Here is a 72089-nt window from a genome sequence, read left to right as displayed (position 1 = left end):
TACTATCTTTGAGTAATCTAGTGCTTTTTAGAGTCAGGCATTTGTTTTGTTTTGTTTTAAATTCCAGTGTACAAAAATACCTATTTTGAATTATTCTTAAGAGGAGAATTAGAACAATGGATTTATATGCTGGTATGTCTGAATAATACCATTCGTTGTCAGGGTCCATAATTCTGGATAGTGTTAGAAATAGAATTATTACTACAAGTATTTTGGGAGTGCTTCCAATACAAAAATATCTTGGGTGATATACAAGATGGTTCTGTAATATAATAATAATAGCTAATATTTTATAACACTGGCACAGACATTTTGCAAAGTGCTTTCCAAAGATTAACTCAATTAATTTACACAAGATATGAGATACTTACTATTATTATCCCCTTTTACAGAAATGGAAAACAAGGCATGAAGAAATTGAGTAACTTGCTTAAGGTTACGTAGCTAGATGGGAGTGGAGATAGATTTTTTGAACCTAGACAATCTGGCTCAAAAGTTCATGTGTTTACCCACTAGATACTATTTTTCTGTTATGTAGCGAAGCTGTGGTTTACATCACATTTTTTATATTATACCAGAGATTTTTCTGGATTGTATGTTTTGAATAATGTTTCTAGTACTTCATTGATTTCCAGCTCTTGGAGGAAGATAATCAGAGAAAACCACCAGCTTGACTCCCTTACTCTGGTTCTTCTTTCAGTCTTACCTCTTACAATAACAGTGATAGCTAATATTTATCCAGTTGCTATTCTGTACTAGTGCTTTACATTTACTAACTTGATTCCTCACAACCCATATAAGATATGCATGGCTGTTAGCCCCATATTATGATGAGGAAGCTGACTCCCACAGTGGTTATGCACTTTGTTCATGGTCATATGTCTAGTGAGCATCCAAGGGTGTACCACCTGACAGCAGAGCTTGTGTGTTAAGCCTCCTTACTGAACTTCTTCTAGGGATGCTTAGCACTTGTGGACTTGGGTTTCTCCATCAGTAAAGCAAGACAGTTGTTGAAATGACTTCTAATTTGATGTCCAGCTCTAATTCTTTATAAGTCTATTATTCATATGGGCCGTGACTCCCCACTTAGTCCTGGCTATAGTAGAATTTAAAACCAGGCTTGAAAATTAGAGCCTTTGTTTCTCTTGGCTTTGGCAAATACAGATTTTGAGCATATTAAACAACGAAGCAAAATAGTACACTGAAAACTTGATTTTTATCCCTTTTCCCCAAAACTGCTTTAAACTGAGCATTGTTACTACTTATATTATGCAGGCTTCTATTTCATTAACAAAGCATTTTTCCAAACAAAATTTTCTTTAAAAAGACAGTGTTTCATATTGAGGGAGGAATTGTATTAAACCAGATAAAGTTTTTGCTGGTATTTGAATTTTTAAAAAAATATTCCAAAAGTTGACCCTAAATTTCTAAGCCTCTTGAAAAAAATCTTTCGTAATAAAGACTATCAAAAAAGAAACTGAGGTAAAAGAGGGGTCATGACTAATTGCCTGGGAACATTTCCTCACCCTTGAAGAGAGGTGGAAGAATGGGGTGAGGAAGTTGGCTGCTATGATTGTTTGACCCAAGATGTCTTGCTTGTTTCCTTATCATGAATCTCCTTGTAAAAGAAAAGTGTTGGAAAAGTGACTTTAGTCTGCCAGAGAGACCCTTGGCATTGGTCCAAACCTAGCTGCAATATTATCAGGAATGCATTCTTTACCATGTATAGCACTTGCAAATTCCTCTAATGAGATTCACAAATTCTGACCAATTAGGCAGGATAATCCAGTGCTCTGTTGGATAGGAAAAACATGACCTTTCACTATCTATCATGCATGGGTTATCCACCAAATATGGCTTGCCTGGCATGTTCAGGGGTTCAATGCCAAAGTGTTTTGTGGGGCAGAAATAAATAGCATTGTGTATTTGGGAGCCTCAAAAAGATGATCTGGATTTTGGACTCTTATTCAGGAAAAAAGAAAAAGATTTAAATCTAATGTTGTTCTGGGACAAATTACCGTCTATTTAAAATCAACTATCTAAATTATTTAAAGATAACTGAGTGTGTTCAAGCATGGATACAAGGGAGACCTTTATGGATTATGCCTCTGGAAGGAGCCTGCACATGGCAATTTTAGGAAAGATGGCATAATGGATAATCAACAAGAGATGAAGATAGGGCTGGTGAAGGTAACAGAATTGAGGAGATAACAAACTCATGACACATAACAAGGTCATGATACACACAAAGTCATAGAATGTCCAGAACTGATGTGGCAAAATACACAAGAGTCATTTTGAAATGTCAGGTATGCTGTGCCTTTTATCTGTACAATGTTTATCTCTAAGGAACTCAAAAGAGTTTTATTTGGAATTTAGATTAGCCTTTACAAAAGCCAAACTGGTTAGAAGTGAGGAAGCTGGGATGTGGAATGTTTGAGTACTTTGTTCAATCACTTTGTTTGGACTATGACCCAGCTCTTTGGCTCACCTATTGAGGAGGTAATATTCCTCATCTCCACCATCAGAAATGACCTCATTCCAACCAAGCACTTCCAACTGGCTTAGAATCAGAACTGTAGATGTGGAATGTCATCTCATTCAACCCTAGAGCCTATTGTTTGAAACCCCTCTAGATAACCTTCCCATCACATTTTCCAAATTGAGTCTCTCCAATGATGACATAATTGAGTAGTAGCACTTCATTACCAACAGAGAGGAGCTGGGGAGAAAGGATTGCCCAAAGTAATTCTTTCAGATAAAGACAATAGCAGAAAAACCATTTCTGCATTTGCCTCACATTGGTGATGAATAAAAATGATACCACATCAGCCATATCTAATGTCCACACAGTGTGATTTTGACAAGGTTAAAACTCTTAAGACAATTTTAACTTCCATTTATCAGTCACTTCCTATGCACTAAGCACTGCACTAAGTACATCACATATACTACCTTTTTTGATAAAGGCATGGTCAGGATGTCCTTCTTTGCCTATAGAAATCCTTTTGGTATTATGATCATTTTACTGGACCACTGCAAACATAAAAATCTGCTTTAGTTCTCCTTTAGCCTCAAGAAGTTCAACCTTTAACAAGATTGAGATGCTGCCCTTGGTAGTCTCAAAGACGTTTTGCTCTTTTTAGACAGGTAGTAACTGCTCTTATTCCTGGCATGATCTCGTGTTAGGAAACTCATTTCCCCTCGACATTTTCTGAAGATATTTTTGATTCATGGCAAAATTAGGCTTGTTCCACAGAATCAAAACAATGAAGCCTGAAAGGAATGTGGTAAAACCAACGTCTTCCCAGAACATTTTGCAATACTATGGGCAGTCAGTGAGCCTGCCACTCCGTGAACAAGGGTTGCTTCTTTGTCTCTCTTCGGGGGACAGTGGAACTGCTTCTCAAAGGTGCCTTTCCTGGGATTCCTGGCAGCCACTACAAGAGACAAGTGTAAATTGGCAGGAGATAGGCATCTTATTCCTTGAAAAAGATGCAGCACTGTCTTCTAAGTTCAAACAAATAGGCCAGGTGGAATATTTCCAATTGTCAGATCTTGATGAACCTTCCTTCAAGCAAGGATAGAATTGTGAGCCCTGCTGATGTCTTTTCAGAGTTGCTTGAGCTTTTGGGGGAGGAACTTCTCTCAAAGTCACTCTCTATTACAAGAGGAACAGCTGGAAATCTACCACTTACATGGACCTAATTGAATGGATTTGTCATGGATGCATCTAAGTGAAATTTTCAAGTCTTGGCCAGTTTTGAAGGCCATTCTCCTACCTTCTTGTGCCTCTCTGAAACATAAAAGATACTAATGAATCAATGTGTAAATCATGTATATGCATTTTTAACAGAGGTGTCCTGGAGAGAATATCTTAACCCAAAGGAGCAGATCTTATGGTGGGAATTATAGCAACTATGGAGACATAATTTTGGGGGGTGATTGTGCTTTTTGGAAAGGCTCAAATCAATCCAAATGGATGAATGACTACAATTCATGTTGTTCCATCACTTATGAGAGTTACTTCTGGGACCCCCTCCTCTGTGGCTTCCATAAAACTCTGTGACCAGAAGGAATCCAGTGACAGACCTCAGCTCTGAGGGACTGCCACCCTCCATCACTAACAAGGGCTGGATGATGGGAGTTAAATTTAAACCCTGGTCCTTGGGTACCATGCACTGCTATACAGTCTGGCCTTCTAGAGAGGAAGAATCTAGACTAAAAGTGACCCTGAGACCATGAAATGCCACATGGGGTGGAAGGATAATAGGTTTGTAGAGAGGGAGAACACCATCTCCTTATCCTCTCCTTTGGAAGAGCTGTCAGAGTATAGCAAGGGATGCTCACTTATCCTAGGCCTGGCTGTGCCACTACTCGGATGAGTGACATGGCTGAATCCCGGCAGCTAAATTATATGGATGCTTCCTGGAAGCCACATTCTGCTGAAAACCAGACATTTCCTCAGAGAAATATCAATTTCTATTACTGTGGTAGATAACTCCTGATTTGAAAACAACTTAAATAATTTTGAGATGATATGTGGTGAAGAAGTTTAAGGCCTTAATTTTACTATATATTCATGTCTGGTATAGATTGAGAACGACTTCTCGGGGAAAACCTTTGTTCTGTCTGCAGGTGCAACATGGACCCTGCTAAACAGCTGAGTCAACCTGCCATTCAGGTGAGATTCAGGGGTAGGAGCTGAAATTCCATAATCTCAAATTGGTTGTTCTATAAAAAAGAATAGATTTCTAATTAAAAAAGTTATTTACAGAGATTATAGAAAAAAAGAAAATAGTAAAAATCACTCAAAGTTCTGTAATTCAGTGATAACTGCTGTTAAAATTTTGGAGTATTTCCTTCCATTCCTAAATGTGTGCTTAAATATCCTAAATAACTTACTGATTTTACAATGTAGGGATCATATTACATACACTTCTAAAAGTCTCCTTCTTTTAGTTATTACTAAATCAGAGATGTTATTAAATATTCTTATGTTATTAAACATTCTTTGAAATTGGACTGTTTTCAGGTTGCATAGTATTTCATTGCATGGATGTATTCTAATTTATTTAAGCAGTCCTTTGTGGTGATGTCTCATATTACCTTGATCTCACATGCAACTGTGTTCTGCTGCTGTTATGCTCTCAACCTTTGTGAGAGAAGCTATTAAAACATGGTCCTATGAAACTATTACCACATTTGCCTGAAGAATGTCCCAGTGACCTTGTCTATCACATCAACTACAGCATTCACAAGAGGTCTTGCATAAAATTTTCTTTAAAAAGTAGGAAAATATTTGCAACCACTGAAGTACCAGTATGTTTCCTATTCTATGAGAGTAAGAATGAATCCATAATCCTAGCTCCCTTTCAGTTTAGTTTAGAGCTCAGCCATGGTGGCTAGTTGGGTCAATTTGTGCCCTTTCTTCCTGTTCACAGCTTAGAAATCTTAATTATATTTGCCTCCATCATCCACTCTTATCTGTAACTTGCCTCAATTCTTTGTGGAAAAATACAAGATGTAAAGAGGTAAGAAATATACAAAATGAATATACAAAAATCAACTCAAAATGGATCAAAGACCCAATATAAGAGCCAGAACTATCAAACTCTTTGAAGAAATCATAGGGAAGCCTCTTCAGGACCTTGTGTTAGGCAATGGTTTCTTAGACTTTACATCTAAAATATAAGCAACAAAAGAAAAAAATAGATAAAATGACTTCATCAAAATAAAAAAGGCTTTGTGCCTCAAAGGACTATATCATGAAAGTAAAATGACAACCTATATAGTGGGAGAAAATATTTGGAAACCGCATATCCAATAAAGGTTTAATATTCAGAATATATAAAGAAATCATTCAACTAAACAACAAAAAGACAAACAGCCTGATTACAAAATGGACAAAAGAACTAAATAGATATCTCTCCAAAGAAGATATACTAATGACCAAAAGCACATGAAAAGATACTCAACTTTGTTAGCCATTAGGGAAATACAAATTAAAACCACAATGAAATACCACTTCACACCCAATAGAATGGCTACTATTTAAAAAATGGAAAATAACAACTCTTAGAGAGGATGTGAAGAAGTAGGAGCACTCATCTATTGCTGGTTGGTATGAGAAATGGTGCAGCTGCTGTGGAAGACATTTCGTCAGTTCTTCAGAAAGTTAAGTATACAATTACATATGACCCAGCATTCCCACTTCTAGTTATAGACTCAAAAGAATTGAGAGAATGAACTTGAACAGATATTTGCACATCGATGCTCATAGAAGCATTATTCACAATTGCCAAAAGATGAAAGTAACCGAAGTGTCCATCAACCGATGAATGGATAAATAAAATGTGCTATATATACATTCAATGGAAAATTATTCATCTGTAATAAAGGAATGAAGTTCTGATACATGTGACAACATAGATGAGTCTTGAAAACATCATGTTGAATGAAATAAGCTAGACACAAAAGGACAAATATTGTTTGATCTCACTGATATGAAATAATTAAAATAAGCAAACTCATTGAGTCAGAATCTGGAATATAGGTTTCCAGGGGATAGGGTAGGGGTAGGGAATGGGGAGTTAAGGTTTAAAATGTACAGCATTTCTATTTGGGATGATGAAAAAGCTTTGGTAATGGATGGTGATGATAGTACAACATTGTGAATGTAATTAACAGCACTGAATTATATATTTGAATGTGGTAAAAGGGGGAAATTTTAGGTTGCATATATGTTACTAGAATAAAAGTTTAAAAAAATCCATGAAACCACACAACATAGTTAAACCATAGACTATAATTAATAGTACAATTATAAAAATGCGCTTTGATCAGTTATAGCAAATGCATCACACCAATGCAAGGTGTTAATAATAGAGTGGTATATGGGAATCCTGTATTTTATGCATGGTTGTTCTGTGAACCCATAGCTTCTCTAATAATAATAATAATAATAAAAACAATAATACAAAAAGGGGCATAATTTTCTGAAGTCCACCTTCTGTTCTTTCTTTGATTTTAGGTAAACCCCTTTCTGGCCGAAGAACATTTATATTTACTTTTCCCTCTTCTTCAAGACAAGAAAAATCATTAAACAAAATCAATTCTCTTTTCTCTGGACTCTATGTGAATGTATTATGTTCTTCTTTGGTAATGACTTCCTACTGAGTTATACCCAGCCAGGCTGACCCTTGGCTCACACTCTGGGCAGGGTCACTCTACCAGCTTTCGGGCATGTGAAGTTGGCCAGGTCTGATCAGCAGATGAACCTGCAGACTAGAAAGCAGGAGACTGGGTAGGCTTACTTGACTCAATCATAGATATTGGGAAGCTTTGTACAAAAAAAAAAAAAAAAAAAATTTCCCGGTGCAATCCTCATTATTTAAATATGAAGATCTACTTCAATAAAAGTGATTTTGTTGTCAGCATCAAATTTTTCTACATTAAAATCTAGCCCAATGGTGGCTATTGGCAGTCTAATAAGATTCATATGGCATATAAGCCATCTTGAAGATGTAAAATTTTAGACATGCAGTAACAGTTCCCAATCCTGGCACCAGAAAATATCAGCAAACCCCAGGTCTGCTTTTTGCTTCCAGTAGATGCTTTTGATTTACAGAGACATTAAAATTGTGTAGGAAATACAGATATCCAAGGTAAAAGGCATGTGACCAAAGCTCTTAGCTGTCCAGGAATATTTTATACTTTGTTGAGGATAAGATGCAGCGGCTTGGCACATTTGGGATTCCAGGAGAGAGACAGAGCCAGGCAGACCTTAAAGAAAGATGTATTGAATAGAATCATCTCCAATTACTAATTAATATAGTCAGTACAGTGTCAGGAAATAGGATGCTTCCATTTTCTTCTTCCTGGAGAACAAAGTGTAGAGAAACCCAATGTCCTGTGTAAAAATATTCTGCATTTATTGTTCATTCTCCCAAATGACCATTCTTCCAAAAGACAAATATAGTTTATGAATCCCAGAATTTGGATTTAGCCTTAAAATTTTTCTAAATATCACTTGTCTGATGTTTCTTTAATATGGAGATTAAACACAAACATGAAATTAGCTTCCTTGAAACATTTGCTTTGAACTTGGCTTTTGCTATTCTGCTCTTCTGAACTGATGCCCTGCCACACTGACAGTGCAGAGCTTGGGTACAGGCCAGGCTTGCTTAGCTGTTTTTCTTTATTCAGCTTTCTCAATATTATTGGCAGGTTGTTTCCTCCCCTATATTCTGAAGGATTTTTGACAATTTCAAGTAGGTTCAATATCTTTCATGGGAAGTTGTGGTAACTGGGCAGAAAGATTGCCAAGTTTTACAGCAACTGCAGAAGCTGAATTGCCTTTGTTTTATTGGAAATATAAGGGAGTCCTGTGCAGACTGGTATATAGAGACTATGATGTAACTTTTAAACTAAAATAAATTGACTGTTCAAATTAAGTAGCATTCCTTCACTGAATGATCATAGAAGACCTCTTTAGGTAATTTCAAAAGTCTCTAATTAGTTTTATATTTTGGTTGTTAATATTATCATCCTCCTCTTAGAAGGGAGAATTTGGCTCTTTCCCTATATTTTGGCAAGTATATGAAAGCAATTGAAACTGCACCATTCTTTTCCTAACTTTCAGAACTGAGGCTAACTTGTGGAATAGCCCTGTAAATTAACCCTCTATCTATTTGATGCATTCATTAAAATGTAAAGAAAGAAAAATCCACAGATCTCAACTTTTTATTTTGGTAGCATCACTCGCTGATGAACAAAGAATGATTGGTTATTGAGGAACATTGATTTTTTTTTTTTTGTCTTTTTATGTAGTATGGTTTAATTGTGATTGTTTAGGATTGCTCTTGTAGACTTACATTTATGCTGATTAAAAAAAATAAGTCATTATTGGAAAATGGGCACAGACTTTTCTACACAGATTTTCTACCAGTGAAAATACAGTCTGGTGTCATCATTCAGGCAAGTCAATAAAATAACAAATGCAAGAAAGAACTTAAAATAAAAACACAATCATCATGTGACTGACTGACTTACAAAATTAGAATTCTCCCTGAAATCAGGGAGTACTACTTCTCAATAGTTGCTATAAATTTGACTTTTCCATACCTGAGACAAAAAATAGTCAAAAAACTTAACTGAAAAGTTTAAATTACCTATTTATCATTTTATATGTAGTAATTAGTTTTTAAAATCCTTTAGATTTTATCTAGGGGGGATAATCACTCTAACATCATAGCTAAGACATAAGGAATGTAAAAAATTTGAGAAAACAACAACAAACTCATCCCTGAGATGTGAAAGAAAAATTTCTATGAACATAGACATGACAATCTACTACCTTTTCTTTTTTTAAATCTTCATTTTATTGAGATATATTCACATACCACGCAGTCATACAAAACAAATCGTACATTCGATTGTTCACAGTACCATTACATAGTCGTACATTCATCACCTAAATCAATCCCTGACACCTTCATTAGCACACACACAAAAATAACAAGAATAATAATTAAAGTAAAAAAGAGCAATTGAAGTAAAAAAGAACACTGGGTACCTTTGTCTGTTTGTTTGTTTGTTTGTTTCCTTCCCCTATTTTTCTACTCATCCATCCATAAACTAGACAAAGGGGAGTGTGGTCCTTATGGCTTTCCCAATCCCATTGTCGCCCCTCATAAACTACATTTTTATACAATTCTCTTCGAGATTCATGGGTTCTGGGTTGTAGTTTGATAGTTTCAGGTATCTACCACCAGCTACCCCAATTCTTTAGAACCTAAAAAGGGTTGTCTAAATTGTGCGTAAGAGTGCCCACCAGAGTGACCGCTCGGCTCCTTTTGGAATCCCTCTGCCACTGAAGCTTATTTCATTTCCTTTCACATCCCCCTTTTGGTCAAGAAGATGTTCTCCATCCCACGATGCCAGGTCTACATTCCTCCCCGGGAGTCATATTCCACGTTGCCAGGGAGATTCACTCCCCTGGGAGTCTGATCCCACATAGAGGGGAGGAGGGCAGTGATTTCACCTTTCAAGTTGGCTTAGGTAGAGAGAGAGGGCCACATCTGAGCAACAAAGAAGCATTTGGGGGGAAGCTCTTAGGCACAATTATAGGGAGGCCTAGCCTCTCCTTTGCAGCAACAGTCTTCCCAAGGGTAAATCCTGTGGTAGAGGGCTCAACCCATCAAACCACCAGTCCCCTATGTCTGTGGGCATGTTAGCAACCATCGAGGTGGGGTAGGCCAGTACCCCTGCATTCTCCACAGGCTCCTCAAGGGGGCTCTACATATTTTTTCCTTGTTTTTTTTTTTTTTTAACTATTTTTTTTTTAATCAACTGTATGAAAAAAGAAAAAATTAAAAAAAACAAACAAACCATACAATAAAAGAACATTTCAAAGAGGCCATAACAAGGGAGTAAGAAAAAGACAACTAACATAAGATAACTACTTTACTTCCAACATGTTCCTACTCTACCCCAAGAAAGTTACCTAATATAGCAACATTTCTGTGAACTTGGTCCTACTATACCCATCAGAAATTAACAGACCATAGTCATTCCTGGGCATTCCCAGAACATTAAATAGCTTATCTGTTCTTCCTGAATTATTGTTCCCCCTTCCTTAATTGCTCTCTATTGCTAGTTCCCCTACATTCTACATTATAAACCATTTGTTTTACATTTTTCAAAGTTCACATTAGTGGTAGCATATAATATTTCTCTTTTTGTGCCTGGCTTATTTCGCTCAGCATTATGTCTTCAAGGTTCATCCATGTTGTCATATGTTTCACGAGATCGTTCCTTCTTACTGCTGTGTAGTATTCCATCGTGTGTGTATACCACATTTTATTTATCCACTCATCTGTTGAAGGACATTTGGGTTGTTTCCATCTCTTGGCAATTGTGAATAATGCTGCTATGAACATTGGCGTGCAGATATCTGTTCGTGTCACTGCTTTCCAAACTTCCGGGTATATACCGAGAAGTGCAATTGCTGGATCAAATGGTAACTCTATATCTAGTTTTCTAAGGAACTGCCAGACTGACTTCCAGAGTGGCTGAACCATTATACAGTCCCACCAACAATGAATAAGAGTTCCAATTTCTCCACATCCCCTCCAGCATTTGTAGTTTCCTGTTTGTTTAATGGCAGCCATTCTAATCGGTGTGAGATGGTATCTCATTGTGGTCTTAATTTGCATCTCTCTAATAGCTAGTGAAGCTGAACATTTTTTCATGTGTTTCTTGACCATTTGTATTTCCTCTTCAGAGAACTGTCTTTTCATATCTTTTGCCCATTTTATAATTGGGCTGTCTGTGCTATAATCATTGAGTTGTAGGATTTCTTTATATATGCAAGATATCAGTCTTTTATCAGATACATGGTTTCCAAAAATTTTTTCCCATTGTGTTGGCTGCCTCTTTACCTTTCTGAGAAATTCCTTTGAGGTACAGAAACTTCTAAGCTTGAGGAGTTCCCATTTATCTATTTTTTCTTTTGTTGCTTGTGCTTTGGGTGTCAAGTCTAGGACGTGTCTGCCTAATACAGGGTCTTGAAGATGTTTTCTTACATTATCTTCTAGGAGTTTTATGGTACTTTCTTTTATATTGAGATCTTTGGTCCATTTTGAGTTAATTTTTGTGTAGGGGGTGAGGTAGGGGTCCTCTTTCATTCTTTTGGATATGGATATCCAACTCTCCCAGCCCCATTTGTTGAAAAGACCGTTATGACCCAGTTCAGTGACTTTGGGGGCCTTATCAAAGATCAGTCGGCCATAGATCTGGGGGTCTATCTCCGAATTCTCAGTTTGATTCCATTGATCTATACGTCTATCTTTGTGCCAGTACCATGCTGTTTTGAGAACTGTGGCTTTATAATAAGCTTCAAACTCAGGGAGTGTAAGTCCTCCCACTTCGTTTTTCTATTTTAGAGTGTCTTTAGCAATTCGAGGCATCTTCCCTTTCCAAATAAATTTGATAACTAGCTTTTCCAAGTCTGCAAAGTAGGTTGTTGGAATTTTGATTGGGATTGCATTGAATCTGTAGATGAGTTTGGGTAGAATTGACATCTTAATGACATTTAGCCTTCCTATCCATGAACATGGGATATTTTTCCTCTTTTAAGGTCCCCTTCTATTTCTTTTAGTAGAGTTATATCGTTTTCTTTGTATAGGTCTTTTACCTCTTTGGTTAAGTTTCTTCCTAGGTACTTGATTTTTTTAGTTGCTATTGAAAATGGTATCTTTTTCTTGAGTGTCTCTTCAGTTTGTTCATTTCTAGCATATAGAAACATTACTGACTTATGTGCCTTAATCTTATATCCCGCTACTTTGCTAAATTTGTTTATTAGCTCTAGTAGCTGTATCGTTGATTTCTCAGGGTTTTCCAGATATAAGATCATATCATCTGCAAACAATGACAGTTTTACTTCTTCTTTTCCAATCTGGATGCCTTTTATTTCTTTGTCTTGCTGGATTGCCCTGGCTAGCACTTCCAGCACAATGTTGAATAACAGTGGTGATAGCGGGCATCCTTGTCTTGTTCCTGATCTTAGAGGGAAAGCTTTCAGTCTCTCACCATTGAGTACTATGCTGGCTGTGGGTTTTTCATATATGCTCTTTATCATATTGAGGAAGTTTCCTTCAATTCCTACCTTTTGAAGAGTTTTTATCAAAAAGGGATGTTGGACTTTGTCAAATGCTTTTTCAGCATCTATTGAGATGAACATTTGATTTTTTCCTTTCAAATTGTTAATGTGTTATAATACATTGATTTTCTTATGTTGAACCATCCTTGCATGCCTGGAATGAACCCCACTTGGTCATGGTGTATGATTTTTTAATGTGTCTTTGGATTTGATTTGCAAGTATTTTGTTGAGGATTTTTGCATCTATATTCATTAGGGAGACTGGCAGGTAGTATTCCTTTTTTGTAGCATCTTTGCCTGGTTTTGGTATTAGATTGATGTTAGCTTCATAAAATGAGTTAGATAGTGTCCCATTTTCTTCAACGTTTTGAAAGAGTTTAAGTAAGATTGGTGTCAGTTCTTTCTGGAAAGTTTGGTAGAATTCCCCTGTGAAGCCATCTGGACCTGGGCATTTATTTGTGGGAAGATTTTGATGACTCATTGGATCTCTTTGCTTGTGATGGGTTGGTTGAGATCTTCTATTTCTTCTCTGGTCAGTCTATGTTGTTCATATGTTTCCAGGAAATTGTCCATTTCCTCTACATTATCCAGTTTGTTGCCATACAGGTGTTCATAGTATCCTCTTATAATTTTTTTAATTTCTTCAGGATCTGCAGTTATGTCTCCTTTTTCATTCATTATTTTGTTTATATGGGTCTTCTCTCTTTTTGTTTTGTCAGTCTAGCTAGGGGCTTGTCAATCTAGTTGATCTTCTCAAAGAACCATCTTTTGGTGATATTTATCCTCTCTATTGTTTTTTTTGTTCTCTATGTCATTTATTTCTGCTTTAATCCTTGTTATTTCTTTTCTTGTACTTGGTTTAGGATTGGTTTGCTGTTCATTTTCTAGCTTCTTCAGTTGATCCATTAGTTCTTTGATTTTGGCTCTTTGATCCTTTTTAATATATGCGTTTGGTGCTATAAATTTCCCCCTCAGTACTGCTTTTGCTGCATTCCATAAGTTTTGGTATGTTGTGTTCTCATTTTTATTTGTCTCTATATATTTAGCAATTTCTCTTGCTATTTCTTCAACCCGCTGATTGTTTAGGAGTGTGTTGTTTAACCTCCAGGTATTTGTGAATTTTCTAAATCTCTGATGGTTATTGACTTCTAATTGTATTCCATTGTGGTCAGAGAATGTGCTTTGAATAATTTCAATCTTTTTAAATTTATTGAGCCTTGTTTTATGTCCCAGTGTATGATCTATTCTGGAGAAAGTTCCTTGAGCACTAGAGAAGAATGTGTATCCTGGTGATTTGGGATGTAATGTTCTATATATGTCTGTTAAATCCAATTCATTTATCAGATTGTTTAGGTTTTCAGTTTCCTTATTGGTCTTCTGTTTGGTTGATCTATCTATAGGAGAGAGTGATGTGTTGAAGTCTCCCACAATTATTGTGGAAACATGAATTGTTTCCTTTAGTTTTGCCAGTGTTTCTCTCGTGTATTTTGTGGCACCTTGACTGGGTGCATAAACATTTATAATTGTTATTTCTTCTTGTTGAATTTCCCCTTTTATTAGTATGTAATGGCCTTCTTTGTCTCTCAAAACATCCCTGCATTTAAAGTCTATTTTATCTGAGATTACTATTGCTACACCTGCTTTCTTTTGGCTGTAGCTTGCATGAAATATTTTTTTCCATCCTTTCACCTTCAATTTCTTTGTGTCCCTGTGTCTAAGATGAGTCTCTTGTATGCAACATATTGATGATTCATTTTTTTTAATCCATTCTAAGAATCTATATCTTTTAATTGGGGAGTTTAATCCATTTACATTCAACGTTCTAACCGTAAAGGCATTTCTTGAATCAGCCATCTTATCCTTTGGTTTATGTTTGTCATATATATTTCTCCCCTCTCTCTATTAATATCCTTTAATGTACCCATACCAAGTCTCTTTAGTACTGAACCTTTCTCCATGTCTCTCTCCCCTTTGTTTGTTTCTCTGTCTGTAGGGCTCCCTTTAGTATCTCCAGTAGGGCAGGTCTCTTGTTAGCAAATTCTCTCAGCATTTGTTTGTCTGTGAAAAATTTAAGCTCTCCCTCAAATTTGAAGGAGAGCTTTGCTGGATAAAGTATTCTTGGTTGGAAAGTTTTCTCACTCAGAATTTTAAGTATACCGTGCCACTGCCTTCCTGCCTCCATGGTGGCTGCTGAGTAGTCACTACTTAGTCTTATGCTGTTTCCTATGTATGTGGTGAATTGCTTTTCTCTTGCTGCTTTCAGAACTTGCTCCTTCTCTTCTGTGTTTGACAGTGTGATCAGAATATGTCTCGGAGTGTGTTTATTTGGATTTATTCTATTTGGAATTCGCTGGGCATTTATGATTAGTGTATTTATGGTGTTTAAAAGATTTGGGAAGTTTTCCCCAACAATTTCTTTGAATACTCTTCCTAGACCTTTACCCTTTTCTTCCCCTTCTGGAACACGAATGAGTCTTATATTTGGACATTTTATATTATCTATCGTATCCCTGAGGTCCATTTTGATTTTTTCAGTTTTTTTCCCCATTCTTTCTTTTGTGCTTTCATTTTCCATTCTGTCATCTTCCAGATCACTGATTCATTGTTCAACTTCCTCTAGTCTTGTACTATGAGTATCCAGAATCTTTTTTATTTGTTCAACAGTTTCTTTAGTTTCCATAAGATCATCTATTTTTTTTATTTAGTCTTGCAATGTCTTCTTTATGCTCTTCCAGGGTCTTCTTGATATCCTTTTTATCCCGTACTATGGTCTCATTGTTCATCTTTAGTTCTTTGAGTAGCTGCTCTAGGTGCTGTGTCTCTTCTGGTCTTTTGATTTGGGTGCTTGGGCTTGGGTTATCCATATCGTCTGGTTTTTTCATATGCTTTATAATTTTCTGTTGTTTTTGGCCTCGTGGCATTTGCTGAACTTGATAGGGTTCTTTTAGGATTTGTAGACCAATTGAAGTCCTTATCTCTAATTTATCAGATCTACAGCTTCGTGGAGTACACATTCTCTAACTAACCAGCAGGTGGCATCCACGAGCCACCTGTTATCCACAAGCCAGTTCTCCCTTGCTTTGCCTTTGTGGTGAGTGGGGGAGTGAGTCTTGTGGGGTCCAATTGGTGTACCAAGCTTGCGTGTGTGGTTGGTTTTGCCCCCCTGTATATGGGGCGTGTGTCTGGGCGGTCAGGGAGTGGGGGGGGTGTCTCTAACAATCTAATCTCTCTGGTGTCCCTGGAGTTTTAAAGGTGCTGCAATAGTCTAATCCTTCAGTTCAGTCCTGCCACAGTTTGTCTCTGCCACTGACCCACAATTTCTTGATATTGGAGTATGGCTCCTGAGACTTGTGAGTGCGTCCCTCTTCCAGGCTGTGCACCCGTTGGTCCTCTGTTGAGGGATGACTGTGCTATGTCACAGGTGAGTGCCGTCCCCCCGGGGTGGTTCTGGGCTGCTCGGCTGTGTAGGGAGACTCCCAGTCTGCTGAAATGATGGCTGAATGGGGCTCTGTTAATTCACACTGCTCCACTTTCCCAACTCTGGGACAACCAGCTGAAGGTGCAGGGAAGACTAATGTCCACGCCCAGTTTTGTGGTGTGTGCCTGTTATTTGAAGCACTTCTGTCACACTGGGTTGTCTGGGGCAGCTCTGGGCTATGGGGCTGGCGATGGGCAGGAGTGTTTCCTGTCCACCAGGATGATGGCTGTGAGCGGACACCCCCCTTTCTTGGGAAGTTGTGGTGTTTAGTGAATTTTCTCATCCACTGGATTATTGCCTTTTGTCTAAGAGCTCTCTTAGTTCTGCTCTTGTCTTGACCTGCCCAAATTGCAAGTCTTTGAGGCTTTCTGTATTGGGCTTCTTTGAGTAATTGTTTTAGAAAAAGAAAAAAAGATAAAAAAAAATAAAGGGCCCTCCTCCCAGATCTAATGGGTTATTGAAATGCTAAAAGACAAAGCAATTAGGGCCATTAAGGAAAGGTCCACAGAGCAAAGAGATCAGTTTTTCTTCGGGATTTGCATATGAGCCTCAGGGCCTGAGCTCTGCCCTTTCCCTTTCTATGTTCACCAGAACTCCAAAAATCCTCCACTTTTATTTTGGAGTTTCTCTTGCTGTTTTCTGCTATGCCTGTCTCCTCTCTACTGGGCTGGCTGCTCTCAGATTCTCTGGTGTCTGGTCTCAGTCTATCTATGGTTGGAGTTTGGATCAGTAGAATGAGTTTCCGATAAGAGCTGCCACTGCAGTTCTCCCTTCTCCTTCCCAGCGCTGATGGCCCCTCCTCCCACGGGACTGAGCCTGGCAGGAGGGGCGCGGGTCCCCTGGCCACAAAAACTTACAGACTTCACTGATCTCAGCAGTTCGACATGTTCATGAGTGTTGTATGAAGTATGCCCAAAGTCAAATTGCTCTGTGGTGTCCAGTCCATGCAGTTCCTGGCTTTCTACCTACTTTCCTGGAGGAGTAACTAAAACATACAGCTCACCAGTCCACCATCTTGCCCTGTCTCTCTCTAGTACCTTTTAAACAAACTTTTCCACAGCATGGACTATTATTAATATCCAGCAATCAAATATATTTCAATTCTGAATAGTTACTGCCTCTGTTTTATTGATCTGATCTTTTGTAATGAAACCTCAAATGCAATATTTTAAAAAATCAGAAAAATAGGAACTCTTATTTTATTGTCAGCTTTACATTTTTGTCAAGTGCAAGGTTGGCCAGCTAAGATATCTATATTCCAATAATGACTGAAGTAATAACTTCTGCTTGTATCTTTTCTTCCGAGTCTCTATTTCCCCCATGGATCTTCACCCAAATAGTAAAAGCAATACAACTGCAATTGAGTTTACTATTACCAATGTGCTCTCATCATGGTTCTTACAGATCGAATAAAGTTCATTAGCTGAGATTTGATTCCTGGCTCCTCTTGGAATCCAGCAATTCACCTCATCTGTTCCCCAGCCAATGTTCTTGAGGAAGCAGTCCTCATGCATTACGGCGATGGCATTGACACAGAGCAGGTAAAGACCATGGCTCCTGGAGCTGCTGTGAGCACAACAGCTCCACACTCCTGCCACCCGGGCTGTCAGTTGTTTTTTTAAGAAAGCCTGACAGGGATCGGGAACACCACTGACTAGACATAGAAATATTCTTACATTCACAGTTCATAAATGCCTTTTTTTTTTCTAATGATCCAGAGGAAGTATAAGGGAAGCTTATGAATTCAATTAGGGCTGTATATAAAATTTTTCGAAGCTATATGTAGTAGAAGTAGTTCTCTTTTTTTAATATTTAAATTTGAAATAATTTTAAACTTACAGGAGAGTTGAAAAAATAATATAAAACCTATGCAGAAAACTACAACATACCCCCCACCCAGATACACAGATCAGCAAACTTTTAACATTTTGCCACTTTTTTAAAATTAACAGGTTTATTACCACACCATACAATCCAGTCAATGAGTACAATCAATGGCTCTTGGTATAATCAGAGTTGTACATTCATCACCACGAACAATTTGAGAACATTTTCATTGCTCCAAAAGGAAAATTTCATACCCCTTATTCCCCCCTATTATTGACACTTAGCATTGTATCCTAACGTATTTACAATTAATGAAAGAATATTGCAATATTACTGTTAATTATAGTCCATAGTCTAGATCAATTGTATTGTTTTCCATATACCACCCTATTATTAACAAATTATATTAGTTTCATACATTTGTTCTAATTCATGGAAGAACATTCTTATATTTGTACTATTAACCACAGTCATCATCCACAATAGGATTCTCTATTTTATACAATCTCATGTTTTATTCTCTAGCTTTCCTTCTAGTGACATACACAACCCTAAACTTCCCCTATCAACCACAATCACACTCATAATTCAGAGCTGTTAATTACACTCACAGTAATGTGCTACCATCACCTCTATCCATTTCCAAACATTTACATCAACCTTTTAAAAATTTTTGTACAAATTAAGCATCAGCTCCCCATTCTCTACCCCCCAGGTAACCTACACCCTAGATTGTAACTCCATGAGTTTTTTCATTATAATTAGTTCACATTGGTGAGACAACACAGTATTTGTCCTCTTGTGTCTGACTTATTTCACTCAACATAATATCCACAAGATTCATCCATATTGTTGCATACATCAGGACTTCCTTGAATTCATTGTATGTATATACCGCATTTTGTTTATCCATTCATGGTTAATGGACAGTTGGGTTGTTTATATCTTTTGGCAATTGTGAATAATGTTGCTAAGAATAGTGGTGTGAAATGCTGTTCATGTCCCTGCTTTCAGTCCTTCTGAGTATATACCAAATAGCAGGATTGCTGAATCATGTGGCAATTTTATACTTAGCTTCTTAGGTGCTCCCAAAATGCCTTTCACAGCAGCTGCACCATTCTGCATTTCCACCAGCAGTGAATAAGTGTTCCTATTTCTCCACATCCTCTCCAACACTTGTAGTTTTCTCTTTTTTTAACAGTGATCATTCTAGTGGGTGTGAAATGGTCTCTCACTGGGGGTTTGATTTGCATTTCACTAATAGCTAGTGATGTTGAGCATTTTTTCATGCCCTTTTTTGCCATTTGTGTTTCCTCATTGGAAAATTGTCTACTCAAGGCTTGTCCCCATTTTTAAATTGGGCTGTTTGTCATTTTATTGCTGAGCTTTAGGATTTTTTTATATATTCTGGGTGTTAAACCCTTACCAGAAATGTGATTTCCAAATATTTTCTTCCATTGAGTAGACTGCCTTTTCATTGTCTTGACAAAGTACTTTGAAGCACAAAAATATTTACGTTTGAGGGGGTCCCATTTATCTATTTTTTCTTTCATTGTTTGTGCTTTGGGTATAAAGTCTAATAAAACACACCCTACCATAAGATCTTGAAGATGCTTCCCTATATTTTCCTCTAGGAGTTTTTTGGTCCTGGTCCCTATTTAGGTGTTTGATACATCTTGAGGAAATTTTTTTATAAGGTGTGAGATAGGGGTCTTCTTTCATTCTTTTGGATATGTATATCCAGTTCTACGACTATCATTCGTTAAAGAGACTGTTCTGTCCAGGTTGAATGGATTTGGTGGCCTTATCAAAAATCAATTAACCATAGATTTGAGGGTCTACTTCTGAACTCTCAATTTGATTCCATTTATCAATATATGTATTTTTATGCCAGTACCATGCTGTTTGAGCACCTCAGCTTTGAAATGTGCTTTAATGTCAGGAAATGTGAGTCCTCCAACTTCAGTCTTCTTTCTCAAGATGTTTTTGGCTATTCAGGGTCACTTACCCTTCCAAATAAATTTGATAAATGGCTTTTCTATTTCTGCAAAGTAGGCAGTTGGAATTTTAATTGGGATCACATTGAATCTGGAAATCAATTGGCATAGAATTGACATCTTAATGATATTTAATCTTCTAATCAATGAACATGGAATGCCCTTCCATTTATGTAGGCCTCCTTTGATTTATTTTAGCAATATTTTGTAGTGTCCTGTGTAGAGGTCTTTTACATGCTTGGTTAAATTTATTCCTAGATGTTTCATTCTTTTAGCTGCTATTGTAAATGGAATTTTTTTATTGGTTTCCTGCTCAGATTGCTCATTACTAGTGTATAGAAACAGTACTGATTTTTGTGAGTTGATCTTGTATCCCTCCACTTTGCTGAACTCATTTATTAGCTCTAGTAGCTTTGCTGTAGATTTTCCAGGACTTTCCAAATATAGGAACATGTCATATACAAATAGTGAAAGTTTTACTTCTTCTCTTCAGATTTGGATGCCTTTTATTTCCTTTTCTTGCCTAATTGCTCTAGTTAGAATTTCCAGCACAATGTTGAATAACAGTGGTGACAGTGGACATCCTTGTCTTGTTCCAGATCTTAGAGGGAAAGCTTTCAGCCTTTCACCATTGAGTATGATTTTAGCTGTGGGTTTATCATATATGCTCTTTATCAGATTGAAGAATTTCCTTCTATTTTTACCTTTCAAAGTGCTTTTATCAAGAAAGGATACTAGATTTTGTCAAATGCCTTTCCTGTAATAATTGAGATAATCATATGTTTTTCACCTTTGATTTTTTAATCTGTGTAGTACATCAATTGATATACTTGTGTTGAACCATTCTTGCATACCTGGGATAAAACCCAGTTGATCATGGTGTATAATTCTTTTAGTATGTTGTTGGGTTCCATTTCCTAGCATTTTGGTAAAGATTTTTGTGTCTATATTTATTAGAGATATTGGTCTGCAATTTTCTTTTTTCTTTTTTTAATAGTATCTTGATCTGGCTTGGTGTTAGGGTGATGTTAGCTTCATAGAATGACTTGGGTACTTTTCCCTCCTCTTCAATTTTTTGGAAGAGCTGGAGCAGGATTGGTACTAATTCTTCCTAGAATGATTGGTAGAATTCACCTGTGAAGCCATCTGGTCCTGGGCTTTTATTTATCGGGAGTTTTTTGATGACCATTTTAATCTCTATACGTGTAATTAATTTGTTGAAGTCTTCTATTTCTTCCGGAGTCAGTGTAGATTGATATGTGTTTCTAGGAAATTGTCCATTTCATTTAATTTGCTAATTTGTTGGCATACAGTTGTTCATAGTACCCTCTTATGATCATTTTTATTACTGTGGAGTCAGTAGAAATGTCCCCCCTCTCATTTCTGATATTATTTATTTGCATCTTCTCTCTTTTTTTCTTTGTCTGCGTAGCTAAGAGTTTGTCATTTTTATTGATCTTCTTAAAGAACCAAGCTTTGGTTTTCTTAATTCTCTCTATTGTTTTTTATTCTTGATACCATTTATTTCTGCTCAAATCTTTGTTTTGTATTTCCTTCTGCTTGCTTTGGGGTTAGTTCACTGTACTTTTTCTAGGTTAGGTCTTCAATTTTAGCTCTTGCTTCTTTTTTTAATGTAGGCATCTATGGCTGTAAATTTCCCTTTCAGCACTGCCTTTGTTGCATCCCATAAGTTTTGATATGCTGTTTTTGCATTTTCATTCATCTTGAGATATTTACTGATTTCTCTTTCAGTTTCTTCTTTAACCCATTGATTCTTTAAGAGTGTGTAGCTTAACCTCCATGTATTTGTGAGTTTTCTAGTTCTCCACTGCTATTGATTTACAGCTTCATTCCGTTATGATCAGAGAAATTGCTTCTTATAATTTGAATCTTTTTAAATGTATTGAGTCATGTTTTGTGACACAACATGTAGTCTATCTTGGAGAGTGATCCATGAATACTTGAGAAGAATGTATCCTGCTGTTCTGTCGTGCAAAGTTCTATATATGTCTGTTAGGTCTAGTTCATTTATCATATTATTCAAGTTCTCTATTTCCTTATTGATCCTCTGTTTAGATATTCTATGGATGAGAATGGTGCATCGACATCTACCAACTGTTACTGTCGAGATATCTATGTCTCCCTTCAGGTTTCTAGTATTTGCTTCATTTATTTTGGTGCACCATGGTTAGATGCATAAATATTTATGATTGTTATTTCTTCTTGGAAGATTGCACCATTTATTAATATATAGTGTCTCTTATAACAGTTTTGCATTAAACTCTATTTTGTGTGATATTAGTATAGCTACCCCAGCTGTTGTTTGGTTACTGTTTGCATGGAATTTCTTTTTCCAAACTTTCATGTCAACCTATTTGTGTCTTTGGTTCTATGGTGAGTCTCTGTAGATGTAGTTGGATCATTTTTTAAAATCCATTCTGCCAATCTGTGTCTTTTGATTGGACAGTTTATTCTCTTAACATTCAATGTTATTACTGTAAAGGCAGTATTTACTTCAGCCATTTTATCCTTTGGTTTTGATGTCATATCTTATTTTTGACTCCTTCCCCCCACTTTTTGAAAATCTTCATTTCTATACTCTACTGCAAGCCTCTCTCTCCTGTCTTTTCCTTTCAGCATGCTGAACTCCCTTTAGTATTTCTTGTAGGGAAGGTCTCCTGTTGATGAACTCTCTCAATTTCTGATTGTCTGTGAATATTTTAAAGTCTCCCCCATTTTTAAAGGACAGTTTGGTCAGATAAAGAATTATTGTCTGGCAGTTTTCCTCTTTCCATGACTTAAATATATCATACCACTTCTTTCTCTCCTCCATGGTCTCCAATGAGAAATTGACACAGTCTTATTGGGCATCCTTTATATGTGATGAATCAGCTTTCTTTTGCTGCTTTCAGAATTCTCTTTGGCATTTGGCATTCTGATTAGTGTTTGTCTTGGAGTTGGTCTATTAGGATTTATTATGTTTTAGTATGTTGTGTTTCTTGGAATGTACATTTATTTCTTTCTTAAGAGTCAGGAAATTTATGGCCATTATTCCCTCAAATATCTTTCTGCTCCTTTTCCCTTCTTTTCTCCTTTTGGGACAATCATGTCACATATATTTGTGTGCCTCATGCTGTCATTCAGTTCCCTGAGATCCTGCTCCTTTTTTTTTCATGCTTTTTCTGTAAGATTTCAGATGTCCTATTCTCTAGTCTTCTGCCTGTTCAAATCTGCTCTTGTTTGCCTCTAGTGTATTTTTAGTCTTTTCTATTGTGCTTTTCATTCTCATAAACTGTTATATTTTTGTGCATGTTTTCAAATTCTTTATGCTCTCCCTCTGTCTTGTTAATATCCTTATCTCTTTAGCCATATTTTCTTCATCTCTTAGAATTGATTTAGGAAATCTGTTTGCACACCATTGATTAGCTGTTTCAAATCTTGTGTCTTATCTGAAGTTTTAATTTGTTCCTTTGACTGTGCCATATCTTCCTATTTCCTAGTATTCCTTGTAATTTTTTGCCTCTTCTTTTTTTGATGAGTTTACTCTGGATGTCAGTTTCTCTTTCTTGCCTACTGTTCTCTTGTTGATTGACTTTGTGCTAAAGCTCTTCTTTGACACTTGGCTCAACTTACACAGTATGTTTAGAATAGCTTGTATTTAATTGATCAGATTTTTTCAGTTCTTATTGATCTGTTTCTTGCCCTGGATATACAGTACCTTTTTTGACATTCCACTGTTTGTGCAGTTGTTTCACCCCCACCAGAAAGCTCATCTTCCCTGTTCTTCCTCTCAGAATGTTGATCTGTTTGTTTTTCATTTGCCTCTCCGTATTTTTAACTCTGCTTTTGTTATCTTTAGCTGCTTTTACCCAGAGGGCTAATTCTGGGTGGAGGGTCGCCCCTGAAAAGGACTTTTGCAAGTTAGTTTTTCCAGTCAAAACTGGCCCAGGAACCCACAAAGGGGGTGTAGATCAGTTTCAAAGTGCCCTGATGAGAAGACTCAGAAGGATAAGAATCATCTCTTTGATGACTCCCCAAATCTGTGTTCCCTGGCCTGCTCAGGAGATAGCATTCTTCAGTTAAATGTTCCCCACAGTCCTAAGGTGGTGCTGTGCCTTTAATTCTCAACCGACTCCACCCCTGCTGTGGGAATGATTGAGACAGATGCTGCCAGCAGCTTTTGTCCGGAGTGGGTTGAAACTGTTGCTTAGATCCCAGACCCTGTGATCTCAATTCTCTAATCAAAAGCCCCAAACTGAGCTCGACTGTGTCCCTCTCCTTTTCTTGTGAACAGCCAACTATTCCCTGCCATCCCAAGAAGGCACTATGTCTCTAAGTCAGCCCTGCTTCCTCCCCTGCTGGGAGTGGGGTGGAAACAGAGGCTGCCAACTGTTCTCTCTCCTGGGTGGGTTGAAACTGCAGCTGTCTTCAGAGCTGAATCCAGAAATCCAAACTTGCTAATCAAAAGCTGTAGTTGGTACCCAGCCATGCCCACCCTCCCAACCCCATTCTTGGGAAAGAGGACTTCTATTTCCAGCCAGGGAGTGGCTCCTGAGGTGGCCTGCCACACTAGTGGGGGATGGGCACCAGAGAGTAATGGAGCGATCTGCTCTCAGATCTTCACTGTTGATCAGTCTCTTCCTTCCACTCTTCCCTGGATGGTGTATGGTGTTCTTCTGGTCTTTGGAGCCCCCAGAGACTTGTTTCAGATAGTCCCTGGCTGTTTACTAGCTACACTAGAGGGCGAACTGAATCCTAGAGCTCCCTATTCTGTCATCTTGGCCACATTTGCTCTATCATTCTATATTCCTCCTCCCTCTCTCCCTCTCTCCATCATCTACCTATATCTATCTCCCTATCTGTTATCTATCTATCTATCTATCTATCTATCTATCTATCTATCTATCCATGTATTTATCATCTGTCATCTATCTACCTGGCTATCTATTTATCTATCTGTTTTCTAAACTTTTGAAAGTAGGCTGTATACACCATGTTCTGTGAACACTTAATACCTCCATGCACATTCCCTGAGAACAAAGGTATTCACTTGTGTAACCACCTTAAGTAAAATTTTCAAGTTCAAGAAATTTAACATTGATATGATTTGTAGTTCACATTCCAGATTTTTCTTGTGTCACAATAGTGTCCTTTAGTTCTCCTCCATTATTAGTTCCAGTCCTGGATCATGGATTGCATTTAATTGCCATTGTCTCTTTTGTTGCTTTCTTTATTTTTAATTGTGGATATATATATATATATATATATATATATATATATATATATATATATATATATAATAAACTTAACCTTCTAAACCACCCCAAAGCATACCATTCAATGGGGGTAATCACATTCACAATGTTGTGCTACCCTCAACACCATCCATTACAGAGCTTTCCCATCACCACAAACAGAAATTATGCATCCATTATAAATTCACTGTCCATTCCCCTTCCCCCCGACCCTGGTATTCTGTACTCTATTTTACCAATTTGCATATCCTAGCTATTTCATGTAAGTGGAATCATACAATAGCTGTCCCTTTGTGTCTGCTTATTTCACTCAACATGATGTCTTCAAGATTCATCCATGTAGTGTGGCATGTATCAGAACTTCATTCCTTTTTATGTTTGGGTAATATTCCATCATACTCTATATATCACATTTTGTTTACCTATTCATCTGCTGATGGACATTTGCATTGCTTCCACCTTTTGGCTATTGTGAATAATGTTGCTATGAATATTGGTGTACAATATCCATCCAAGTCCCTGCTTTCAATTCTTTGGGTATATAAATAGAAGTAGGATTGCTGGGTCACATGGTAATTCTATACTTAACTTTCTGAGGAAGTGCCAAACTGTTTTTCACAGTGGTTGTAACATTTTACACTCCCATCAACAATGAGCAAGTATTCCTAATACTCCTCATCCTCTCCAGCACTTGTTTTCCATTTTTAAAAAAGTAGTCATTCTAGTGAGTGTGAAGTGGTACCTCATACAGATTTGCATTTCCCTGATGACCAGTGGTGTTGAGATATATTCATGTGCTTATTGGCCATTTGTATGTCTTTTATGGTGAAATATCTATTCAAGTCCTTTGCCCATCTTCTTTTATTAGAAAAGTTTTGGGTATAGAACAATCATACACAAAATAAAGCATTCCCATATACCACCCTATCATTAACACCTGCACTGGTGTGGGCCATTTGTTACAATTGATGATAGCATATTTTTATAATTGTGCTATTAACTATAGCCCATGGTTTAACTTAGGGCTCACTGTTAATGTTGGACATTCCATGGATTTTCTTTTAAATTTTTATTCTAGTACCATATATGCAACCTAAAATTTCCCCTTTTAAACTCATGGAGTCAGAATCTAGAATATAAGTTGCCAGGAGACTGGTTGGGAGTGGGGAGTAGGGAGTTAAGGCTAAAAATAGAAAATTAATTCCCTTTTGCCTACCCCCACCCAGTCCCCTAGTAATCCATATTCCAGATTCTTTGCTTATTCTAATTATTTAACTGAGTTGTTTGCCTTTTGGTTGTTGAATTTTAGGAATTAGTTACATTTTCTGGATATTAAACCGTATCAGGTATATGGTTTCTAAATATTTTCTCCCCATTCTATTGAATGTCTTTTCACTTTCTTGGTAATGTGCTGAGATTAACAAAAGTTTTTAATTGTGATGAAATTAAGTTTATCTATTTTTTCTTTTGTTGCTTGTGCTTTTGGTGTAAAGAATAAATCCATTGCCTAAAACAAGGTCCTGAAGATATGTCCTTAGGTTTTATTCTAAGAATTTGATAGTTTTAATTCTTTTATGTAGGTCATCACTTCATTTTTAGATCATTTTTGTACATGGTGTGAGGTAGGGGTCCACTTTCATTTTTTTTGCATGTGGCTCTCCAGATTCCCTAGCGCTATTTGTTGAATAGACTGCTCTTTCACTGTTGAGTGGACTTGGCTCCCTTGTCATAAAACTGTTGTCTGTAAATGTATAGATTTATTTTGGTTCTTTCAGTCATATTCCATTGGTCTGTACATCTGTCCTTGTGCCAGTACCACACTTTTTTGATTCCTGTAACTTTGTAATAAGTTTTGAAATGGGGAAATGTGAGGCCTCCAACTTTATTCTTTTTCAAGATGGTTTTGGTTATTTGGGGTAAACTTGCCCATCCATATGAATTTGATGATTGGCTTTTCCACTTCTGTGAATAAAGCTGTTGAATTTATGGTTGGGATGTCACTAAATATGTAAACCACTTTGGATAGTGTTTCATTTTGCTAAGGCTGCTGGAAATGCAATATACCAGAAATGGATTGGATTTTACAATGGGGATTTATTAGATTACAAATTTATAGTTCTTTTGGTGTAAAGAATAAGTCCAAACTAAGGCATCAGCAAGAGGATACCTTCACTGAAAGGCTGAGGGCATCGGGGCATCTCTGTCAGCTGGGAAGGCATGGTGGCTGGTGTCTGCTGGTCCTTTGTTCCTGGGTTGCATTGCTTTCAGCTTCTGATACCTTCTCTTTAAGTTTCTGTGGGTTCTCATTTAGCTTCTCTGGGGCAAACTCTGAGCTTCATCTCAGCTTAGCAACTCCAAACAGCTGTTTCCAAAATGTCTCTGGGTTTTTTCTCTCTAAGCATCTCTCTGAACTCTCTTCAAAATGTTTCTGCCTTTTATTCTCTCATAGAGGACACCAATAAACTAATTAAGACCCACTTTGAATGGGTGGTGTCACACCTCCATGGAAATAATCTAATCAAAAGGACTTTTGATTGGGAAACAACCCAATCAAAAGATCCCACCCACAATAAGTTTGCACCCACCAGAGTATATCAAAAGAACATAGTCTTTCCTGGTGTACACAACAGTCTCAAACCAGCACAGATAGTGTTGACATCTTAATGATATTCAGTCTTCCAATCCATGGCATTTCCATTTATTTAGGTTTTCTTTAATTTCATTCTGTACACTGGTCCTTTACATACTTGGCTAAATTTATTCCTAGATATTTGATTCTGTTAGTTGCTATTGTAAACTGAATTGTTTCCTTGATTTCATTTTTGGATTGTTCTTTGCTGGAGTATAGAAATACCATTGATTTTTGTGTATTGACCTTGTACTTCAACACTTTGCTGAATTCATTTCTTAGCTGTAGTAACTTTCTTGTGGATTCTTCTGGATTTTCTGTATATTTGAACATGTAATCTGAGAATAGGGATAGTTTTACTTCTTCCTTTCCAATCTGTATGTCTTTTTTTTTTTTTTTTCTTACCTAATTGCTCTGGCTAGAATTTACAGTACAATGTTGAATAACAGTGGTGGTGGTGGGCATCCTTTTCTTCTTCCTAATCTTAGAGGGAAAGTTTTCAGTCATTCACCATAAAATATGATGTTAGCTGTGAATTTTTCCTACGTGCCCTTCATCATGTTTAGGAAGTTTCCTTCTATTCCTAGTTTTCTGAATATTTTAATCAAGATGGGATACTGAATTTTTGTCAAATGCCTCTTCCACGTAAATTGGGATGATCATGTGATTTTTTTCTTTTATTCTATTAACATGGTATATTACGTTAATTGATTTTCTTTTGTAGAACCAATCTTTCATACCTAGGATAAATTCCACTTGATCATGATGTATAGTCCATTTGATTTACAGTTGAATTTGGTTTGCTAGTATTTTTTTGAGGATTCTTGTATCTATATTCATAGGGTATATTGATCTGTAATTTTCTTTTCTTGTGATGTCTCTCCCTGGTTTTAATATTAAGGTGATGCTGGTTACAAGGAATGAATTTAGGAAGTCTTCACTTCTCTTCAATTGTTTTGAAGAGTTTGAGACTGGTTGGTGTTGATTCTTCTTTGAATGTTTTGTAAGTTCAGCAGGAAAGCCATCTGGTCCTGGGCTTTTTTGGGGGAGGATTTTGATTATTGATCCATTCTCTTTACTTCCTATTGGTCTGTTGGAATCTTTTATTTCTTCTTGAATCTGTGTAGGTAGTTTGTGTGTTTTGAGGAATGTGTCCTTTTCATCTAGGTTGTCTAGGTTGTTAGCATAAAATTGTTCATAATATCCTCTGCAATCCTTTTTATTTCTGTAAGAATCTATATACACTTGTTTAGAAATATTTTATATTTGTGTTAATTTACTGATTAAATATTTGGTCAATGAATCAAAATACACTATTTAAAGACTGAGCAGAATAGATAACAACTGCAAATCCTTATTGAAAAGAATAAAATTTTATGGTTTGTAAACAGCTGTCTTTTCAGAATCATTGCTCTACAGTGATCTTCTCATTAGAAGCTACCATTTACTGAGTACTCCCATTTGCTAGGTACACTATAAACATTATTTTACTAAATCATTATTACAGCCTGTGCTGGTTTGGATGTATTATGTCCCCCAAAATGCCATTATCTTTGATGCAGTCTTGTGTGGGCAGGAAATGTATTGGTGTTGATTGGGTTGGAGACTTTTGATTGGATGTTTCTGTGGTGATGTGATCACTCAACTGGGGCAAGATCTTTCATTGGATAATTTCCATGGAGCTGTGGCCCTGCCCATTCAGTATGGGCCTTGACTAGTTTACTGGAGCACTATATTAGCTCAGACAGAAGGAGCGAGCTTGCTACAGCCAAGAGGATCACTTTGAAGAATGCACAGGAACTGAGAGAAGAGCTGCAGATGAGAGACAGTTTGAAGACGACCATTGAAAGCAGACTCTTGCTTCAGAGAAGCTAAGAGAGGACAAACGCCCCAAGAGCAACTGAGAGTGACATTTGAGGAGAAGCTGCGGCTTAGAGAGGAACATCCTGGGAGAAAGCTATTTTGAAACCAGAACTTGAAGCAGATGCCAGCCTCGTGCCTTCCCAGCTAACAGAGATTTTCCAGACACCGTTGGCCATCCTCCAGTGGAGGTACCCAATTGTTGATGCAGTACCTTGGACACTTTATGGCCTTAAGACTGTAACTGTGTAACCAAATAAACCCCTTTTATAAAAGCCAATCCATTTCTGGTGTTTTGCATTCTGGCAGCATTAGTAAACCGGAACACAGCCCAGTGAGGAAGTTATTATTTTACCTATTATATTGATAAGGAATTTGAGGTTTACAGATTTTAGATAAAATGCCAGAGGTTGTACAGCTAGTAAGAGGCAGAGCTGGATTTGTGTCCAAGTCTGCCTGGCTCTTTATTCTAGGCTCATTACCACTATAGTACTCTCCATCTAGCAATTTTCATTGCTAATGTTTTCTTAAAATCCTCTCCCACTGTTCCTTACTATTCTTTGGCTGCAGTTCAGGTTCTAATGTTGAATAAAGGAACAAATTTCTTTCTTACCTTCCTTGAACTTCCTCTTGGTGATATTTGAAAGACCAAGGGTTTGTTCTTGGAGATCTTGGGGAGGCAATGAATTGAGAACTCTCCTTGGTGCTCATGGGTATACTGTCTGCCTCTGCTCTCCAGTTTTGTGATAGTGGCTGGAAGGGATAGCAATGTCTAAGGGTCATCCATGCTGGGGAGAGGGATTCTGGACAGAGAGCTGCTGTGGCTCCTTCCTCCCACATCCTTCTCCTTGATGACTGGAACAGTCTTGTCTGAGCTCTGTTAACTCCAGAACAATCTAGCTTAGCTGCGACCCAGAAGCATTCCAAAGGATACTTGAATTTCACAACGTGGGAGTTGGGATTGTGAGGGGGCAGAGGGGAAAGTCTTTGTGCTAATCTTGAGCCATGGGACTGACACTTGTCATTGGGAAAAGGAGCAGGAAAATAAAAACTCATTGATAGCCCTGTCACTATGTAGAGATACCTAGCCTTTTTCCTTTTTATAAGGAGACTTTAAATAGAGACAAAGAAGTTTGTAAAAATAAATCCTTGGCAATGTTGCTGGCATATATGTTGTAATCTGGAGAAATCTTGCATGATAAAGTTAGTTTTCATGGCATAGTGAATTTTCGATTGGTCTAGTTAGAAGCATTCTGACAATGAGAATCAGAAAAAGGGAAATTCTTCACGCAATACGTTAACGCTAGTGTGGAACATATTTCCTCACTCTCTCACTCCTTTCCCCCCACCCTGTCTCCCTGCCTTTCTTCCTTTTCTTTTTTCTGTATTAAGCACCTACTATCGGTGAGTCTGTGCCTATAGTTGGAGATAAAAAGATAAATCAGATATGGATCTTAGCCTTATTAATATAGTTTATAAAGAAAAGTGGACACAGGTAAGTGAAAATAAGATGCTAGAGGAATTCAACATTCATTTATTTAATGGTTTTTTGGTAAGGAATGCTAGGAGCTAGACACTGGACTGGTGCTGGCACACAACTGTGGCTGCCCTCAAAGAGCTTAAAGATCAGTGGAGGGTACAGACCAGTCATCAGGCATTTAAAATGTAGAATGGTCCATGCTAAGTCTCATTCTTTGAACAAATAATTTTGATTGCTGGTAAACGTTAAGCATTCCTTAAGAGGGGTTGAGATGAACTAATGGAGAAGGTCTCATTTTCTCTGGATTTTGAAGGGTGGGTTTTAACACAGAGAAATGGGAGCAGTCATTAATGTCTGAGAGTGAGGGGAGAGTAATGGTAAACATTTGAGGTTCTAGCTGGAAAATAATAACAATGGTAACAATAACAATAGCTAACCTATTAAAGCTTAGCACATGCTTTATTAACTCAAATGCTCCTCATAACATCCCAGTATAGTAGACACTGATAACATCTTACATATGAGGAAACCGAGGCACAGAGACTTGCCCAATAACTTCCCAAAGTGTTAGACCCAGGAAAAAGGACCAATCAGGGATTGTAACCCAGATAGTTCAGCTCCTGACTTTATTTTCTATCAGTCTTGCTATAAGCAAAGTCAAAGAAGGGAAAATTTGTGAGGTGGCAAAATAGCAAGGAGTTCAGTTTGACCTGAGGTTAAGGTTGGTGTAGAAGAACTGTGGGACATAAGCTGAAAAGGTACAGAGTGAATGAATTTCATTTGGCAGATAAAGGGGAGCCACTGAAGGTATTTGAGCAGAGGAATGCCATGTTCTGAACTCTGCTTCAGAAGGTTCAGCCTGAAACATTGTGTAAAACGAGGGGAGACAAGGCAGGGAAAGAATTTAGGAGCAGATTGTGACAGTATGTGGGAATGAGACTCAGAGACAGTAATGAAAGAGAGGGTTATTAAAAAGGGGGTGGTTTACAGGGCCTGGGAACTTACTAGATATGCCAAGGTGTCGTTTTAACCCTCTGCCTATGACAGACAGTGGTTATAAAGGGTTAAATGATTATGCCTGCTATGGAAATTTCTTGGGCATTAACATTTTCCACTTTCTTCTGCTGTATCATATGCCCTTGTGATGGGAGAAAAAGAACAAACATCAAAAGTAGCTTTTAACTTCACAATTCTTTCTAAATTTCTTTAAATTTATAGGCTACACTGCTGATTTGCAGACTTCAAAGTACACAGAAGGATCAGGGTCAGGTTGAAAAATTATTTCCTACAGTTTGATAAAATATGCATGTAAATCCTATGGCCTGCCACTGAAATTATTTATGTGTTAATGTAACTTTGTAACACTAATTGCACAGTTTAAGGCCTTCCCCCCCATCCCATAGCTTTTTCACTGAAAGTTCTGGTAAATAATTTCTGCTGGTTATTTATGCTGAACTTCACAGAGTCTATATCTTGTTTGTGGATTCCAAAATTTCAAGTTGTTCTTTTGGAGGAATTATTAACTGGGGTGTGTTCCTCTGGGCAATGGCAGGGGCTTTTGTATCCACTTTTCTGTCAGTTTTTAAATGTTTTTTTCAGTGCTTATTACCTAATGAAAACATCCCCTCAATATAATATGTTTGTGATAATTTTTCTCTGAAGTAACACTTTAATGTTTTTCAATTATTTTTCAAAGGTGAGTCACTTCTTTCCTACCTCTGGTCTGGAGAGGGAGGAAACCAAGATAGAGAATTGAGAATCAAGACATCCCCCAGACTCACTAGGTGCTCCTGGTTTTCACATATTTGTGAGATTTTATGGATTAAATTTCTATTCTTGTTAGAATTTATGGAAATAATGCCCTTTGTTGGTACCGAACATTGTTCTGTAGATTTTGGATATTGGTCACTTCAAATTTTCCTCTTTGATTTGAATGCTGATATTTAAAAGGTCTTAAGGCAGTAGCTTGTCTTTAATTCTAGGTTGTGTGGTGGCTACACAATTATTTTTATTTGTTTCCCTGACTTTCTGGAGGTTTGAGTTAGTACTGTGAATTGGTTAAGAAAACAGTCTTTGAGTTTTACCAGTGCTTCTCAAACGTTAATGTGTGTATGAATCACTTGGGAATCTTTTTAAAGGGCCAACTATGATCCAACAGGCCTGGGGGTGGGGTGGGGAGGCTGAGATTCTGCATTTCTAATAAACTAGCGTATGGACCATACTTTGAGTAGCACTGCCTAGGTTCCAATCTTTGTGTATATTACTTCCTAACTATGTGACCTTGGGCAAGTCACTTAAGTACCCTTTAATTCATTTTCCTCATTTGCCACACACCGCAGGGAGGTTGTGATTAAGTGAGAAAAAGGATGCACAGGGCCTGGAACACTGAAAGTGGTTAATAAAGTTAACAGTAGCTACTACTATTTACCATTGCCTTTATAGGTAGAATATCATTTTAAGAACTTGCTGAGAAGTCAGAATTGTTGCCTGTTGACTGAATCTGGCTTTAGAACAAAAGTCCCTGCTTGAAATTCTGTATCTTCCATGTGTGGCTGCAGGACCACAGACAGGTCACATAATCTCCTTTGATGAGTTTTATGTATAAAATAAGAGGGTTGGGCTGGAGATTTATGGGCTTTCTTTCAACTTTAACCTGTGATTCTATAACCATTCAATGGTATACTATTACATATTTTAAATGTTGCCATAGAATGAGTCATATTATGTTTGTATTTGATTCTTCTGCCTGCAATTTCATTTGAATATGAGATATCAAATCTAAGTAATATCTCTAAAGGGAAAAGATCTTTATTAAGAAAATAAAGTTCTACTGGGATAGACATTTGTGGAAACATCCATTATATAAGATTACTTGGTTATCAAAATTTTATGTTGCTGCATTTTCACTTTAAGGTATGAACATGGCTTTGTTGCAATGAATAAATATAAATTTGGAAATGGAAGATAGGAACATTGATTTTTATTAATATGGAAAGATTTCACTTCAAAAAAGGTTTGAAGTAGCCAGACACTTTGTTAAAAATGCTACATTGACTAAGGAATGATGAGATGGCTAGTCTTACACACTGCCAGTGGGAATGCAAATTTGTATGATCTTTCTAGAAAGCAAGTTGGCAATATTTCTTAACTCTTAACAATTTTAATGTCTTTTGACATAACTAATTTTGCTTTTAAGTTTCTGTCATAAGGAAGTAATATAAAATGAAGATATAGGTTTATATTTGAGGATTTTAATAATTTCATTATTTATAAAAACAATGTATTATTAAACAACTTAAACCATGAATTCCATGAGGGCAGTGATCATATTTGTGCATGCTCATTACTGTATCAATAGTATCTAGTAGAGTTTCTGGCTCATACAAGGTAGGCATTCAATAAATATTAACTGATTCAGTGAAACTAAATGTCCAGCAGTCGAGAAATGGTTCTATAAATATGGTGTATCATATGATGGAATATTATGCATCCATTAAAAATCTGCTTATGAGAAAATTTCAATTAAAAAAACAAGATAAAGTACTGTGTATAGTGTGTTATAAATATAAACTATATAAAATACATATGTATAAAATTAAGGCAGAAAGGAAAGTTAATGAGATGTCAATAGTGATCTTATCTGAATGGTGGGTTAATAGGTGCTATTAATCTTTATTTTTCATATATTCTCAAATGTGCATGTACTATTTTATTTTAAAGTTTTTTTTGTTAAAGTGCAGCATTTACCTCATGCTGCTAAGAGAACTGTGTAAACTTATTCTAAACAAGAAGGTTGTCATTCTCTTAACTATATGTTGAAACTTTCTTCTTCTCTGCTGTAAAATGACTTGAAGAGAAATGAAAACATGTCTGCACAAAGATTTGTATGAGAAAACCCACAGCAGCATTATTGGTAATAGCCAAAAAGTGGAAACAAATGTTTTTCAAGTAGTGAGTAGATTAACCAAAATGCAGTATATCCATATGTGGTTGTTTGAAGCTTTCTGTTCCCCAGAAAAAACATATTCTTAAAGCTAATCCATTGTAAGTAGGACCTTTGATGAGGTTAGTTTGGTTAAGATGGGTCTTTTTTTTTTCTCAATTTTATTGAGATATCTTCACATACCATACAATAATCCAAAGTGTACAATTAGTTGTTCACAGTGCCGTCATATAGTTGTGCATTCTTCACCACAATTTTTGAACATTTTTATTACTCCAAAAAAATAAGAAGAATGTAAATAAAAGTAAAAAAGAACATCCAAAACATCCCATCTTCCTAATCCCCCTGTTTTTCACTTAATTTTTGTCCCCATTTTTCTACTCATTAGTCCATACACTTGATAAGGGAGTGTGAGCCACAAAGTTTTCACAATCACATGATCACACTGTATAATCTATATAGTTAAATGGTCGTCTTCAAGAATCAAGGTGTTCCAGTTTGCCAATGCTGTGGGAAAGCAAAACACCAGAAATGGATTGGTCTTTATAAAGGGGGTTTATTTGGTTACAAAGTTACAGTCTAAAGGCCATAAAGTGTCCAAGGTAAGACATCAACAATTGGGTACCTTCACTGGAGAATGGCCGTTGGTGTCCAGAAAACCTCTGTTAGCTTGGAAGGCACGTGGCTGGTGTCTACTTGCTCCCATGTGCCATTTCAAAATGGTGTTCTCCAAAATGTCAGTATCAGCTTCCAATGGCCGTCTTCAAAATGTGACTGTTAGCTGCAGCTCCTCTCTCAGCTCCTGTGCACTCTTCAAGGTGTCCCTCTTGACTGTAGCAAGCTCGCTCCCTCTGTCTAAGCTTATATAGTGCTCTAGTAAACTAATCAAGGCCCACGTTGAATGGGTGGGGCCACAGCTCCATGAAAATTTTCTAAGAGTTATCACCTATAGTTGGGTGGGTTGCATCTCCATGGAAACACTCAATCAAAGAATTACAATGTAATCAACACTAATACATCTGCCCACACAAGATTGCATCAAAGATAATGGCATTTTGGGGGACATAATACTTTCAAACCGGCACACAAGGCTACTGGGTTGCAGTTCAACAGTTTCAGGTATTTCCTTCTAGTTATTCCAATACAATAAAAACTAAAAAGGGGTATCTATATAATGCATAAGAATAACCTCCAGAATGACCTCTGGACTCTATCTGAAATCTCTCAACCACTGAAACTTTATTTTGTTTCATTTCTCTTCCCCCTTTTGGTCAAGAAGTCTTCCTCAATCTTATGATGCAGGGTCCAGGCTCACAGGATGGGTCTTAATCCTTTATTACTGGAGTCCTTTATAAACAGAATGAAATTTGGACACAGAGAAAAAGCCACAGGAAGTAAGAAGCTGAAATAAATGAAACCTGGAAGAGACTGGAAAGGCTGCCTTGTGCATTGCCATGTGACAAGCTAAGGACAAAGAATTGCCAGCAGCCAGCCCCAGAATGCCACAATCTGTGAGGAGAAAGCATTGCCTTGCTGATACCCTGATTTGGATCTCTTTTAGTCTCAAAACCATAAGCAAATAAATTCCCATTGTTTAACCTGACCCATTTCATGGTATTTGCTTGACAGCCTGGGAAACTAAAACACCATACAATGGAATACTATTCATCAATAAAAAGGAATGAGATTCTGATACATGCTATAACATGAGTAAACCTCAAAAACATTGTGCTAAGTTAAAAGCTAAATGTAAGAGACAACATTGTATATGATTTCGTTTACTTAAAACATTCAGAAAATGCAAATCCATGGAGGCAGAAAGTTGATTAGTGGTTGCTGGTGGTTGAGGGTAGGAATGGGGATTAGCTCTGAATGATCATCTGTGGGTTGAAGTGTGTACCTGTGAATGTGACCTTATTTGGAAATAGAGTCTTTGTAGATGGTATCAAGTTGAGATGAGTTCATACTGAATAGAGTGGGCCCTAAATTCACTATGGCTGGTGACTTTGTAAGAAGAATCGGAGAGATTCAGAGATGCAGTGACACACAGGGAAAATGCCACGTGATGATGGAGCAGAGATTGGAGTGATGCATCTATAAGCCAAGAACTGCTGACCACCACTGGAAGCTAGGAGGAGGCAAGGGAGGATCCTCCCCTAGAGCCTTCAGAGGGAGCATGGCCCTGCCAACACATGGATTTGGATTTCTAGCTCCCCAAATTGAGAGAATACATTTCTGTTGTTTTCAACCACCTGGTTTATGGTACTTTTTTACAGAAGTTCTAGGAAACTAATACAGGGCAGAGGTATCTCACTGGGGTGATGAAAATATTCTAAAACTGGATTATGGTGATGGTTGCACAAATTGGTAAATTTACTAAAAAAAAAAATCATTCCAATGTTCATTTAAAATTGGCTTATTTTATGATATGTAAATTACACCTTGATGCAGTTTAAAAAAACAATGGCATCCGATCAGTAAAAATCAACAATCTGAGAATATAACAAAACATATGAAAAGAATATCTACAAAAAGCAGGTGTTGTGTGGGTGACGGGGGAAACTGTAATGTCTTCTTTACTTGTTTTATGACAGAGAAAACTTGCTTTTTGGTTTAGATGTATTAAATAATTCCTTAAGAAAAAAAATGATCCTAAGATAGTTCAAAAACTGTTTTAAAGTGCTTCTGCTATTGAACAAGTATTTGAAGTTTCATTTAATGTGAAATTCCTGCATTGCCATCCATGTCATATGAATTCAGAATTTAATTATTACCCCTATTGTAAATTTTCTGCTATGGTTGAACACACCTCTTGGTTTATCCTTGGGGAAAGAACTTTCTTTGATTAGGATTGAATGTTGCCACCACTTCAGCTCATGCAACTCTTCCAATGGAGATTTCTCCTTGGACAGTAGTTTTCCTCAAGTCTGAATAACTTTTTTTTTCATAGTGCTTTAGTGCAATATGCAATGAAGTCAGTAGTTTAGAAAAAAACCTTTTGAGTTATTAGCTTGTTTATAGAAAGGACAAGTTGTCCTGACCTCTGTTGGTGAAACAGAGAGAAGTAATTACAGCCAAGGGCCCTGGTGGGGAGGGCAGATGGCAGAAGACGAGATCGGTCTCTCTTCTGAGGCACCATGGGAGGCTTGGGTTTCCCAAAGTGGGGAATCTGGTCCTCGGTGCCTTCTCTGTTACAATGTGCCCAACTATAGGATTTCCTCTGCTCTACAAACACGCTGCACTGCAGTGTAATATGAGATCCCAATTTGAACAGCAGAGATTGATTTTACTGCTGTTGTGAAAGGACAGGATGTAAGTGATCCCCTAATGCCTGGACCCTTTAATGAGCCATGAGCCAGCATCTCGGCTTTCTGGAGGGTGTCCACTGTCACGGAAATGGGACTACTTTTACAAAAGAAAAAGGGAGGAAATGCCTTTTATTGGCCATTTAACTGCTCTTTTAAATAAAAGTTTACTTTTACTTTAAGCTCATGTTGCTGGTTGTGGAGGCTAATACCCTTACTTCAACCTCATCTGAGAGCAGTGCAACCAGGAGGGGACTGGGCTGAGACCCAGAACAAAAGTCAGGCAGGCTGGTGGACACAGCCCGGGAGGTGGGCATTCAGCTCTCTTCTAGATTTGAGGGACTTTTGTTTTTGGGTGTGGGCCATTGTTCTTTGTCTTCAATGTTTTAACTATACCATAAGATAATATTTCCTTTCTCCTACTTCTCAGTGCTTTACCTTTCCTTCAGAACTTTCAGGATGTGCCTAATGACTTCCAGCTGCCAGTATCTGTATCTCTTTGCTTGAGGGCTTTTGTTTTTGTGGAACTGGGGATGGGTACTTGCATGAAGGAAGTCTGAGGGAACCAGCATGCAACTCCCTCCACCATCATAGCCCTCTGACGGTGAGTCTCAGGAGTTGGTATATAAATACCCTGATTCCCTCACCTTTGACTAGGATTATTTTACCCCTTTTCCAATGAATTAAGCTTCAGTTAGTTGTTCTTTCTGGTAGCTAGTTATATAGCATACCCTATGTTGACTACATTTCTTCCCTGTTCACTTTCTACTTCCCTACCTGTTTTCTTAGGGTCTATTTCTGGGAGAATGCAAACTTAAGATACCCACAAATTAATTTTGGATGTCCAAGTTGGGTGAGGGGAAAAAGTTGAAACCCTGAGTTCTCCAGAAGAATTCTTTCATTCTGTATTATTCAGGCGTATAGTACTGTTAAGAAATTTTGTTTGGTACATTTTGAATTAAATAGATTTTTGTGGCCTGGTTTGGTGCCCAACCACTGTGTATCCAGTGATTTTATGGCAAATCCATTCCAAATCGCAAATAACCCAACTGCAGATTAATCTAATGCCCATACTTTGCTACCTGTGGTATTTCAATAATATTAACAAAAATAATTTGCTTTTTCAAAGGCATCAGAAATTATATGGAATATAGACAAGACTAGAAACAACAGTCATATTGAGACAACTTAAAAATAAAATTATTACTTTTAAGAAATAATATAGACAATTTACAGATTAACTGAAACAGAACTCTGCTAGGAATTTCCAGGAAATTTCTGCTCTTGTTGTATTTTACTTCTTCTTTCCACAATCATTTAATTGGTCCCTGCTATGAACCATGTTCTAGCCTGGACACTGAATGTAAAAATAAAAGACATGGTCTCCACTCTTGTGAACCCATAGGAAAGCTGACAAAGAGACAAGTACGGTAAGAGTGAGCTATGTGCTAGGGCAGAAAGAGAAATACGGAATGCTCTCAGGGTGCAGAGCAAGGGCTTGCATCCTGAAGAAGGTGATGGTGCTAAGTCATACCAATGTGGGAAATTATCAAGGTAAGGTGCTTTCTAAGTAAAGGAAGGAGCATGTGCAAAGACACAGATGTAGGAGAAAACACAGGCTGTTAATTACCTCCCAACATCTATTCTCCCCTCCTCTGTTTTAGAACTAAATCCTCTAACTTGTAGCTGAACCCATGGCCTCAGTTAGATGCTATTTCCCAGTCTTTTTTAAAGACGAGTTCTGGCTAATGAGATATAGTGGAAGTGATGTGGGCTGCCAGCCTCCTTCTGGAATGTTAGGTGAAAGAGAAATAAACTTCTGTCTAGTATGAATCATAATATTTTGGGGATTCTTTGTTAGAGCAGCTTGGTTATAATTAATATAGTAGGTTCAAGGAACTGCAAATACTATAGTTGGATATGTCTGGAGTGCAGCGTGAGAGAAGAATGGTGACACGTGTGGCTGGAAAGTGAAGCAAGGATCAGGTCACAAAAGGGCCTGTGTGCCATGCTAGGATGAGATGACTGGATTCTTATGCTGAAGACTATGGAAGATTCAGATGTATTTGCTTGAGCTCACAGCTCACCATGCTTTTCCTCCTGAGAGAAGCATTGAATAGAATTTAAGAATCTCGGATGGGTTTTTAGTATTGTTCACCTTGCTGTCAGGTTTGGTCTGCCTCAGAGCCCATGTGGTTACTTGCCCATGGAGGTACAGTTTTCTGGAGTGAATAAATGGGAAAAGGTAGAGAAGGAGGGAGTGGGGGAGAGACCAGGTGAGATGACTCTTAGGCAACCTTTCCCTCCTGTTGCTAACATTTTCCTTGGAGTGTTTCCAACATATGAAAGCCCCAATACTGGCTTTCCCAGTGTTCGGGAAAACGGGAATATGGCTGGTATGCTGGACTGGTGTAATCTGACCCTGTGTGGGAAGGCGACAACAATCATTTTAGCCCCAGGGCCACCTTCCTTGTCATCTCCGCTCTGCCGTGGCCTCCCAGAGCTCTGGAGGTGTTGCAGCAGCTGCCATCGCCACGAAGGGCTCGTATCCCTTCCTCCTTGCCAATCTAGACTGGAGGTGCTCACAAGGGGCTTTATTTAAAAATAAAAGGCCAAAGACAAAACAAAAATGTAAAAAGAAAATACAAAATCCTAGAAATATGTGCATTTACAGGCATGGATTTCTCATATTAAGATAAAGGGTTTTTAACACAGGTTTTTTTGGTTGGCACAATTTTAAATCAAAATCATGTCTGGGTCCTTTCTCTTCCCTTAGCATGGACTCAGCTTAAAGCAAAGTTTTATTGTTTGTGCTTCAGCCTGGTTGATGTGGGCAGGTCAGGAGGAGCTCAGGGCAATGAGTAGGGTAAACTCTCTAGGAAGCTGAAGTTGGGGAAAAAACACCATTAATACTCCTGTAACTTAGGATTGTCCTTTATCAGAGATGACCAGCAGTGGGACTGAAACTTCCCACCAGGTAACAATGTAAAATCAGTGAAAACTGAATTCAGACGTCACATTTCAGTGCCCAAGGGTTCAAGGATGGTGGACTAGGGTTTGCATCTAGTGGGGCTGCTCTTATATGTGTACACACATATATATACACATATATGTGTACATATGTATATATATGTGTACATATGTATATATATGTGTGTATATATATTTTTTTACCTGAAATATTTTTCTCCCACCTCTTCATTTGGCTAACTCTTACTCATTTTTCAGGCGTTGGTTTAGATGCCCCTTCTTCCTGGAAGGCTTCCATGACCATTTCTGTTCAGCAATCTATGACCTCTTATGTAGGATTTGTCATATTGGACTATAATTGTATGTTTAATTTAGACTGTAACTCCTCCATGGCTGGCTGGAGGTCTATTTTATTTATTGTTGTCTCCTCAGAGCTTACCACAATATCTGGCTAAGTGGGTACTCCAAAAATATTTGTCAAATTGTAAGCCATCTTTAATATGACCAAGACTAACTTTAGACCTGAGTGAAGTGAGTTGGGGCAAAGGTTCAACAAGCCATTCGGCACATGAGATGTGTGACTGAGGTCTAAATAAAGCTCTGCAACCTCTTTTGCCCCAGTTATACTTGGGATAAAGGGGAGGTACTAGGAAAACAAAAACTTCTGTAAATGACCCTTCTTTCAGGAAAGGAAATACAGGAACATGATAGTGTGGGGGAAGGAAAATAGGATTGAGAATAAGAAGGCCTGAGCCAGAGCCCTGGATTTTCTATTAATTATCTGTGTGATCTTAGTCAATTCATGCAATCTCTCTGAATGAAAGTTTCCTTATCTATGACATGCAGATAAAACACCTGCCCACCTTCTGTCACAGAGCTCTTGTGAAGCTATGAAAATGCTTTCTGAACTACAAAATAGGATATAGACATTAATTATTAGAACTGTAATATTACAGTGGGAGCTATTACTTAGGAAAGGACAATCAAGATCCCTGGAGCAGACTCCCAACAGCCCAAGTTTAACTTGGAGAATTTTTCTTCAGGAACTGACCTGGACCTTTAGAACACAATTCCCTCAAAGAGAATGGTCACGTGATATTAGACACAATAAAAAGGGCTCCTGTGTAGAGTTGGGATTTGGGGAAACCAAGACTGGGGATAAGGAGAAAAATAAAAAAAATCATGGGGTGAGGGTTGGGGACCTGGCTGAGACTGTATTTTCCACACAAACTGAACCCAGGCAAATTTGTTTCTTGGAGACTTTTACTAAGTTGGTGTCTTGCTTCTAATGAGGCCCTATTTAGAATGTAATTGTAGATTGAAAGTTTCAAAATCTGAAAAGTGGAATAAAAATCTTTTTTTTAAAAGAGTCATCCCATTGGCCTGGCTTCTCTGCAGTTTCCAAACTGCTTTCTTCGTTGTTGGAAGAGCTATCCACTTATGGTGGACCATGAAGTTGCTCTAACTTTAAATTTAGACTTGGGAAAGTTGAAAGCTGTTCAAACTGATCTGAATAGAAATGTGGTCACAAAGCATAAAGTCAATGAAAACAGGATTTTAATATTTTAGAAGCCATTTCCTCTGCTGCATTGGAAATTCAAGTAGAACTGCGCAGGGGCATGGGAATTGGAAGCAGAATACGAAAACTACCAGGACAGAAAAGCAAAACTGCTATATCTAGTTTCATTGTCCATCATAAATAATCGTTAATTAACAGCTCAAATATGGGAACTACCCCCTTTTCTTTTTGAATTTCAAGGAATGAAAAGCACACTTACCTAAAATGCAGGTGAAGTTTTGGAACTGGGCAATTTTGGCCTAGCTGTTGTGCTGTTAAACGTTTATGTATTAAAACATATTCCTGAAAGATGTATGAAGCTCTTTGGTTACTTCAAATCACTTTCACGTCCACATCTGTTTCCCATTATAAATGTCAGATTTTTTCCCTATTGCTCACTTTCTTACTGAAAAATAATTAATGTATGTATTTATTTTTTATTACCTCCACCCTTTTATTTTAATGTATAAAATGCAGCTTCTACCCAGAAACACCCAAATAGAGAGGAGTGATTCTTAATGCCAAAAAATCAGTAAAATCACTTTTCCTTTGATTCAGAAAATATGGCTGTCAGTTTGATAGGTGAAAATGTATATTTGAAATCTGACAAAGTGCCAACATATGACATCAAATTGTGGGCCAGGAACACTCCTGTAGAGTGGATCCTCCAGTGACACATTAGGAATGCATTTGCTGGGAAAGCATTCCACCAAATTCAGATCCCTCAAGGTGATTAATTGCCTCATGTGTCTGCTTTGTGCTTTGAACTTGAAAAGCCCAATGTAAATACAAAGTATATTATGATGGGGATGGTGGTGAGGATGCTAATGACAGGATGATAGATAAGAACCTTAATGAAATGTGACTTTAAGCACTTTAAGAGAATTCAACATTTTTTTTTTGACACAAGGAAATAGTGTTTGAATCCATGCGGGAATTCTGTAGGTTTGCTTCCAATGTGGCATATTGCTTTACTCTCATTCATAATGATTTTCAGCTTTTCACACACATGGAACACAAATTATTGGTTCCCAGCTCTACATCTGTTTTCCCATCTCTCTGGCTGCCATTAACAACTGGGAAAAAGAGACTATAAAACTATATAGCCTATGGTTATCTCTAAGCAGATATAATTGGCCACACCTTAAAAAGAGTTTCTTCTCTTGAATGTATTGTGCAACCAAAGGTTTTGCCTCTCTCCCACTGACTTCCAATCAGTTTGGGGCCTAAGGCCGGTGTAATCTATCGTTGACAAATATGTTTAACGAGCCTGGCTTTGAGCATTCAGAGCTGAGGGACTGGAGACTATGTTTTATCTCATTTCACATCTTAATTAAGAATGAGGGAGGAGGCTTCAACATGCTGATGGAATGAAATTTGCAATGTGAATGAAGCTGGGAGACAGAGCAAAGAACAAAGAGAGAGCACTTAAAAAGGCCCGTGTGTGGGGCAGCAGGTGGGGAGGCCTTGTGTGAGCCTGCCTGATGGCACCGCTCCCTGGAGGTTGTGTATGGAGGGAGCCAGAGTCCAGACCCTTTTTGGGGGTTGCCACACTGGATCTGAAGGGCCGCAGCTTGCTTGGCCGCCCAGCACAGTGCTGTTTTGCAATGTGTTATTCACTGCTAGTTCATGCCAAATTTGCAAAAATAATCAGAAACATAGGTTTTCCACATTAAGGAGGAAACCAGAACGTAGCAGTGCTCAAACAGACCTGGAGGCAGCTCTTTCCTTATGGCGTGGGCTGTTGGGATGTGTTTTGTGAACACTATGTGACACTCCTTGCTCTGGCCACCTGAACTAATTCCCTTGACCTATCAAATGACTTCTAGAACTATTCCTCTACTGGGGGAAAGGGGGCAGACAACTTAAATCTTCCTCCAATTGGAAGAACTCTCTAATGATCTGAAACTCTGGATCTCTGTATTAGGAAAATCATATCTTGACGTCCTCTCTGGTCCATGTATTCTATTTATGGAGCTGGTAGAAGCTATCTATTCTGATTCCCCCTTCTTTGGTGATAAAATTCTCTTTCCAAAAGATACACTACCTCAATTGTCCTGATTTGTGTGAGGCAGGTCAGTTTCAGGAGAAAATGGAGTTAGGGAGCACATATGTTGACTCATTTGTCCTGTTAACCTGGCCTGTTGCTTTCCAGGGGTGACTTTCAAGAAATGAATAAATTACAAGGTAAGACCAGGAAACGAAATTAGAGATGAAATAAAAAAGACTACCTTTTACAAATAGTGAACCTAGGCCTGCATAGGGGACATGTTATGCCCAAAGTTACAAGGATCAAAAGTTGAGTTGGCATGTTGAGTATGTGCTTCTCAGTCCTTCCTACCTCCCTTCCATGGAATCTCTGAGCTGCCCATTATTTAGACTGTAGACCAAATATACATCTAACTGGGATATCTTGGGGGGATTCATTAGAAAGCATTTGGCCTTTGATCACTTTATTGATCATAGGATGAGGGATTTTGAAAATTTAGGAAGTCTTATTTTAAACCCTATGGGATAAAGAAATGCACCAAAGGTGAAGAGCAAGTTACCTTTGGAGCACTTTGCTGTAGGAAAGGTTTCTACTGGAATTTTCAGGGGTTCAGAAGATGGACCTATGAGTATGGGGAAAGAGTCAAGGAAAGAACAGTTTCGTTTTTTAAATAAAGTAGTTTTATTGAGGTATATTCACATACCACACAATCCATCCAAAGAGTACAATCAGCGATTTTTTAGTGTGATACAGAGTTGTGCATTCATCACCATAATCAATTTTAAACATTTCCATTATTCCAAAATGAAAAAACCCCATACCCCTTAGCAGTCACCTCTCAATTCCTTTATCCTTCCCCAGCCCCACATAAACACTAATCTAATTCTGTCTAAATATGTAGTACTTTGTGCTTCGTTTCTTTCACTTAGAATAATGTTTTTTAAAATTTAAAGTTTTTAAAAAATTGTTCTATTTTTAATTAGAGAAATTGTAGGTTTACAAAAAAGTCTTGTAAAAAATACAATGTTAATATATACCCCCTACTGTTGACACTGCATTAGTGTGATACCTTTTTTTACAGTTGATGAAAGAATATTAAAACATTACTGTTAATTATAGTTCATGGTTTACATTAGGTGTATTTTTTCCATATAGCATCCTATTATTATAACACCTTGTAACAGTGTCATACATTTGCTATAATTCATGAAAGAACATTCTTATATTTATACTATAACCACAGTCCATTGTCTACAACAGGGTTCACTGTGTTATACAGTCTCATATTTTATCCTCTAACTTTCCTTCTAGTAACATACACAACCCAAAACCTCCTCTTTCAACCACATTCACAAACATAATTCAGCATTATTAATAGTATTCACAAAAATGTGCTACCATCACCACTATTCATTTCCAAACCTTTATAATCAACTTTATTAAACAAATTAAGCATCAGCTCCCCATTCTCAACCCCCATTCTATCCCCTGGTAACCTATATCCTAGATTCTAATTCTATGAATTTGCTTATTTTAATTAGTTCATATCAGTGAGATCACATAAAATTTGTCTTTTTGTGGTCTGACTTATTTCACTGAACACAATGTCCTTCAGGATCACCCATGTTGTGGCATTCATCAGGACTTGATTCCTTCTTACAGCTGAATAATATTCCATCATATGTGTACACCACATTTAGTTTATCCATTCATCAGTTGATGGACAGTTGGTTGTTTCCATCTTTTAGCAATTGTGCATAATGCAGCTATGAACATTGCTGTGCAAATGTCTGTTTGAGTCCCTGCTATCAGTTTTTCTGGATATATACCTAGTAGCAGGATAGCCAGATCATATGGCAATTCTATATTTAGCTTCTTGAGGAACCACCAAACTGTCTTCCACAGCAGCTACACCATCCTACATTCCCACCAGCAGTGAGTAAGTCTTTCTATTTTTCCACATCCTCTCCAACATTGTAGTTTTCTGTTTTTTCAATAGTGGCCATTCTAGTAGGTGTGAAATGATATCTCATTGTGCTTTTTATTTGCATTTCCCTAATAGCTAGTGAAGATGAGCATCTTTTCATGTGCTTTTTAGCCATTTGTATTTCCTCTTTGTAAACATGTCTATTCCAGTCTTTGCCTGTTTTTTAAATTGGGCTGACTTTTTATTGCTGAGTTGTAGAATCTCTTCATATATTCTGGATATTAAATCTTATCAGACTTGCGGTTTCCAAATATTTTCTCCCATTGAGTAGGATGCTGTGCCAGTTTGAGTGTATTGTGTCCCCCAAATGCCATTATCTTTGTGGTCTTGTGTGGGGCAAACCTTTTTGGTGCTGGTTGGATTTGCTTGGAATGTGCCCCACCCAGCTGTGGGAGATGATTCTGATGAGATGTTTCCATGGAGGCGTGGCCCCACCCATTCGGGGTGGGCCTTGATCGGTGGAGCTATGTAAATGAGCTGACTCAAAGAGAGAAAAGAGAGTGCAGCTGGGAGTGATGTTTTGAAGAGAAGCAAGCTTGCTAGAAAGGAAAGTCCTGGGAGAAAGCCGTTTTGAGGCCGGAGCTTTGGAGCAGATGCCAGCTGCCTTCCTAGCTAGCAGAGGTTTTCCGGATGCCATTGGCCATCTTCCGGTGAAAGTACCCGATTGCTGAGGTGTTACCTTGGATGCTTTGTGGCCTTAAGACTGTAACTGTGTAGTGAAATAAACCCCCATTTTATAAAAGACTGTCCATCTCTGCTGTTTTGCATTCTGCAGCATTAGCAAACTAGGACAGATGCCTTTTCACTTTCTTGACAAAGTCCTTTGAAGCATGAAAGTTTTTAATTTTGAGGAGGTCCCATTTATCTGTTTTTTCTTTCATTGCTTATGCTTTGGGTGTAAAGTCTAAGAAGCCATTGTCTACCAAAAGATCTTGAAGATGCCTCCCTACATTTTCTTCTGGGAGTTTTATGGTCCTGGTTCTTATATTTAGATCTTTGATTCATTTTGAGTTAATTTTTGTATAAGATGTGAGATAGGGGTCCTCTTTCATTCTTTTGCTTATGGATATCCAGTTCACAAACACTATTTGTTGAAGAGACTATTCTGTCCCAGTTGAGTGGACTTGGCAGCCTTGTCAAATATCCATTTCCAAATATCAATTGGCCATAGACATGCTTTGACTCTGTAGATCAATTTTGGTAGAACTGATATCTTAATGACATTTAGCCTTCCAAACCGTGAACATGGAATGCATTTCCATTTATTTAGGCCTTCTTTGATTTCTTTTAGCAATGTTTTATAGTTTTATGTGTACAGGTCCTTTACATACTTGGTTAAGTTTATTCCTAGATATTTGATTATTTTAGTTGCTATTGTAAATGGAATATTTTCTTGACTACCTCCTCAGATAGCTCATTACTAGTGTGTAGAAACACTACTGCAAATTGATCTTGTGTCCCACCATGTTGCTGAACTAGTTTATTAGCTCTAGTAAGTTTGTCATAGTTTATTTAGGACTTTCTAAATATAGGATCATGTTGAATGCAAATAGTGAAAGTTTTACTTCTTCCCTTCTGATTTGGATGCCTGTTTTTTTTTCTTTTTCTTTCCTAATTACTCTAGCTGGAACTCTAGCGCAGTGTTGAATAACAGTGGTGACAGTGGGCATCTTTGTCTGTTCCAGATCTTAGAGGGAAAGTTTTCAGTCTTTCACTATTGAGCATAATGTTAGCTGTGGGTTTTTCATGTATGCCCTTTATCATATTGAGGAAGTTTCCTTCTATTCCTATTTTTCAAAGTGTTTTTTATCAATACAGGATGCAGGACTGTGTTAAATGCCTTTTCTGCATCAATCAAGACGATCATGTGGTTTTCCCCATTCAATTTGTTAATGTGTTTTACATTAATTGATTTTCTTCTGTTGGACCACCCTTCCAAACCTGGATAAAACCCACTTGATCTTGGTGTATAATTCTTTTAATGTACTATTGGTTTTCATTTGCTAGGATTTTGTTGACAATTTTTGCATGTATATTCATTAGAGAAATTGGTCTATTTTCTTTTCTTATAGTATCTTTAACTTTGATATTACGGTGATGTTGGCCTCATAGAAAGAGTTAGGTAGTGTTCCCTCCTCTTCAATTTTTTGGAAGAGTTTGAGCAGTAGTGGTATTAATTCTTCTTGGAATGACTAGTAGAATTCACTTGTGAAGCCATGTGGTCCTGGACTTTTATTTGTTGGGAGGTTTTTTAAAAATGCAATTTTATTGAGATTTGTTGACATACCAGATATTCATCCAAAGTACAATCAGTGATTCACAGTAACATCACATAGTTGTTCATTCATCATCACAATCAATATTTGAACATTTTCATTACTCCACAAAAATTAAATAAAAATAAGCATAAAAATGAAAATAAAAAAGAATACCCAAAACATCCCTTACCCCTTATCTCACCTACTATTTATTTGTTTTCGTCTTTATTTTCTTACTCATCTGTGTTGAGAGGTTTTTGATGACCATTTCAATCTCTTTACTTGTAGTTGGTCTGTTGAGGTCTTCTAATTCTTCTAGGTCAATATAAGTTGTACATGTGTTTCTAGGAATTTGTCTATTTCATCTAAGTTATTTAATATGTTAGCATGCATTTATTCATAGTATCCTCTTATGACCCTTTTTATTTCTGTGGGGTCAGTAGTAATGTCCCCTCTTTCATTACTGATTTTAGATATTTGCATCTTCTTTTTTTTTCTTTATCAGGCTAGCTAAGTTTGTCAATGTTATTGCTCTTCTCAAGAAACAACTTTTGTTTTTGTTGAGTCTCTCTATTGTTTTATTATTCTTAATTTCATTTATTTCTAAGCTAATCTTTGTTATTTCTTTCCTTCTGCTTGTTTTGGGATTATTTTGCTGTTCTTTTTCTAGTTCTTCCAGGTATGCAGTTAGGTCTTTGACTTTAGCTCTTTCTTGTTTTTTAATGTTGGCATTTAGGGTTGTAAATTTCTCTCTTTTCACAGCTTTGCTGCATCCCATAAATTTTGGTATGTTGTGTTCTTGTTTTCATTCATCTCAAGATATTTACTGAATTTTCTTGCAATTTCTTCTTTAACCCACTGATTGTTCAATAGTGTGTTAACTTCCATATATTTGTGAATTTTCAATTTCTCTGCCTGTTATTGATTTTCAGCTGCATTCCTTTATGGTCAGAGACTTGTTTGTTGACCCAATGTGTGGTCCATCCTGGAGAATGATCCATGAGCACTTGAGAAGAAAACATATCCTGCTGTTTTGGGGTGCAATGTTCTGTATCTATCTGTTAGGTATAGTTCATTTATCATATTATTTAAGTTCGCTGTTTCCCTATTGATTCTCTGTCTAGATATTCTACCTATTGATGAAAATGGTGTATTGAAGTCTCCAACTATCATTGTAGAGATGTCTATTTCTCCCTTCAGTTTTGCCAGTGTTTTCCTTGTGTATTTTGGGGCACCATAGTTAAGTGAATAAATATTTATGATTGTTTTTTCTTCTTGGTAGATTGCTCCTTTTATTAATATATAGTGTCCTTCTTTCCTCTATAACAGTTTTGCATTTAAAATCTATTTTTGAAATACTAGTAAATGTACCTCAGATCTTTTTTCTTTACTGTTTTCAGGGAATATCATTTTTCATGCTTTCACTTTCAACCTGTTTGTGTCTTTGGATCAAAGGTGAGTCTCCTGTAGACAGCATTTAGTTGGATCATACTTTTATTTATCCATTCTGTCAAACTGTGCCTTTTGATTGGGGAGTTTAACTCCTTAACATTCAGTGTTATTATTGTAAAGGCAGCATTTACTTCAGCATTTTATCCTTTGGTTTTTAATATGTCATATCCTATTTTTGTTTCTCTTTTTCCTTTTTAAAATAATCTTCATTTCTACCTTCTACTCCAAACCTCTCTCTCCTGTCTTTTCCTTTCAGCCTGCAGAACTCCCTTTAGTATTTCTTGTAGGGAAGTTCTCTTGTTGACAAACTCTCTCAGTTTCTGTTTATCTGTGAATATTTTAAACTCTCTCATTGTTTAAGGTCAGTTTTGCTGGATAAAGAATTCTTGTTTGGCAGTTTTTCTCTTTCAGTACCTTAAATATATCATACCACTTCCTTCTTGCGTCCATGGTTTCTGGTGAGAAATCTGTACTTATCTTATTGTGGTTTCCTTGTGTATGACAAATTGCTTTTCTCTTGCTGCTTTCCAGTGTTCTCTTTATCTTTGGCATTTGAAATTGTGGATAGTATGTGTCTTGCTTAGGTCTATTAGGATTTATTATTTTTGGAGTACCCTGTACTTCTCAGATATGTATATTTATGTCTTTCATAAAAGTTGAGAATTTTTCAGTCATGACATCCTCACATATTCTTTTTACCCCTTTTCCCTTCTCTTCTCCTTCTGGGACATCCATGACACATATATTTGTACACTTCATGCTGTCATTCAAATACCTGAGATCCTGCTCAATTTTTCCATTCTTTTATTCTATCTGTTCTTCTGAATGTAAGATTTTAATTGTCCTTTCTTCTAGTTCAGTTTTTTTTCTGCCTCACCAATGTGCTGTTGTATGCCTCTAGTGTATTTTTAATCTCTTTTTGTGGTTTCATCCCCATTATTTCTGTTATGTTTCTTTTTATACTTTCAAATTCTTCTTTATACTCACCCAGTGTCTTCTTAATATCTTTTATCTCTTTAGTCATGTTTTTCTTTCTCTCCTTGAATTGATTGAGAGATTTGTTTGAGCATCACTGATTATTTGCTTCAAATTCTGTGTCTCCTCTGAAATTTTAATTTATTCCTTTAACTGGGCCATAACTTTTTGTTTCTTAATATGAATTGTAAGTTTTTTTAACTGATATCTGGGCATCAGATTATATTAATGATTTTATTCTGAAGATCAGTTAAACTCTCTTGCTTAGGGTTTTATTTTGATTGGCTTTGTCTTAAAGTTCTTTTTTGACACTTGGTTCAACTTTAGAACTCCCTATATTTAACCAATCATTTTCTAGCTCTTCTTCATCTGATTCTTGACCTGGATATGTGGCACAATTTTTAAGATTTCACTATTTGTGCAATTCTTTCACCCCCCAAGATAAAGCTTCCTTCCCTCTGTTTCTTCTTCAGGAATCTTGATCTGTCTGTTTGTTTTTGTTTTTCCTGAGCAGTTTCTTTTTTTAACCCTCCTTTCATTGCCTCTAGCTGCTTTTGCCTGGAGGGAAAATTTTGAGAGGAAGTTCACCTCAGAGAGGCCATTCCCAAGTCAGTATTTCCCAGCTGAACAGGATCAGAGACCCATGAAAGAGGAACATAGCTGCTTCAGAAAGCCCCGGGGAGAGTCAGGAATGACGCCAGAAGCCTATTTGATGATTCCCAGAAGCTGGTGCTCTTCAGCAAACTGTTCCCCACAGCCCTGAGGAGGTGCTGTGTCTTTAGACCTCCACCATCTCTGTCCCTGTCAGGGTCAGGGTTGGAAATGTGGCCATAGGCTATCCCTGACCAGGTTGGGCTGTAACAGCAGTTCAGAGCAGGGACCTAGCTATCCAAATTCAATGATCAAGAGCTGTGATCAGTATTTGGCAGTGCCACACTCTGTTCCTGGAGAAGGGGACTTCCATGCCCCTCTCTATCTGCAGCAGCCAGCCAGGGACCAGACCCCAAAGTGGCTCACCTCCAGAGTGGGGGATGGATGCCGGCAGCTGCCACAGAGCAAGTTACTCAAGGTTCTTTGCCTCAGTTTCTGAGACTTCCTTCCTCTTCCCTGGATGCTGTACAGTTTTCCTTGTTCTCAGGAACCCCAGAATGGTTGTTTCAGACAGTTCCTGCCTAACCACTAGCTGTTTCCTAGGAGGAGTGAGTCTTGGAGTGCCCTACTCTGCCATTTTCCTGGAAGTCTCCAGAATACTTTCATTTTTATCCCATGATTTGATTCTTCTAAACTAATTCAAAATTATCTGCCAATTTTAAGCCATATATATATATGTATATATGTATGTATATATACATATGTACATATATGTAACATATATATGTGTGTATACATATATGTATATTCTAGTTCTTTGGCTTGGTGGGTAAAAGAAACTCCCATAAGCTCTGAAAATTGAGAATGTCAAGCCAATTATACTTCCCAATGGAACTGGTCTGTTTTAAACTTTCATACTGAGTAACACGGACTAACAATCTCAGTGCATTGCCACTGAAATTATTTGATGAGAGAGATGTTACATATCAACATTATCCACTTCAGAGCAAATTGGAAGATGGGGGATGGGACTGGTGGGAGCAGTAGGAGGGGAAAGTATAATAGAAGTGGTTCATGAAGACATTTTCATTTGTTTTAGCACAGCTTCTACTTTTACTGTGTATTGGCAGATGTTCTGGTTTGCTAATGCTGCCTTTTCGCAAAACACCAGAAATGGATTGGCTTTTATAAATGGGTTTTATTTGGTTACAAAGTTATAGTCTTAAGGCCATAAAGAGTCCAAGATAAGACATCAACAATCGGGTACCTTCAGTGGAGGATGGCCAGTGGTGTCCAGAAAATCTCTGTTAGCTGGGAAGGCATGTGGCTGGCATCTGCTCCAAAGTTCTGATTTCAAGATGGCTTTCTCCCAGGACGTTCCTCTCTAGGCAGCAGTTACTCAAAAATGTCACTCTTAGTTGCTCTTGGGGCATTTGTCCTCTCGTAGCTTCTCAGGAGCAAAGTCTGCTTTCAAAGGCCGTCTCCAAAATGTCTCTGTACCTACAGCTCCTCTCTCAGCTCCTGTGCGTTCTTCAAAGTGTCCCTCTTGGCTGTAGCAAGCTCGATCCTTCTGTCTGAGTTTACATAGAGCTCTTGTAAACTAATCAAGGTCAATGCTGAATGGGCAGGGCCACACCTCCATGGAAATTATCCAATCAGTTATTGCCTACGCTTGGGTGGGGAGCATCTCCATGAAAACTCAGAGAATTACAATCTAATCAACACTAATATGTCTGCCCACACAAGATTGCATCAAAGATAATGACATTTTGGGGGACATAATACATTTAAACTGGCACAGCAGATTAACATACCCTTGCTGCTACTTATTCATCATAATTTATCTATGAGAAAAAGTGGTTGTAGAATTTAATTTGTCTGAAAGTTGTTTGTATGCCTTGGAATGAAGGGTATTGGACAAGTATAAATATAACTGTGACTATTTTTATTATCCTTGGTTTAAACTCCTGACTTCAAAGGGCAGTGATGAGGGAAGGGTTTCTAACACCTAGGAGTTTATGACAGGTCTCTGAAATATAACTTCTGAAAGACCTTAAATACAAAAAATATGTCTTGCCCAGGAAAATAGATTCGACCTTTTAAAATGTTTTATTTTCTATTAAAATAATGTCAGTACATGTGCCTTTTTCTAAAAATGTAACTTGCTTCAATTCTGAAAGTTTTATTAGTTTGAGACCATGTGGGCCAGGCAGCAAAGCACGCCTGGAAGAAAGGGAAATCCCGACCAGAAGAAAGAAGTAAAACAGTGAAAAGAAAAGTGAAGGAAAAATAAAATCAAATTGAAATCAAAGGAAGGATAAAAATGTCAATGAAAAAATAGGAGAGTCCAAATCTGCTTGAATATTTTATAGCGAGCTTTAGAGTAAGCTTGATCACCCAAAGGACACACCACAGGGATTATTGTTCGAAAATGAACAACAGATGTCGGATGTCAACAGATAATATCCCAGTGGGTGAAGAGCATTTAGGGTGAGAGAAAGTAAAACACATCATCAGGTGGTCTGTGGTACTTCAGGTAACTCTTTGATGAATAAGTCTCTTGTGCAGCCATCAGAGATTCACTAGAGGCAATGTAATGATTTTTCTAGTTAGTGGGCTTCTAAGTAAATATGGGAGGAAAACTAATTAGGCGATGATCATTTATAGAACATCTATGTGTAAGTCATTCTACCTTGACATTAAACCCTCCCCACAATGGGATTACAACTGAAGATGATTCTTTGATTAACATTATGTCTTTGAGCCAAGTTGGTTTGAATGGAGAGGAATCTTGCTCTTTTTAGCACTGGCACCTCCTAAATACACTCTCCTGGCCACCATATTTGTAAAGTGGCTCTTCCCTACCTCCTCAGTGAGTCTCCAATTTATTACTCTGCTTTACTGTCATTCTAGCATTTTTTGTGCTTGAAGCTTTGTGTATGTATTTGTTTCCTTGCTTATTATCAGTTTCCCCCACCAGACTATGAACTCCACAAAATTAAGGATGACCTTGTTTGTTTCCTTTATTACAGTATATATGGTACCTAGAATAGTGCCTGATGTTTAATTCTAGAACTTGAATGAAGAATAAGTATATTAAGTAATTATGATAAGCAAACAGGATAGAAGACAGAGAGAAGACAGAAAAAACAGACAATCTGCATATCCCTCATATTTCATGATGTGTGGGTTAAGAAGTATCAAGCCCATGTAACTGAGTGAAGACAACCTCTGATAAATCTGCTTGAGGATGTCTCAGGCACTTGGACACTAACAGTTCTGCAAAGATAATTAACCTATTTATTCATTTACTATATATTCAGTGCAAAGATAATTAACCTATTTATTCATTTACTATATATTCAGTGCTTATATACTATGTAGTAGGGCCTCTCAAAGTGAATAAGGCATAGTTTAATTCCACACAGGATTTACCATTAGTGACTAGAAAATCTATATGGTGTGATTGGTGAGATTCCAAGCTTACTATTCTCAGAGGAGAATAATGACTCTGTTAGGATCCTCTCATCTCTAGCTTTGTTCCTTTGTTTTGGGGCAGAGATCTAGGAATTGGTTCTGTTTACCTACTGTTCACTGAAAATAGGACACAAAAATTGAACTATGGTTCAAGAATTATTTTCATTTTAAATTATTAACAGAATTATTCTGCTAAGCACTTAATTGGACCCTAATTCTCCCTTTTATTTAGTGAGCTAGTTTCTCTACTGTGAGGGGTCAGTTCTGTTCAACAGTCATATTTAGGACCTCTTGAGGAGTAGTTACTGGGGAAGCCAAGATGAGGAGGAGAAAATCCTTGCTGTTAAGGAACTCAGAGTCTAGTGGAGGAGACAGACGATGAAAACAAAATAGTGACGTAAATTTAAAACAGAAGTATGTACAAGGTCCAGCGGTAGCTCAGAAAAGGAGTAGTTGACTCCCAAAGAATGAATGGAAAAAAGCCAAAGATGTCTGCCTTTTTGTGAAGAGGAGCTGCTTTAAATCTCTTCTGCATCTTGCATTCTTGAGACATGAGGGATTCAGGCACCACTCCAGCAGAATGGGTGGCAGGCACAGTTGGTGGTATAAAGCTTGTGAGTTGGCTTCAAGTTTAGTTCTCCAGTGAAGCCCTGAGGCTGTGGGAAGCCATGTTGCTTTAGCAATGGGAGTTCTCTTTGAGATGCTGTGAATTGAGCCCCATTTTTTCATAAAGGTAGATTTATTCCATTTGAAGAGCCCTTAATCTGAGATTATGTCTCCTTTGGTGTTTAAAAAATGTTATTTATTTTGTAAAATGATAGTGACAAGAGATTGTTGTTGTTGTTTCCATGTCTTAACTTGGCAGCGATACACCTGAGAGTAGGAACCTAAGACCCAAAAAGCTGGGGGGTGGGGCTGTGCAGCAGAAAAGGCAACAGGAGTTAGGAGGGAGTGAAACATTGATGAGGGGACTCTTTGCTTAATCGAGCAGGGCAGTGTCTCTGGAACTGTTCTTGTTTTTGTTTTTTAAATTCAGTTTTATTGAGATATTTTCACATACTGTACAATCATCTATGTTCACATTTCCATCATAGTTGTGTATTCATCACCACAATCAATTTTTGAACATTTTCATTACTACTAAAAGAATGAAAATAAGAATAAAAAATAAAAGTAAAAAAGAACACCTAAATCATTCCATCCCCCCTTCCCACCCTAATTTTCATTTAGTTTTTGTCCCCAGTTTTCTACTCATCCATCCATACCCTGGGTAAAGGGAATGTGAGTCACAAGGTTTTCTGGAGCTGCTCTTAATAGCTGGTGGTGCATACTTGCTGTGTATATGTTTTTTTTTTTTTTTTTAAGGCACTACTAGGTACTGGACAACCCAACTGTTTAAACAGAGGAAAGAAGGAGAAACCACTGCCTGCTTAGCTCCTCTGCTGGCAAAGTGACAAGGTAGAGACGTGAAGGGAAGCGAGCAGCACCACAGTAGTGGTACTTTCTGGAGATGGTCCAGTAGACCAATCCCTCAGCGTCCTTGCTTCTTTGGTCTCCTTACAGGCTTGGACCTGGTGCTTCTTGTTTCTTCAGTTCCCCCAACAGTCAGGTGCCAAACTTCCACTTCCAAGATCCTGCTTCCGTGACTGGCTGGTGGCTGCACAGGAGAATGAGAGTTGCTATGAAGGAGCCACAGATCCCTTTGTCCACCAGACAGAGCCTGCAAACTGAATACAATATGCATGTTCTTCTAATATCTATGAATTTAATACACATTCATTGAAAAGTGACACTGAATCTTTAATAACTTTTTGTCATTTTGCATTTTCTGGAATATTGGGTACTACAAGCAGAGCTCTTTTTATGCAGGTGTGTAAGGTTTTTTTTTTGTTTTTTGTTTTTGTTTGGTTGTTTGTTTTTTAAATCAAAGAAGGGCTGTCTTTCTGAAAGGGTTGAAAACCACTGTCCTGGAATTTTAAAACCATGTGTAACAATATGAAAAATGGTACTCAGAGTTCCAACAGAGATTCCAAGAAGGTATCTCCCTCTTTGCAGGTAGAAGTAGAGATGCCCGTTCTCATTTACCTGTCCCACCTCTCTGAGAGCAAGAGATCCATGCTTTTCTTGTGGTTTCTCTGACTTAGGAAATGTTGTTACCTTTACCAACTTTTTGCCAAGTAAAGACATTAAGGCCACAATAACAATCTCACCATCATTTTGCAAAAGAAACATTTTAAACACCAAATAGACATAGACTCAGATTAAAGGATATTTCCTCAAGTGGAATACATTAAATTTGTGAAAGATGTAGGTCTTTATCCTTACTTTTCTTATTTTGCCATGGATGGTCGAAGTTGGATCTGTCAGGGATCTTTTCCTTTAGAATGGGGACTTCAAACTGTACTCTTTCTCAAGTGCCTTTGGTTTTCATGAAAGAAGTTGCTGCAGCTAGGACTTCTAAAAGAAGATCAGGGAAGGGAAGTTTGATAGGTGGTGAGAACATAAGAACATAAGAGAGGCTTGGTAGCCTATACTCAGTTAGGAGAAGGGAAGTTCAACTTCACTCATTTGCCCTTTACATGCCCTGTGAAGGAGCTGCTTCTTTACCCTGTAATGAGCTGTGGGTTTGATTTTAAGCTCTTTCACTTACTAGCTTTGTGATCTTGGGCAAGTTATTTGGCCACTCTGAAACTCAGTTTCCTCATCTACTTCACAGGACTGCTGTGAAAATTAATGTGATAGCCATGTAATAATTGCTTAGCAGAATGTCTGGTACATAGCAAATGTCCAACATTTTGGACATTATTGTCATTAGTAAGTAGTCGCATTAGTTCTAAACTGCTACTACCAACACCAAAATAGGACCCACTGTCCATCAGCTGAGATGTAGGACCTGACTGCTGGGGTAGGGGAGGAGGATTCCTGGGAAGCTATGGGTTTGCTGCAGAGGGGAAAGAGCAATCCTAACGATAAAAGCAGAGAAGGAAAGTAAATCCTATAGCTGCTTAGCCGAGGGTGTTGATCAATTGGGCCTAAGTCAGTCAGGGAGGAGAAGTCACCAAAAAAGCAGATATCAGTGGGAAGTCACTGGAAAAATACAAGTAAGGAACTAGGGTGATAAAAATATTTTTAAACAAAACAATCTGTAAATTTACATTGTAGTATTACAAACAGAATCTGAGTGTCAATTTTATGACATAACTGTGAGCTTCTTTTGAAGGAAGATATCATTACCAGTTCTTGAGAGTTAGTATACCTTGGATTTAAATTAAATATATAAATTTCTTTCTTTAATCTGGATTAATCAATTTTTAAACATTTCAAACTAGCTTCCCTGTCTTGTAGCTTTAAAAATGATAACACAAAGATATTAGTAGTGATGACAGTAATATGTAATTTTCTTGCTATCTTAATTTGATTTAAGAACAGAACCAGTAGAAAAAGTAATGAGTCTTAAAGAGGAGGGTGGATAAGATAGGCTGGAGCTGGGGATGTGTTTATGGTCACAAAATTCTAGTATCCAAATAAATCATTCCCTTATCAAACATGGAGTGAGCACTGGGAAATACAAGAAACAATGTCTCAAAGGCCTTGTCTGTAAGGAGTTTACAGTCTTTTGAGTACGGAGATATGTAAAAACAGTGAAACTATAATATGAGAAATAATAAAACTGAGGCTCAAGTAACATGCTATGGGAACGCAGGAAAAATGCCTAACCTGTGGTGGTTGTTCACAGAAGACTTCCAAAGCAAGGATGCAAGCTGCACCACTTGAACAGAAAATTCCTGGGTAGATTTAGGGGCTGAGGTTGGAAGGGTGGGTGGGGAAAGGTTTTCAGAGTAGAAAACTGCCTGTACAGAGCATGTTACCCTCAGAGAACAAGTGGTTTAGTGTGCCTGGAACCCTGGCTAATACATGTCTCTATGGGAATAGCAGATGTGGCTGAGAAGTTAAGCAGGGACTGGATCTCAAGTGGATTTTTATGCCTTGATAACAAATTTGGATTTATCCTATAGGTAAGGGAACCCTTTGACCAGACTGGCATTTTAGAAAGATATTCTAGCATTAGTGGCGAGACTGGATTAGAAGATTTCGAATGCAAAGATGGGAACTTTTTTTAAATGCAATTTTATTGAAATATATTCACATACCATACAGTCATTCAACATGTACAACAGTTGTTCACAGTACCATCATATAGTTGTGCATTCATCACCATAATCAATTTTTGAACATTTTCATTACTCCAAAAAATAAATATAAATATAAAAGTAAAAAAGAACACCCAAAACATCCCATACCCACCCTCATTTTTTACTCATTTGTCCATACACTGGGTAAAGGGAGTGTGAGCCACAGAGTTTTCACAATCACATGGCCACACCATATAAACTATTTAGTTATACAATTGTCTTCAAGAATCAAGGCTACTGGATTGCAGTTCAAGTTTCTGGTATTTCCTTCTAGCTATTCTAATAAACTAAAAACCAAAAAGGGATATGTATAAAGCATAAGAGTTACCTCCAGAATGACCTTTTGACTCCATTTGAAAGTTCTCAGCCACTGAAACTATTTTGTTTCATTTCTCTTCCCTATTTTGGTCAGGAATGCTCTCTCAATCCTATGATGCTGGGTCGAGGCTCATCCCTGGGAGTCATATCTTGCATTGCCAGGGAGATTTACACCCCTGGGAGTCATGTCCCACATAGCAGGGAGGGCAGTGAACTTACCTACTGAGTGGGCTTAGAGAGAGAGAGAGACCACATCTGAGCAACAAAGAAGTTTCTCTGGGGGTGACTCTTAGGCACAATTATAAGTAGGGTTAGCCTCTCCTTTGCAGTAAGAAGCTTCATAAGGGCAAACCCCAACATGGATCATGACTTTCTAAACTGGTAGTCTCCAATGCTTGCGAGAATATCAGGAAGTTTAATATTTCCACATTTTCCCCCAGTCAAAGATGGGAACTTGAGGTAGGCAATTACTGCATGGTCATAAGGGTTTAAACTGAGGTAGTGGTAGTTGGGTGGAGAGGAGGAGAGGGACAGAAAGGTCTTGAGATGTGAGTGGGTGTGGTGATGGTGGGGGATTAGGAGAAGGAAGGAAGAGTCTAAAGCTATGTTCTGAATTCTCCTTTAGGCACCAATTGAGGGGATACACAGCAGGTGAGAGTGACAGGCCTTCTTTGAGCAGCTTCCATTTTCTGAACAAAGATCAATAAAAGGATTTTGGATAATATGCTTGCCATATGCTTCACAGTTTCCCATCTCCAAGACTTTGTGCTGTTTCGTCCACTGTGAATACTTTCCCCAATGCTTTTGTGAATACAAGACCTACCCACTCTTCTAGGTCTAACACAAATTGCAACTCCTCCAGAAGGCCTTCTCAGATTCTCCACCAGCAGAAAGTAATCTGTTCAGTGATTTACTCATGTAGCTCTTTCCTTCTGAGAAACACTATAAGATAGCTTTTTTTTTTTTTTTTTGAGGAGAAAAGAATTTATTCACAATCTTGCAAGAACGGATGCATAGCCAGACACATGGCAGGTGTGTCAGAAAAAGAACATGGCGATAGCTTTATCCTACCCCTAATATGCAAGTCCCTCCCCTGTCTTCCCATTGGCTGGGTACTCCAGAGGTTGCAGCCTATCCAAGAGAGCTAACTAGTCCACCTTTGAGATTTTGAACTGTACAGCCTATCAGAGAGAGTTAACTAGTTTAAATTTGCCGCCGAGAGTTCCTGCCTTTGATTATACCCCATATCCCTTTACATTCCAGTAACCCTGGTTATTTTTCCCATATAAGGAGTTGGAACTGATTTTAGGCTTACATCATGGCTTTCTCTCTCTCCTTCCCTTTCCCACGGAACCTGTTTAAGCCAGTTCTGCCACCATTTTCCTTATTCCACGTTGCCTTTATGTGAAAGCTAATCTTAACCCTTTCTTACAGATTCCCTCCTCTTTCTTTTTAAACTATTTTTAGTTTTCACATTCTAGATTCTCAAATCTACTAAGGGCTTTTTCAAATTCCTCATCACAGGGATCTTTCTCTTTGAGGAGGGTATAGATTATTCTGCTGATATTCTTGATTAGGGTGGTTTTTGATGAGTCTTTGAACTAACCCCTGGGCACACGGAATAATGTAACACTCAACCACTGTGAACACTCCAGCTGAAATGATAAGGGAAGTTAAAACAGACATTGCAATTCCTTTCCATTTCCTGAACCAATTTTCCAACCACCCCGTGAGTAACTTGTTAATGCCAGAAATTTTTGCTAGTTCCTGAGATAAGGCTGTTAAGCTTCGTAAAGCTTTGGTGACAGTTTCATGAGGTGCTGTATTATTGGGGATGAACATGCAACAAATTCCTCCAGTCATAACACAGACACCTCCCTTTTCAGCTGGCATTATATCTAGGGCATTCTATTTTCCCATGCCGTTCAGCTAGTGGCATCTAACTAACTGTTAAATAAATTCTTTCATTAAAGGAACCAGGTACATTTCATACTTTTCTCTTATCTCTTTTGCCTTGGTTTGGTACTTTTTCTTTACTTTCAAATGTCAGGGTGAATGGGATAGCCAATTGAACCAGAGCGCAAGTTCCTCCCTGCTTTTCAGGTAGTGTAACGCCCTTTCTGCAGTACCACCAGAGGTCTGCTCAGGGTATAGCTAAGCTGGAGAAGTTGCTGGTACTATCCTTACTCACATTCCACACTTGTGTACATAAGGCCATGGTTTCAAGATCCTGGAGCCCTTCTTCCCATCTGGAGAGATAGGCGGAGTGGTTTCCGAGATCAAGGTGAGAAGCCTGTATGGCCTTGACACTTCCCTTCCAGACTGGAGGGAAAAGGGAGGACAACGTACTACAACTTTCACCAGGAGTAGCTTCTTGAAAGAGGAGTATTATACACTTAAACTCCTTTTCATGTTTTCCCATACCCAAGAGGAAGGGCATAATTTGAGCAGTGGGTCGGCCTGTTGCACAAGTGTAACAGTTGCTTTTGTTTAGACTCTGGATGGTATATTTGACCCATTCTACCAAGGCACTTGTATCTCTGTAAATTGGTTCTATTTCTATGGTCTGCTTTAAGTTCTGACCTCAAGTACTTTAATCACCTTTGGGTCGTTTTGAACTGGAGGGTTGGACTCCAGTCAAGTTTCCCTTAATGGTTTTCTCTCCGACTTGGGTGAGACCCATCCTTTATACTGTGTTGTTTACCAAACAGTGTTCCAAGAGTAACAGGGGTTAGGTGACTCATAAGTTATACTGTCAAATGTTCATCCCCCCTCAATAGTCTTGCTATCTGGACAGCTGACCACATAAATACTTATGTTCCTTCCTCAGTTGTTGCTGATGTTCTAGATTTCCACAGTTAATTACCTGACACGTGTCAAACTGTACAGTTTGGGTCTGTAAGCCTTTGACTATGCTTATAACCAATTTAGTGAAACCTGATATACCTTGAATATGGAACATTATGATCAGTACAAGAAATTTCATGATTAAGCTGCACACAGAGCACAATGCAAACACAGGATTCAATCCAGCCCCTCCTCCCTTCCTAGTACGTTCTTTCAACTATTGCATTTTTAGAGCGATCCTTAGGGGATCCAAGGTGGGAGTCACTCTCCAGTATTTGGGTTGAGTTGCTGGGTACTTATCATTAGACTCAGGTCCCTTTACCCATGTGTAATGAGTCCAGCCTCTTTCTGCTGGCCAGACTGCCGTCTCAGTCATCAGCAAGACTTGACAGTGACCCTCCCAGATTGGTTGAAGCTTGGAGGACCCAGGTGCCGGCTGACATCGATGGATAGCAAATTCAAGAGGCGGGGTCTGGATCAGCAGTCCACAGTGCCTTGGTCCATGCATAGAGTTACCTGGTTGCTATGAGGCGTGTTTTTCATTCCTCTTTCCTTGTCCACAATTGGTGTCTGATCGCGGGTCTCACCAGCAGTCAGAGGTGGGCCCCCGGACACGGAGTCCGAGACCACTCAAACAGTGGGGTGCACCTTCCTTTCTTCTGTCCTGGGGGTCCCCCTCGATGCTTTGGATCCCAGACTAGCCCCCAAGTTATTAGAAACAAGCATTATACCTTAAAAATGCTCACCTGGTTGTGGAGGAGAAAAGAATTTATTTATGATCTTGGAAGAACGGACGCACAGCCAGAAACATGGCAGGCGTTTTGAGATAGTTTTAAGAATGTGGATCCTGGAGCAGGCTCTGTGGGCTTAGCTTTGCCTCTGCCACATACTAGTTGTATGACTTTGAGTGAGTTTCCTAACCACTCTGGGCTTCCATTTTCTCATCTGTAAAGAAGAAACTAATAACAGTACTAACCTTGCAGGCTTCTTGGGAACATTAAATGAGTTCACTCAGATAAAGCACTTAGAACAATGTCAGGCACATAATAAGCACTAAATAAGTGCTGGCTATTGTTGTCACCCTTCTTCTGGTATTAATTCCTTTCTGCATTGTATTGTGGTTACTTATATAAATGTCTGTCTTCCTGAATAGGCTGTCCACTCATTGAGGGTAGGAGCCAGCTTTTGAATTTCTTTCAGCATCATGTATAATGTGCTTACACAATAAATATTTATTGATCCATTGATTTGTTATGAGATGTTGTTTGTGACTACAGAGTTTTCTTGGATAAGGCAAGCAATACATTTCATTTTTTTCCCCCTGGGGCTTGAAGCATCAGCCTAGTGGTTTAAACAATTTGAAGGTTTATAGTTGTCCATAAAGACATGTTGTCATTCATATTTATGGTTTCCTTGCTGCTGAGTACTTCTTTAGGAATGCAACCACCAAATATTACATTTTTCTAGTGGGAAACATGATATTCTTTATGACTTGGTTTCCAGGAATGGTGAAAATTAGGACAATTTGTGTTTTTCCAAAGAATTTTATTTTATATTATCATGGATCTTATAATTTCTTAGTTTTTCTACCTACCTCACAGACACTAAGTCAAGAAAGGCACTTGCTATCCAATTGTCCACCCACACAATAATTGTGTGATCTAATAATATAATTATTAAGTACACTGATAAGTATATCTGACTCAAAGCCTTGTTTGTAGTTAGGCTAGTCAGTAACAAATTAAAGTTTTTTTCACCTTAGTCCAGTCCTGTCTTCTTATAAGCAGTTTTATGTAAATGAATCTTCCAGTTAACTGAAATTTACCATTCAGGTGCCAAAGCTATTTTTATTTTAATTGTATTTATTAGAAATTCCCTAAAATAATGACTATTTTTCTGCTCTCTCAAGCATTGTACCCCAAATATAAGGTCACCTTTTGTTGATAATTTATTAAGTCACCACTTAATTAAACAAACTTTTATTAAGTACCCTACTAAATGCTAAGTGCTGGGGACCCAAACCTGACCATCTGAATTCTAGTTTTTGTGTTGTGCTATTATTATGCAGTGTTGACTTTGGGAGAACTTGAGGTGTATAGGACTGTTTGTCTCTGCTCTAAGTGCTACTTCACTGCTCTGCTGTTTTAGATTTCAGGTATGCTTTTGGGGGGTTTTCTTGTTTCTCCTCCTCTGTCATGCTGGGTGTTGGCTAGGACTAGAGCCTCAAGCCACCATCCTGATCCCCAGGGGCTCAGTGAAGCAACAGAGTGTACTCAGCCTGGTTGTGTGGCCACATGAATCCAGGCAGCAGAACACAGGTATAGCTCTGAAGAACAAGAGAGGTGAGGACCAGCAGAAAGTTACCTGGTGCTTTCTAAACTGGAGCAGCTCAGATGGTCTGTCCAGCTGCGGCTAGTCCTTCTGATTTAAAGACCTTCTTTTTCACAGTCTGATCTTCTGCAGGGAGCAGCCACTCTGGAGATAAGCCTCTGAAGGGAGGGCTGAGAACATGATCACAGGTACCCTATGTCATCATTTCCTTAGCTCTGGCCAGTTTTTCTTTGAGGAACTCCTTTTTTCACTTTCTAATGTTGCCATACTTATCTATGGGTTAGAAGGTATCATCTGTCTTTTCTTGGTAGAAATAAGTGTGAAGAAACAGTAAATAGTTCTAACCATGATCTGTTGTAAATTACATGTGTTTTAGTCTGTTGAGTTTATAGCATCTTTTTTCGCAGCCTTTCTCTTTTGCTTGGTTCTTGACTATTTGGGAGGATAGTTGAGGTCACCAAATAAATGGCCTCCAGATAAAATGAATTATTACAGTCTCTGAAACTTTTTTTGGAGTGACTGTTCCAGTTTGCTAAAGCTGCCATTATACAAAATACCAGAAATGGATTCGCTTTTATAAAGGGGATTTATTAGGTTGTAAATTTAAAGTTCTAAGGCCATAAAAGTGACCAAACTAAGGCATTAACAAGAGGATACCTTCACTGAAGGAACGCCAGTAGTGTCTGGAACACCTCTGTTAGCTGGGAAGTTATGTGGCTGGCGTCTGCTAGTCCTTTGCTCTGGGCTTACTTTGCTTTCAGCTTCTGATTCCAGTGGCTTTCTCTCTAAGCATCTGTGGGTCCTCTCTTAGCTTAGCATCTCCAAACATCCTTCTGTCTGCATCTCCAAGCATCTCTAAGCATCTCTGTCAGCTCCTTTAATTTCTGTGTGTCCTGGCTTAATACATCCAGGGTGTTTTGTCTCTCTGCTGTCTGTGTGAGCTTTCTTTAAAGTAAACTAATCAAGACCTACCCTGAATAGGCAGGGTCAAATCTCCATGAAAACTTTCAATCAAGAGGTCACATCCTAATCAAAAGACTAATAAGTCTACCCCAACAAGACTGCATTAAAGAATTTGGCTTTTCTGGGGGACATGATAAATCCAAACCAGCACAGTGATCTTTGCCAGTATTTTTCTAGGAACATACATCAAGCTTTTATGCTTTTATTTTAAGGGCATTTTCTTGGTTCTTTTAAAGTAAGTTCTATTTATCACTATCAACAATTTAACTTTCCTCATCCCTTCTTTAGGTTTTAAAAATAGTGGTTAGTGACACTAATGTAGCCTTTTAAATATCCTGAAATGTAGCTCATCAGGGCATGTAGAGTAATTACATTTATCTTAGTAAAAAGTATTGTTTAAATTCCCTGTCCTTCCTTTTTCTTTTTTCTTATTCCTTCCCCTTCCATTTCTCCTCTGTTAGCACTTAGGCTCATTAGAGTAAAGTCCCTCTCTCCCTTGTTTCCTTCATCCACTAATTAGTTAGCACTTACAGTATTCTAGGTGTTCCCTCCAGGAACTTACCCTCAAGTTGGGTGGGCAAAATGTACACAAATTCCATTGCAATATGAGTTTAAATACTACAAGAATTACAGAATGTATTAGGACTTCATGAAGGAGAGATGATTTCTAGTTGAGTGATCATCTCAATGACTAATATCTTGTAAGTTTCTATAAAACACATCTGGAAAACATTAAAATGAGGATGACAGGGTTGGAAAGGTGGCAGAACTTGGAGGTCCTCGAAGGTGAGATGGTGGATTGGAACCAGCAGCACATCCATCCTATGCTTATGATGAGCTTAATATGTTGAACATGGGTAACATTGGAACCAGGAGCCATTGAGTTAACTAGATTTGAACTGGATAAGGACAGACTCTGGGTTGAGGCTTAGCCAGAGCAATAGGTGCTGTCTCTTTATACCATTCAACCCCTGACTGCATGACCTAATGGACTAAACAGGCTGTGAGAAGACAGATGCAGCACATCAAGGGCCACACCAGTGGAGGGGAGAAGACGGCTTCGGGATGGGAGACCAGGGCGGAGAATGGAGTGGGCTCAGGCTTGGTCCAGATAAAAGGTGTATCTTTATACCTTTAGGCTTGCTCCCCATTTTCTTTCATCTGTTTTCACCTTTAATTTTGCTTCTTTCCTGCTCTTCCTTCTCAAGTTTTTTCATTCTTCTTACTTTTTTATTTCCCACATATTGTTTTGCCCCATGAGCTTTCTTCTTCAGTTGCCCACTACTCACCATGAAAGCCCTTTCTCTTAGCATGGCCACCTTCCTTTGACCAGCTCTGTCTTGGGTGCTTTTCTCTTTTCTCTCTTCTGCCCCACAGGGTGGGGAAGCATTCTCCACCATCAGGTAGATGTGGGTGCTGAAGTTCTGGGGGCCCTGCTGAGCTACCTGCCTGTCTCCCCCAATCCTACTATAATTTCAGTGGGTGACCTCAACCTCATTCTTAACTTTAGTGATCGTTAGCTCTCAGGCCTGGTTTAACATCTGAGTTGCACAAACTGTGATATGTTCTTGGAGTGTGTCCACTGGTTTCTATAGGTTTGACTAGCTAAATTGTTCTTGCTGTTCTCCACTTACAGCAAATATAATCAAACCTGACTGATAAACCCCAATCCAGTGCTTTTCTGGCAGGGGGTGGGAAAGGAGGACACTTCGGTGCTGGTGTCAAATGGGTAAAGGTCAGAGATTCTGTGAAACATCCTTCCATGCACAGGACAACCCCCCACAACAAAGAATTATATGGCCTTAGATATCAATATGTAAATAATAAAAGGGTTAATTAAAACCAAATTAAATTGCAACCAATTAGGAAAAACAACGGGAGCATTTTGAGATGGCAAACAGTAACTGTGCTAGATTTATTAACAATAGTTTTTTCTTGTAAAAATTATATTCATTGGCTATTCTCCCATCCCTCAACAACCCTGGGAGTTTGGTATTGGAAATGTTTTGCATATAAAGAAACTAAGGCATAAAGAATAAGATGACTTTCCTCAGGGCCCCAGCCAAACACAGATTTGTAGATTTTTCTCTAAGGTAAAAAATACAGGGCTGCTCCTACAGCTTAACTGGAGCTGTAATGGCAGAAAATAAAGGCGAGAACCAAAGCTGCTGTCACAAAGGACTCTCCCGGTTCTCTATTTGGTATTTAAAAATAGGAGCGAAATGGCATAGCTTGAATCTGAGATAATGCTTGCCGCTTTGTGAATGCCCTTACAGTGCATTGCCTTCGAAACAAATTGGCCCTCTTCTACAAAGGTTTCCTTTTTGTACTCTCGCAAACTTAATTTTAATGGCTTGTGTAGCTTCAGTTGTGCCCCTGAGCTATAATGAAGCGCTCTGCAAGTCACCACACGCGAATCAGAAATGAACCTCATGGAGAGGAAAACGCTGGAATGTTAATAGGTTTTAATCCAAGGTAAGCAAACCTATTGAGCTACTGCCATGTGCTTTTTAAATCTAAATGTCATGAAATGTTCAGTAGTTTTCTCTTGCCTGCAAATCAGTTTTGGTCCAGAGATGGCCAAGAAGGGATCAGATGGAAAAAATCTCAAATGTGCATAACTGTCCAGGAGCACACCTTGAGGAGTTTACAAGCACATCCAGGCAAAACAAAGCAATAATTGATGGAGCACAAGCAGGCATCTGAAAAGCCTGTAACTGCAGCAGACATCTTGCAATATATTTGATCCTATCTTCGATATCTTACGTGAAGATGTGGGTGTTGAAATCTGAGCATCTCTGTCATATGGGTATTCCCCTTAGGTTTTTATTAAAACAGAAAAGCCGTGTTTGTATATTCTGTTTTATTGTATTGCTACCAGCCAATATACTGAGATTTAATTGCCAAATATCTACCTTTAAATTTTATTTTTTCACAATACTTTGGCAGCTTTTGAAAGGTGCTTAACCATTCAGAACGCTAAAGTCTCTGAATATTGAAGCAAAATAAATCAGTTTTTATGCTGATGAGACTTTCTGCATATATGGGCATCAAGAGGCCTAATTTAAATTTTCTTCCTCTGGGGAGTGGGGTTGGGTAATGACATGTAGAGATGGACTCAAAGCCTCACCTTCAGGCCTTTGGGGGACTTGGTTGAATGTTTTCATCATGCTTTTTTGCAATGCATTAATTGTTGCAGAAAGTACAGCATGCTCCTGATTCAAGATAGGACTCGTCTCTATAATGGAATGCAAAATGCATACCTAGTCATAGTGCAACCAATTCAATTAAGCTAAATTATAGAAATATGGAGGCCCTGAAAAAGAAATTTAAAAATTTACCCATATTTTCAATTTTACATTTAGACTCTTTACAAAGCTTACTATTTACAAGGCATGGTTCCAAGGGCCATATGATTTTATTTAATCTTCAAAAAAAGCTTAAGAAATAGGTGCAGTTATCATACCTTTTTATGTGCGGAAACTGAGGCACAGCAAGATTAAGTAATTTGCCCAAGGTCACACACCTCATTGGAGGCATAAATCCAATTTGAATCCAGGCAGTCTGTTTCTGGAGCCTTTGTATGCTCCTAACCTCTCTGATATACTCCTTCTCACAGCAAGTAGTATGAGTATACTCCATTTAATACTGAATTGTAGATGTTTTAGAGCTCTTCTCTTACATTTTCTTGTGATTGGACACCTAAGAAAAATTCACAGCTACTTAGAAAAAGCCCCTTGGGTCAGAAGAGTTTTGATCCCACCCAAGTGCACTCCATCACTCCATAACTCCCTGCTGTTCACAACCTCCCCACCCTCCACCCCTGGCCCTGACCACCCCCATTTAGCAGCATCTATATAATGAAATGGTGGTCCTACCAAAATTTTATGAAAATTCAGGCTACGGATGCATCTTAGATCATAGCCGGAAGCTTTAAACTATCCTGAGACATGATTAGAGAGTCAGGTAGAGAATCAAACAAATTTCAGTGTGTCCCTCCTAGTATCTACCAGATTACAAATTTGGAGACAGTCAACAGGAGTCCCAATGACTGACTGTTCTCTACTCTGTGGCTCTGGAAAACAGATGAAATGGAAGACAGAAGATATCATTCAGAAGGTCTAGGATAATGCTTAGGATAATGCTTCCCACACTTTAATGGGCTTATAAATCTCCTGGAGATTTTGTTAAATTGCAGATTCCTTTCTGTAAGTCTAGGGTGGAGCCAGAAATTCTGGATTTCTAAAATTCCTAAGGATTACTGATGCTGCTGGTCCATGGATCATATTTTGAGAGCAAAGATCCAGAATGGACCAGCAGTGTCACCATCACTGGGGAGCTTGTGAGAAATGCAGATACTTGGGCCCTATTCCAGTCCTACTAAATCAGAATCCACGTTTTAACAAAATCTCCAGTTGGTATGTACACACTTTAATGTGTGAGAAACATTGGTTTAGGGTATTCTTCAAACCACAAAGATGGATGTAAACTTTGATATGAAGCTGTAAATTAATTAGCGATGGTGGGAAGGAAAACAGGAATAATATAAAGGCCTCATTAGAAGTTCCATTCAAGTACTTTAAAATATCTCTTTCCTTTGTGATCACTTCAGTAACTGAAAATGTCCCTGGAAATGCCCCATTCAAAAAGCTCATTTACAAAAGTTTGTGGAATCTCTTCATCTAAGAGGAGTTACTCAGCTCAAGCTGTTCCTCCTTTAGGATCTGGCTATAACCCAAGTACTTGAACATTTATAATTTAGAAAAATGACAGGAATCTTCCAACTGACCTCAATGTCTCTGGATGGCAGAGTCCTCAGTTCTGATGGTTACAGAGGTTGATTAAAGACAGAGAGCAAATAACTTAGCAAATATTACAGAAATCAGGTACCTTAACTGAATGAGACAAATCAGCAATTGGATAATTCATAATATTATGGGATGGCAGGGAAACTTGCATTCATTGTTTTCTCCTAATAGGTACTTTCCCACTGGAAATGTGAATTCTGAGACCCCAGCCACATACCCAGCTGCTTTTTGGGTTGTCAAATGCTAAGGCTTTCTCCCTGGAGCATGGATATTGTGCCTGGACTAGATGACTCCTGGGGACAATGGGGCAGTTCTTGGTGAAAAAGTGGCCCCTTTTGCGCTTCCAGGGGGCTTACCAGTATAGTGGAAATGTGATGCCACCTTTGGACAGAATTTCTGGGACCCAGTGTGAAATAAAAGTGTGAGGCCATGTTAGGGAGCTAGAAAGTCAATCTCCCTTTCCAAGGCTTACAGCCCCAACCCAGGGATGTGCTCTGTACCTGGATGACTGTGGGTGGGTGAGAGGCTCTCAGAGATGTCCAGCCAGGAGATGCCGTGGGACTTGTGCCCATCCCCCACCTTCCCTGGGCCAGCACTCAGATCCCCACCTGGGGCCAAGTTCCCTCCACACGACCAGTCACCACTCCAGGTGGCGGGAGTCATGGGCCAGGGTCAGGGAGGAGGAGACCAGGCTAGATGGGGTGTGGATCAGCGGGAGGTCGAGAACCTGTCCCAGGGAGACGGGATTATGTGTGAGCTGAGACGCCAAGCCCCTAGCTTGCTCCATTTTTTCACTGGACTTTACTTACAAAACACAAATTCAAAGATAAAATCATTAAGAATTTCCAAGTATTAAACCCCAAACATGAGGCTTTTCTGAGCACTCGTTTCTCTGAGAATACACTGGCCATTCATCCATGGAGCCGGTTCTGA

Source organism: Choloepus didactylus, chromosome 5 (genome assembly GCF_015220235.1).
Source record: "Choloepus didactylus isolate mChoDid1 chromosome 5, mChoDid1.pri, whole genome shotgun sequence".
NCBI classification, from domain to species: Eukaryota; Metazoa; Chordata; class Mammalia; order Pilosa; family Megalonychidae; genus Choloepus; species Choloepus didactylus.
Note: the sequence above shows the minus strand (reverse complement) of the source record.